Source organism: Carassius auratus, unplaced genomic scaffold (genome assembly GCF_003368295.1).
Source record: "Carassius auratus strain Wakin unplaced genomic scaffold, ASM336829v1 scaf_tig00020497, whole genome shotgun sequence".
NCBI classification, from domain to species: Eukaryota; Metazoa; Chordata; class Actinopteri; order Cypriniformes; family Cyprinidae; genus Carassius; species Carassius auratus.
In genome coordinates this window covers 1-56,165 of record NW_020525033.1, presented here as the reverse complement: position 1 = coordinate 56,165, position 56,165 = coordinate 1, and the positions used below count along the sequence as shown (strand labels likewise).

Here is a 56,165-nt window from a genome sequence, read left to right as displayed (position 1 = left end):
TATTCTATATTATAGATCAGTGGTTAATAGAATATTAAATTAAATAAGTAACAGAAAATCTGAATAAATGGTGTTTTTTTTTGTCAAACACCCCACAACGTACAACTGTTTTGTACATGTTATTTCCATGTATTACAGGCTGACTGAAGGGACTAATAGATCGGTAGGGGTGTTGATGCTAATCCACCACAGGGACTCTAAAGACTAAGAAGTGTGACAGGAGACAGGGCACTGTTCAACTCTTTTATCTGAAGTATTTTAGGGTTCCAAGCAGATGAACACAACATTCTCTAATTAGAACTGGATATTGTACAAGTTATGGCAACAAAGTGTTAAAATGTGTTCTTTATTCAATCATGCACATTAACAACTGATGAAAAATGGCGGCCGCAATCGGCTATTGAAAGTGAAAGTGAAACCGGAATAGCGGAACTCACATAAACTAAGCGGCACACATTCATAATAATAGTCCTTCCACTATAAACACATATAGGGATTATAGAAACACTGACTCCTGCAATTTTGTGTCACATTAAATAATAGACATATAAAATTAGTATTTTACCAGTTCTAAATGATTTAACCGACACTCCCATGGTTCAGTGGGGTGAATCAGAACCTCAACCTGTTTAAAGGCTCTTGCTGGTGCAGCCTGGGCTCCAGTTTCCTCAAAGGTACTTTTCCCAAGTAAAAACCTTGGGGGGCTTATAATCTAAGACACAAAAAAATAAACAGAGTTTAAAAAAACCTTCCGACCACATTACCATGCTCATTAGTTTGTTTAAAGTACAAAAACAACAACAATAAAAAAAAACTTTAGTACAATGTCAAAATCAAAAGCTCATTTAATTTTGGAAACAACATTTCAATATTTATAGCATTACTACATTTCTCACACACAAAAAGTAGAACTCAATTAATAATGTAAAAGTAATGTAAATGATTACATCATATTGCATGAATAGAGTCTCACCTGCAGGTGTAAGTAAGTGTTAGCTCCGCCTCCTCACAGAAACCCTACCTGGATGAATGTAATGGACTGCTGGCATCACACCTGAGAAACCAACAAAAATGCATTAAAACCTCACATAATCATGAGGACACTCATTTGCCCAGAATTCTGCTCACTGACTTACCAATAATCATACGAATCATCCCAGTTGTCAAAGTGAACGAGGAGCGGTTGTCGACAGCAGCAGCAATGGTTGCAACGCAGATGAGTGATGGGTTCTTTCTGTCAACGGCTTCCAGCTTCATCCCTGCACGGAAACCTGACGGTGTGACCGACTAAATAAGGCCAAAGGACACATGGTTATAGAAGACAACATGATCTCCAGGAACACTGAGACATCTCAGATATATATATATATATATATATTCTGTTGTTTTTGTGCATATGAAATGACATACTGTATTAAGACTCTTGAAGAGATGTTTGGGGGCCAGTTGACCCCTACAATTCTTTACATATGTGTTCCAGTTAAACTCTCCATCTCCTGCAGCCTGTAAGCAAACATGCAAATATTACAAGAACAGCATATGCAATACATTTTTTTTTTATTGAATATTCTAATAGCATATGCAACGACTCTGAAAATGTATCCATTCAATCAGAACATGTTTTTTCCATTCCACTGTACAACTTTTCCATCCTTTATCCCTGTAAACACACACTAGATTGCATGTTTGACTGTTGTGCTCAAAGCCAAAAAAAAAAATTCTGGATGAATGGCCCTTAACAGTGTCCAAAAAAAAAAAAAAAAACACTTCAGTTTTGTCCATTCCAAATGTTATTAAACCATAAGTCTCGTGTAGCCAGACCTTCAGACTGAAGGCTAAAGGTCTGGAATTCATGACCATAAGGCCATTTGACTGACAAGTCAATCAACCAATCAGTTTGTTTCATTCATCGTCACGTTTCAGGGCATGGAAATGTCGCCACAATAACAGACTGGTGAGTAAAACTCTCTGACATTTTTTAAAGATTCTATGCCACAAACTTCAAAATCCAGCATTTAGTTGATCCTGATAAGTGCTGGTCATCACAGCTGTAAGCACTAGGCTTTCTTCTTCGTGAGTGGGTTTAGGCGCCACAGTATCTTTGTTTCCAGGCAGAACATTAAAGAACGTGACACGGTGTCTACCAGAAATCCTGTAGAATTCAAACCAATCTCGATGACGACTTCGACACTCCTGGGCGTGATGTCTGAGGCTGAGATTATAAATCCACATGAAACTATGCAACCACATTTCTGAACAAATAAATAAATTATAATTTTATAATATATTTATATTTATTAATTAGATTTTCAACTTATTTTAATAAATTTATTTAATTATGTTTTTGGTATTTATTATTTATAAAATAATAAGCGTTTCCATTACAATATATTCAATTTCAGAATAAATACTAGTAGGACATTTTGTAATCACACCATTCAGAGTTTAAGTAGTTTCAAAACATAAAGAAACACCTATAAAGCACATCTATAATGTTACAAAAACCAAAAATGGAGTTCTGCACAAGAGCTATTTTGCATGTTGTATCTTTGACAACAGATTCATTTGCAGTACAATCTTTATTAGTACATTAAGCACCTTTTGGCAGCAACAGCTTAAGGCTGGGTTTTCTCACACCAGCCTGGCGGCTTCAACATCCCATGAGTCTGCATTTACCCAGAAGTCATAGCATTCCGGGTAACCATCCAAAGTGAAGCCGAATCCTGTAGCCTTGCACCTGAAACAGAAGACAAATAAATCAATATAACAAATTTTACTATATGTACAACTAAAAAACATATTTAGTTTTGTGCACTAAAAAATCACGTCAAGTAACATTACAGTAAAATTTTAGTTCTGGTTACCTCTGCCACAGTCAGAACGCAGAAGAGAGCTGGGTGACAGGGGTCCAGTCCCTCTAATTCATGCCAACTTTAAATCCATTCCTGCTTTGAGGAAATGACTGGTGCTGTATTGCCAACACACACACAAACACAAAAAGATTAGATTTCATTCAAGTAACACTTTTCTAATGACAAGGGCAGATTGACATCAAACCTCAGAATCCTAATTATTTGTTAAATTGAATGTGAACAGAAACACAAGCTATATATGCTGTGTGTCTCACCTCCTTAAAAGTTTCAAGGGAGCGGCAATAGTTCTCTCCTCTTCCAGATAAGCTGACCAACTCCAGGTTTTCTTCTTAACCAGAGGTGCTGTTACTATGAAAAAGCATCATAAAGCTGTCATTCAAATGGCTTTAGAAAAGCAACCAAATTATTATACATTGAAAAAAACAAGCATTATAATTCATAAATATATGGGATACTAGACAAGCTGAAACTGAGTGAAAATACTCAAGACAAAACCGATCCAAGATTGAGATGCAGCAATATTAAAATATAAATGTAATTGGGCCAACACTTATAAGCCAATCATTATTTCATATTATGACCCATATGGGCAATATTACAATTATTTAACATTTTGTCTAAGTGAAATAAAAAGACTAAAATCAGTTATTTAAATGCTATAGCTGAATTAAGGCATCATAACATTATAATGTACAGTACAGATATTCAATTTTGAGATTTCTAAAGGTTACTCTTAACAGTGTTGTTAAATAAGTGAACGTTTTAAAGATTAACTTGATTAATTTCCAATATATTTAATTAAATATATTTAAAAATCTAACCTCTTTAGTCAGAATCCCTAATATTGGCTTACCAACCATTTTGTGTGTGTACTTGTTTAACTATACTTGTTAGGGCCAAAGTGAAATAATAGGACAACCCACTAGTGAGGACACTGCATTACTAGTCCTCACTGGTTAAAAAGATTTGTAAATTGGACAGAATGTTTTTTATTTAAATGTAGTGTCCTGCACGTTTCTGTGAAGGATAGGGGATGGGTTAGGGATTAGAAATTCAGCTGATATAAAGTCAATGGAAGTCAATGCAATACCCTCACTAATACAGAGAAAAAAAGGTGTGTGTGGTGTGTGTGTAAAATAAAAAGAAATTTACCAACCTAGTCTAGCAACTTTAGCTGCTCGTCTCCCCTTTGAGGATTAACCTTCTCCTGAAAAAAAATTTAAAACAATGAGCACATTCCACTTTAGTACACTTCAGTAAATATTGAGTTGCTCTCTTTTGTGTGAGGTAGGTGTGTTTCCATTACTTCTTCCTCCTCTATGTTGTCCTCCTCCTCATCTCCAGATTCCATAAACATCTTCTTCTTCTTTCTCACACGTTTACCTAAACGTTTCTCCTTCGACAGCCTCAGCTGGGGTTGACCTGCACATATACACACAGAGACTTAAATACACCACAGACAGTGCAGCTGGTACAGCTCAGTGAATGTCAAAAACATGTACCTGCCACTGGAGGGCTGTACACAAGGAGCGCTGCAAAATTTGCCTTGGAGAAAGGATTCACGTGAACCAGAGTGACCACATGACCTGCAGTTTGCAGTCGCCTCAGACATGGGAACAATTGCATTGGGCACTGTACTCACACTGGGGCTTCCCACAGCGCTGGGGCTCCTGGTGTTGTTGACCCCTGTCTGCCTGTGGGGGTCCGGTTGAAACTAAAAAAAAAAAAAAAGAGAAATGGAGTTCTCAGAAACAAATAAGAGCAAATAATTTCTCTAATTGGTAGGACAATGTGCGAGTTACTGGTACTCACCCACAGGACTTGTCTGATGCTCTGTATTTGACTGGGGCTTTGCAGTCTGATTTGAAGTTTTGTTCTGCTCAGGGGAATGAATGTCGTTGGTGCCTGTTGTTTGAGGCTGTGGGCCTGTAAGCTCCGCCTCTTTAACTTTGGGCTCCACCTCTGTGGACGATCTCCAGGGTGCCAAATTCAGTCATCCGAAACTACAAATAGACCAGATATTGGAATTTATCATTCTACATTCCTAACAGACAAATGTTTCCCACTCATCACTATATATTTGTACCCGAATGTCACTTCCTGGCAAGGTGGCTATGCCGTCCTTCCAGTCAAGAGCGCTCATCATGTCAAAATCAGCTCCTGCGGCAGGACCGTCAGTCGTAGATGTCTCTGCCATCTTTACCTGTGAAATGGAGGTCAAAAAAGAAAAATAAAGAGTTGCAACATGGACAGGTGACTGAAGTAAGCATCCTAAATTTTACCTTACTATGAATATGTATTAATTGATTTTTGCTTGATATTTTAGAGCTTGGTATAACTACTAAAATGTATAACTACCCTTATAAAAATACCAATGGCATTAATTTCAGTTAGTGTCTGTGGGAATCATGGATCTTCTTCTTTAAAAAAAAATAGCTGTTTCAGTTCATTTTAATGCTTGTTTTGTCTTGTTCTAAATTATTTTAAGTCTTGAGGACTTTGCTGAAGCCCTTGTTGAGAACCACTGCTGTGATGCATAAACTTGCTTATTGAGACCAAAAAAATAATAATAATGTACTGAGTGGCATAGAAAGCTTCGGGAAAAAATATTATTTGAGATACAAATTCTTAACGTCTATAGCTTTCTAATAAATAAGAAAACCGATTTGTTAAAAACTAATCACTGTACTCTGATTGTAGCGAGCGCGTTTACGATCTTAACCCGATTATGCTTAATGAGCCGAAGTAACCCGTAAACCCGTTTCTTTTATCGAGTGAAGTCATAACGGCTTAAGCATAAACCGGTCGACACAGGCATTTTTTCAGCCCCATACTCCGATTTCACGCAGCATGTAAACGCATTAACATGCTTTCTGTCGGCTTATTGAAGTGCGCATGTGATACGTGACAGGACTCATCATTAGTGCAGATTTAAGCGCATCTAGTTGGACCAAACGTTTAGCCTTTTATGACCCAAAAAAATGTTAATAATGTGTTTTCAAAAGTGGTTCATTCAAAACTCTGAGGATAATATGCTGTAGTTTCCCGCTGACGTGTTGCACGCTTTAACATTACAACCGACAAAATGTATGGAATATTCCAAGTTAGGCTACTCGGAATCAGAAACGCAAATGATTATACTTTGACGCCAAGTGCTACAGGGAATAACCCGATTTATTAATGAAGTCATGTAAACGTAGCTTGCGTTGTCAGGTTACTGATGTGCATGTAAACGGGGAAACTGGTTATGTTTTAGTAAGCGGATATTTGTAAGTTATCAGCTTACTGGTGTGCATGTAAACATGCTCAGTGATCTTCACAGGCCTAATCATAATCACTTCCATCTGGCAAAAGAGTTGGGGGTGGGTTTTAAATATGCAGATCAGCACGCGTTGTTTTAGTAAACAAAAATAAAACTGACCGTTTTCATTATTAAAATATGACGATTTCGCCTTGAAACCCGTGTTTTGACTGCGACTGATACAACGCCCGCAACTCTAGTTTCCGAAATAGCTGCGCGGCGCTTGCAGTTCCACCCACCTCCTCCAGAGGGCGACGCTTCTGACAGCACTGACTGCACCACGCACTTCAACGAGGACCAAAATATGTATTTCTACACACGTATAATGCACATTTATGTGGGCTAGATATGTAAACAGACTCTCAATGACACACTTAAGCTACTTTGGTGGTTGTTAATAAAGGAAAACAATTAAAAGTAAAGTTAGACAAACAAGTTCAGCTTTTCCCTGTTTTAAAAGAATCTCTTGAAGTCTTTGATTTAAATGCGCGCGGATACCTGCGATGACAAGTTAAGCGCACATATCCACGATCAGTTAGTTTTCAAAAACAAATAATCTTTATTCAAGCCCGTTGCCATCCTTATACAACAGGCAATATTGTAATAACGTTCATGATCTGCCGTTCATCATAAATCAAAATTGCATCAAAACCCTAGACTGTACAGTAACGGCGCCACACAAACATCAACTAAAAGCTCGTCTGGTTTACTAAAAAACGTTTATTTTGATATTTCAAGTGATGACGGAGTTTATTCTTAGCATAAATAAAGTGCAATGCGCGAGCGCCCATTATTAGCATTCGACTGACACAAAATGGCGGAGCATAGCAAAGGGCGGCCGACACATTTAAAGTATGTCAATTATAACACTTCTCTGGTCTGCTTCACGTCGCTCGGACCTTCAACCAGCACGGGAAGGCCACGTGTACAACTTGTTTTATTAAAACGCAATGTTTTCCCCTCCGTCAACAAACTCCTTACTTTCCCCTTGTCCCGGAATGTCGTTAGCCCGACTGATGCTAGCTGTAACATTAGCAGGGCATCCTACAATAAACCAAACCAACAGTTTCACGCGCTTCTCCAAAAGAAAAACATTCCCAGAGGCACTCTGCTATTCATCCGTCTTTAAATATAACAACTCGGGTGCACGCAGACTTGAGGAAATAACGAATTGCATGCTTTTAATTTCTTCTGCACAAACTTGTCACTTCTATTTATCTTTACGGGTTTTAAACCTCGTTGAAAATATCCGCGTTGGTTGAAAAGTGTTAAACAAGAAACGCACTCTGTGTTCGTATCGCTGTTTACTGCGTAGGTGACGACATTAACGTCATTAGAGTTGTGACGTTCGCGAACGAACCGATTCTTTTGAACGGCTCATAATCATGAACGATGGGAGCCGAGTCGCGACTGGAGAGGAGCCGTTCTTTCTATCGTTCTTTTTTCCTATGCGTGTTCATACAAATGAGCTCCGCCAGGAGACAGAACAGTTATAGGGGGAGGGGCGCACCCAGCGCAGGCCAACCCTTTATAGCGTGATGATATTAGTTATTAGTTGTGCATGCATTTACATTGCATTTTGTGTTCATTTAAAACTTATTTTAAAATCATTAAAAATGTTCTTTTGTGATACTGTACTTGTATAGAAATTTTTCACTAAAAGCTGTTTTCCACAGACATTCATTGCAGCCCACTTTGTTATTGTTCATTGACTTGAAGGGGTTGATGTCCTATTTGCAAAGTTTACAGTAGTAATAGTATGTAGTATGTAGACATTTCCATTTTATTTATTCTAATTTTATCTACTTTAAAAAAAAAATAGTTTTCTATCAAAATGTTCTTGTGTGATAACAATGTTCTTGTGTGGAAGTGTTTGTAGTAAAAGCTGTTTTGCACAGAAATTCATTGCAGCCGGCTTCGTTTTTTATGTTTATTTGTGAGTAGGTATTGTATGAATAACATAAGTCAACGTAGTTTTACACACACACACACACACACACACTTTGTACTAAAGGTAAATCAAAATAATGATGTCACTGTCTAAGCAGAGGGATTTGTGCAACCCTATGGAATATAGTCCACACATGAGAAATGAGGTAACAATCAATATTTCAGAATAATTCAAACTCAGATATTGGTGTGTGATATCTGAGCTTTAATTATTTGACTAACAAATCTCACCTCATAATACCTCCCAGTGATTATTTCCAGGATAAACTGAGATGCTCCCAAGCTGGCTTCTTAAAACTGACTAAATATTTAAAAAGAGCCAAAAGAGCCATTCTTTTGAACGGCTCTTTGAAAGGAACGGATCGCGAAGATCCGGATCCCCTCAAAGAGCCATAAATCCCATCACTAAACGTCATATTTATTGATAAACGTGCAACTCACCTCGTTTCTCTCCTAACTCTTATTTAGAGCTGGATGGTGGCGTTACTGCGCATGCGCGGGTTCATATGTGTCTGTCCAACTTCTGCAGCCCTGATCAACTTCATAGCTACAGATGTGACATATGCTCTTAATGTAACACAGAATCAGAGGAACTGAGTCCGATGTGTCCTTAAATGACCCTAAAAGTGCGCGATACTCGTTTTATCGGTGCTTGTTGCTCTAAAACAATTGAAGGCCTTGATATTATATAGAAGGAAAATGGTTTTAATTTAATTCCGCTTTAAACAGAAACTGAGGACTCTGTTGTGCTCGATCGAGTTCGACAGTCGTTGAGTTTTAATAGTCTAAAGTGCGTGCTTATTGAAACGTCCCCATTTCAGAGCAGGGTTTTAATATATTTTTCAGTTTACAGTCATCGTAGTGGGGATCCTCTCTGATTTGGTTTCCTGTAACTATCACGTGTCCAGATTTTCTCCGCAAATCTCTTTTGAGGGGCTTACTTTGGTCATATGCATTAAATAGAGATGGGCAGAGCTTACTGATAAAATAACACCGCGTCAAGCTTTAAACTTAAGTTCATAATGTTTAAACTCAATGTTTCGACGGCCACAGCAAGTGTCGAAGAGGAAGACAGCAAAGATATCACAAGGTGGCGCTATGAGCTTAAAAGTGACTGTATTTTTTAGTTAGCACGTTGTCTGTAAAGTAGGTTTGAGGCAGGCAGCATGGCATTATAAAACAACGTGAAGCGGTCGCAGGTGATACATTTCAACGGTCTTTGGATGAAACTGCGTTAATTCGTGACCCAGATACTTCTTCGTGATTCGGGTCTCTATTTACAGTACTGCGCTTGTTCACAACTCTAAATTGTAGGCATATATAAATATATATATATTTTTTTTTAATAATTTGATTAAAACATGTCAACTGAGACATGGACCTTTCATAATAAAACACTCTTACGATTTGCTTAAACAAAAAAATTAGTTTCCACTAAAAAAAAATTGATTGACATTCTTTTACAGATCATTTGTTCAAAAACACGTACCAAAATACCATAATCTTAATACTTCACACAGTTGTAATTACATTGAGATTTAATATCCATTCCTTCTCACAACCTTTACAATCAAACATCTGATGCAACCTGTAGTCTCACTTCATGTCATCACAGTTATTGTCAGAACATCACTAATCGTTGTATTTCAGTACATATATATATATTTATTATTAAATAGGGCTAAAAAATGAATTAAATAACATGAATGTTAGGAAAACACAGTCATGTTTGATAGAAAATTTGTAGTCATGTGCAAAAGCATTGGTCCGGCTAACACAAAAATGAACTGTGCTTCAGTGTTTGCGTTTAAAAACATGTTCAGACAAAATGTCTATTCTGTCTTAATGTCCACGAGTCAGCGGGAGAATGTTTTCACTGATGTAGTTGAAGCCAGGAAAGGTTGCTCCGTATTCCTGACATGCTCCTAACGACTGCGGAACAGGAAGTCCTGTAAACCGAGGGTCGATGTTTGTGAGGTCACCAGGACCAGACTGAAATACAGACATGTGATCAGACAGAAACTATTTACTGTACATGTTATCTATATGAAATCATCTAATTTGTAAGCACATTGTTTAAACTCAACTTTGTTTCTTATATGGAACACAAAATAAGATATTTTGAAGAATGTCTTTGCCCATGTAGTTTGGACACCATTGACATTTCATGTGGACTAAAAACCTCAGACATGTTTCAAAATATTTTTTTTGTGTGTTTCAGAGAAGAAAAAGTCATACTGGTTTTAGTGCAAATGTTCAATGTTAGGTGAACAATCCTTTTAACAACAACAACAAAAAAAACTCACCAATAAGGGAACTTAAGGAGGAGGAATTTTCTTTGCAACAAGTTCATCCCAATTAATAGACAAGAAGAAAGGATGAGACTGCAGCTCGGTCTAAAAGCCAAAAAAGGGCAAAATGACATTTAGCCACTCACAAGACAAATGATTTTCAGATTGCTTGTGTGTGTGTGTGTGTGTGTGTGTGTGTGTGTGTGTGCTTGTTGGGTTACCAGGTCACGTTTTGCTCCTAGTCTCTTGGCCCTGTCCCTGTTTAGCAGTCTCTTCAGCAGATCTCTGGCTCCACTAGAGGCTGGAATGAGAAAGAGTGTGCGTAAAACAAACCTGACTACCTGTATTGTTTATTTATATTAGCATTAATTCAGTGGGTTTGTTTACCAAGCCATAGAGCATTTCATGAAGGACAGCTCCCAAACCCCACCAGTCCACAGTCCTGTCGTACTCCTTCTGCAGGAGAACCTCAGGTGCCAAGTACTCTGGCGTTCCACAAAACGTTGTGGTGGTGCCACGTCTACTCATTCCCTCCTTACACAAGCCGAAGTCGGTCAGAACCACATGACCTGCAGAATCCAGCAGAATGTTTTCTGGTTTCAGGTCCCTGTGAGCATGTGAGAGAGATGGATTACTGTAAATCTGCTGAAAGTTAGTGTTCATTTTGTTCTCACTAAGCACATATGAATGGGCTTATCTGCATTATAGAGGCACAGATATTTCAGAATGTCGGTACCTATAGACAATCTTCAGGGAGTGTAAGTATCCTAAAGCACATGCCATCTCAGCAGCATAAAATCTGGCTCTGGGTTCTCCAAAGACCCCCTCTCTCTGCAAATGGTAAAAGAGCTGCAAAAAATGAAAAAGTCAATCATTCATAAATGCAAATCAGTATTATTTGGATTTGCCAAAAGCACATAAATAATGTAAAGTCATCCTGCGGCCTACTGGTTGAAAACGACTGCATTAAAAGTTCGATTTCAGTCAGACTAAATCAATGATTAATTAAGTCCTTAAAGCTGCAGTAGGGAACTTTTGTAAATATAATTTTTTTTACATATTTGTTAAACCTGTCATCATGTCCTGACAGTAGAATATGAGACAGATAATCTGTGAAAAAATCAAGCTCCTCTGGCTCCTCCCAGTGGTCCTATTGCCATTTGCAGAAATTCATCCGCTCCCGGTAAGAAACAACCAATCAGAGCTGCGGTCCGTAACTTTGTTTGTGTTCAAAATGTAGAAAAATGTATATAATAAGTGAGTACACCATGAATCCATTTTCCAAACCGTGTTTTTGGCTTGTCCTGAATCACTAGGGTACATCTATAATAAGTGTCTATATTCGGACTATTTTAGATTGCTTCCGGGGTACCGCGGCGGAGTAACCCAGTACCGTTGTGATTCTTCATAGACATAAACAGAGAGAAGTAGTTCCGGCTACAATGTTCTTCCGCAAGACGCAAGCAGTTCTGTTTATTAACCGCTAGAGCGTCAAAAATTCCCTACCGCAGCTTTAATGTCCTGTAAATGCTTTGGTTCTGAAGTTGTCCTAGTCTAGTTTTCCGAAGATGGACTAACGGACCTAGATAATGCGACCGTAGTTTGACTTTGTCCACTACAATTGGCCTTGTTTTGTCTTTTCTCCTAACAGAGGCGATGTGCAACTTTTCAATTCGATATTCAATCACACATTGTGTCCTGTATTTGTCATGTATGTTTAAATCCTCTTACTGATGTCTGACCTGAATTCATCACCATAAACAAGTTCAAATTCAAAGCTGTGTGTACTTGATTGTGTATGTGTACCTAGAAGTGAGATGACTCTGACAAAAAAATCCTTTCGGGAAAGTCCTCATCTGAAAACATGGTATAAAAGTAAAGTATATAAAGTTTGTTTGTTTTTATAAGGTGTGGGTTAGGGTTAGGTTATTTTAGATGGCCATCTAAATAAACATACCTCTCCTCCACATGCATAGTCCAGCACAAGATAGAGACTGTCCTTAGTCTGAAAACTGAAGTGGAGCTTCACCAGGAATGGATGATTAAGAGTCTTTAACAACACTCTGTGCTCACACATGACATTTCTTTCCTGTATGAAAAACATCACGGTGAATACACACAGACTCATTATTAGTCAAATAATTACTCACACTTATATTCATACAGTCATAGTCACCTCCTTCCTTGTTAAGATGATGTGTTTCTTTAGAACTTTGACTGCGTAATATCTGCCATTCTCTCTTTGTGTGGCCAAGAACACCTGAATACAGACAATCAAAGAAAGGTTCAAACAATATTCAAAGAAATACAAAGCAGACTGAGCATCTAAATATAATACCTTGCCAAAGCTTCCTGTCCCGATCACCTTCAAGTAGTCAAAATCAGCAACAGAAACCCTAAAATCATGTTGAAATAAATATTTATGTGTAATTGTATATGTTTCTGTCTATATAGCTTGATATCTGAGCACCCCGTTTACCGAGACTGTGACTCCTCTGGTTGTGGATTACTGTAAACCTGAAAGAGAGAGAGAGATTCAGAAGCTTACTCCAGTGACATGAAACCACAGCACACTTCACTTAACTTGATTTTAATTGTTGTGGGTTATTGTAGGTTTTTTTTGTCTTATTATTATTATTATTTATTAACTTGTTGGACCTTAGGAAGAATAGCTGCTGCTCCATCAGCTTCAGAAAGACTACCCTCAGGTCGCAAGAAATCCATCCTGGAATGAGAGAAACCATATCAGAGAAAGTATTTTCACCTAAAACTGCCTCAAAGTCATCCAACACCTATGTAATAGCACTTGGCTACTGGTTTCACTTTGGAATGTAACTAGAAGTAGGTCATGGTCTTAAAAGTACACTGGTGGTCAATCTGTAATGACATTGTAGTGCAAAAAACCTACGTCATTCATGATTTTTCTGCTGATCTTTGCAGAAATAATCAAATAATGAATATTGGTTGCTCGACAATAACCTCGGCCTCTCACCGAGTACTATGACAGGACACACATTTATTTTTAAAAGTCTTCCGAATTCTTCTGAAAGTCATTGTACAACACGCACTTTACCATCATTGGTTCATGTCACAGGGCTCTCAAGTTTTGAACTGAGTTCAGAGTGAGATTTTGGCGGCGGCCGCGATGGCGGCAGACGGTTGATTGGGACAGGTGTCTGATTTCATAAATGACACATATTCTTACAAATAAAATAATATTTAATTCAGCATTTGTGTGTGTGTGTATGTGTGTGTGTGTGAGAGAGAGAGAAAATAATCAGTGTTGTTTATTGTAGGTGTTGGTACTTGGTAGCTGGTTTTGAGGCCAGGGGTTGGTGGCTCCCATTTGGAGCACTGTGGTTCCAGGCCAGCCATGTTTACTATCATGATGGATGACAAGGTTCCATCAAGTGCTAAACTGTTCCTGGTTTTGGCCTTGTTTAATCCCACCATGAAGAAAACCCTCTCAGCATAGGCATTTGAATGAGCACTAACACCAATGCAGCTTTTTAGAAATCCTCCCTGCTTATGTCCCTCACACCTTGATGGACACAGGAGTTTTCGTCTGCAGACTATGCACCAGTAAAAAGAGCTAGTGGTTGCCTTTGTGATGAATGGCCATCGGGTTAACCACTCCTTCTTAAAGAAACACATAGGTGGTTGCTCTACTTAACCCTCTCTTTTTCCCTGTTTCCAGTGGGTTCACTGTCCACTGTTTCCTCAGTCTCTTCCATGGACCCATCCTCTACTGGCACCCTAATTGCCTCCTCCACTGTCTTCTCCACAGTCTCCTCCTCTGACCTAGCCACCTTTTTAGCTTAGGCAAAACGTTTTCAAAATGGGGACCAGGAAGTTGTGCAGTAAAAATAAAAGGAAAGAAAAAACTAAAAATAATCCAAACTACTGCCATACAATTATTATGGATAGCCCTATTATAGAAGTCTCTTATATAAAAATGTCAGAGTATCCCTGCATCCTCTTCAACGTATAACGTTATAAAAAATAATAGTGGGCTAATAATAGGCGCAAAAGCTACGGCCGACCACGTACGATGGCCAAAATTGCGTGGGGGTCGGGGTCATAATAATCATCAGACCAAAACATATCTTAGATTGTCTTGTCAAGTCAATGGAGTTGGACAAAACTGGGAGGGGGGGGGGTCACATCATATATGTCTGAACACATATATTCCCCAGCAATGGTGAGATGACTTACTGTACTCATAGGACGCTTACTGTCCTCTTCTGTAAACCGTTTCGTTACCTACTTCAGCGAGAGTCTGAATCTGTTTTGAGCACGAGCCTGTGAAAATCTTATCCAGATACAGCAATGCTATTTTCTGATTGTCTGATCGGTAGCAATATATTTTTTTTATTTGATTAGCTGGTGCGTGTCAGGGCCTTCGGGAAACTCACTGTTTAAAAAATAGCGCCGCAACTTGGTGGGCATTATTATCCTCGTAATGTCTCTGCGTGAGAAATACAAGGTGTGGCGTGTGAGCATGTGAACGAGTTGAAATGCGTGGGTCTCACGCCCAATGCGTGAGACTTGGGAGCCCTGATGTCATAATGTGGTTGACCTATGGTTAGAGGGTTTCATAACCGTTCTTGGATAGCTAGGCCTAACTATATCCTACTTTTTGATACTTAAGAGGGAACCCTCATAAACCTGTCTAGGCTCTCGATAAATTAAAAGTTCTCTTATTGCCATGTTGACATGTTACTCTCTCAGTCAGCCAACTTTACAGGTTACATAACAGAGATGCCTGCTTGTCACCAGCCAAATGCACATATGTAAACATACAGAAACATTAATGCTCATGTATTTGACATTAATGCTAGAAAAGTAGCATTATAATGTCTCTTAACAGTCTCAGTGCAAGGACAACAACAAGATAACAAGCACAGATTGTTAAACTTGCATACAGAGGTATAACACTAAAGAATGGTTTATGTACTGTAATATGAAGCATGAAAAACAAGATTAAGTGATAGATTATTATGTTAGATTGACACTAGGCTAGATTACACAAGGGAAGTGAAAATCAGAGAAGAGATGTGTGAAGACTGTCAAGACGGTTTTGTCATACTATTTATGATATGCAAGTTAGGGTTCATTTCAGTGTCAGTTTAAAATAACTTTTGACCTTTGAAATGGGGAACCTCTGCTGTCTCTCAATCTTGAAAGGAAGTTAATAACATTTTATATTTATACAGCGCAGCGCCGTCTAATTCTTGATTCTGATTTATCAGTCGCTGCATTCAGCAGACAAATATATTTTGCAACACTTTATGACTGACCACTTTGAAAATCAGTCTCCCCAGTGAAAGCAAGAAGATAAATTGAGAGTACTTAAAATAAAAGAAGACATTGCATTACATTAATGTATAATAAAACTGCTGCAGTGTTTTTTCCGGTTGATAGACCAGTTGTTTTCTTTGCTCTATTCTATATTTATTAAATATTCTTATTTAACTTTATATACTTTTTATATATTAAACAGATACAATTTAATATTATCATTTTTAATATTCATATTTTGTGTGTACCGCCCCAATGTCTAAAGGTACCTACCTTTTTATCTGAAAGTATGTGATCCACAATATAAGAGACATCCCTGTCTATAGTCACATTGCATGCCTGAAACCCAAAACAAATATAACTGAAACAAATATTTAACATGTTTTTCTTTAATAATCCATTGGTATTTTTAATATGTGTGAAACGATTTAATTGCCTTGTACTCGCTTTGAAATATCACAGAGGTGGTCAACACAGGATGATTTATTAAGGCTATACATTTCAAGGAATCCACTGATCTCTCTGATGTCACAGAAGGTTGGGGGTATAGAGAAATCTATATTTGGCAATCAGAAGATTAAGGAACAGTTAGCCCTGATTAATTTCTGAATCAGAAAGTTGACACTGGGAACACCCCCCCCCCATGTATCTTTGTCAAATTACCTAATGGTTTCTCATTGGGAGACACAATTAACAATCTAGAAACAAACTGTGACTAATTTGGTGGCCACCCACATGCATTTGTCAGAACTAATGAGATATAACACTGTAGCTGTGGCACATCCCAAATCAATTTAATGCCTGATCTCAGCAATATGAGGTGCCTCATTTAAGTGGTTATAAACACGTTGTCAAATTTTATTACACTAATACATTTGAATAAGACCCTTAATAACATCATTGATTTAAAAAAAATAAATAAATCCAATCTGCTTGTCTTGTCACAAGAACACTGGGGGCTGGTTTCATAAACTGTTTAGACTAGTCTTAAAAAGATCTAGTCATCAAAATTAGTTTCTTTAAGACTGATAACTTTTTTTAAATTAGTTATGAAAAGGTAGATTGGTCGTATTTGTATTGGAAAAGTAAGACTGAGTTCCGCTTAGCAACTAGTTGGTCAAACTAGTTCTTAAGACACAGTCTTAACATGGTGAGTTTATGCAACTGGCCCAAGAAACACAGTAGCCGCATTTCACTGTTGGGCCAGTGTGAGCCAGTGTGAGCCAGTGCTTCAAACGGGCCAGGTGGGGCTAATAGCCTCTGACTTGTAGCACCGAGGCCAAAATAGTGCAGCGTTTCCACTGTCGGGCAAGAAGCTCCGCTGCGCTTCACTAAAACCCACCCTTTACACGCCTCTCAGGAACCACGTTACGCAACCCCATCATTTCACAGTCAAAGAGAAGTTATCAGAAAACTAATAAGAAATAATTCACTGGAACTAGCGCGATCACATGAACACGATAAAAGAGGCCGTTTGTCTGCATGCTTTGTTAAATATTTAAATAAAAAGGAATCAAAAAAGGAATAAAATTTTACTATAATAAGGGATAACCTACACTGATCATAATGAATTAATTTATCAGGATTGAAAATAATTTACAGAGAAATTGCGTTATGAACATAACCTGCTTATTCCATGGAATCTATTCCTATTTATTTGTAGTTACAATAGCATATAAATTTTTTTTAGAAAGAATGATCATTAGCTTACTATAATTTTATACTATGCAAAAGCTCCCGAACAAAAACCATTATTATATTTTTATGACATGGCAACGCGGAGCTAAACTTTCGAGATGAGACTTCAGACAGATAAAATATGTTACTAAATAAATACATAGATAGAGAATAAGAAGCTGACGTCTGATTTCTCCAGTGGTCATATTTACCATGTTTACTATGCTAATGCCTAGCGTGAAAAGTCTTTTGCATCGCTTATAAATATTTCTGCCGTGTTTGGTGATTATAATCTACATCGGCTCAAGTTATTTCAAACACTCCTGCTGACTGAAAGTGAGTTTTGAGCTCAACTTATTTTAAAAGTTTTTAATGCTAGTGTAAGCTGTAAGCATTCTGAAATTATCCACTCATCTAGCCCCAGCTGGCCCGCTTTGGCCCAAGGTTTTCGTCGGGCAAAAAATCCCTGGCTGTTGGCCCCGAGGAAGCACTGACGAGGCACAATCAAGCCCCGGAAGTGACAGTGGAAATGCGACTGGCCCTGGCACCAGTAGCGGTTTTAGGCACGGGCGAACCGGGCAGCCGCCCGGGGCGTCATTTTTTCGTGACACATTGGGGGCGGCAGCACGAGCAGAAAAACAAAAAATCCACTGTGTCACGAAGCGGTTTTTCGTCATTTATATAATTTCACTGTGTGTGGAATTGGCAAATTGGCGCTCCCTGCAGCTGCCGGCGCCCCTGATACTGAAGCATTGTGTTGTGTGAGAAGTCAAGTGTAAAAAGGGGAGTGGGGCGAGAGGCGCGTGCGAGATTTCACCTCTGGGTCTCTCTCAAATGGAACGGACAGGGCGGGGGTGGACGGGGACGGGGGATCCACACTAGTAAAATAATTAATAATAGGCTAAAGTCAGTCACACACCTCGACTTTCTTCCAAATAACGCACATTTCATTCATAATGTTATAATACAGGCCTATAGTTCCTGCAAATGAAACTAGGTAGGTAATACAAAACGATTGTGCGGTCATCAAGGTGAATTGGTTTAGTCTTGACTTCTGGTCGTGAGTGACAGTTGGGGGGATGGGAAATCTGTTGATTGTCGAGTGCCAAATAAACAGAGATGGAGAAGAAAAGGTCAAAGCCAGGTGCCCAATTTCGAAAAAAAAGAAAAGAAGAAGAGGAGAAACGAGCAAAAGATAAAGGTATGCAACTATTGTCTCTGTATGATTACAGTATCCATTTCATGAATGAAGGGCTAATGTTAATTGGTGGTGGGTATAACCATAGACATATAAATAGCTAGACGCCTCATTGGCCGCTAGACCGCACGTCAACTTCGCCGCCATATTGAAGCGGGCAACTCTCACATCAGTACAGAAGAAAACATACCTAACTCATCGACAGATTGGACACCTACAAACCGTCACACGATAATAAAAACAGAATTCGGGGTGTTATCTTTCACAGGTAAGACTCAGCTGTTCTTTCTCGATGTTTTTTGGTCATTTTTAACATTATGTTGACAGCTTAATTAACCACCAGTGTCAGACTATTAATAATAGCTAGCGATATCGCTAGCGTAGTTAGCAGTGAAAGCTGAGACTTTATAAGAATTCAAAGTTTAAATGAATTCTTATTATGTTTTAACTTATATTGCCGTTTATATAATAAACTAATTATGAGCACAATACAGAGTGAGCCCTTTGACTGTCTAGATTAATGATGGAGCTAAAGCTTCTCTCTTTAATTTCACTACCGTTACTTTGTTTACAAAGATTAAGTGGTAACACTTTAGAATACTAGTCCTTTAGTTAATGTTAGTTAATTCATTAACGAACATGAACAAACAATGAACAATACATTTATTACTGTATTTATTAATCTTTGTTCATGTTAGTTAATGAAAATACAGTTTTTCATTGTTAGTTCATGCTAATTCTGAGTGCATTAATGTTAACAAGCACAACTTTTGATTTATATAATGCATTAGTAAATGTTGAAATGAAAATCAACTAAAATTAATAAATGTTGTAGAAGGATTGTTCTTTATTAGATCATTTAAACTAAAGTAGTTAACTAATATTAACTAATAGAGCGTTATTCAAAAGTGTTACCGATTAAGTTTATCATCACTTGATTATAAGGATTTCATTGCTTTTCATAAAACTGTGAACTGATTCTATGTATTCTTTTTTTCTTCCCTTTTAGCCATTTGCAAACAGGACAAGGACAGTCTTAAGGAAAGCTGTTCTCAGAGACGAGACTATACCTCCCTAGACTAGTGTTGTGTTTGTACTAAACCCAGAGCAGCCCTGAATGAATCGACAGAATGACCAGCTCATATTCTAATACTATAGACTACATTTAAAAAGCTTTGCACAGGCTGTTTAATACTGATAATGTACTGCGTGTGTCTTTACACAAAAACTACATGATGTTAATAGCCTAGAAATGAAAAACACCAGCTGCAATATCATGATAAACTCATTGTGATGTTGTTATAATGATTATTAATTTTGATTAATATAAAGTTTTTTGAGGGGAGCATCTCATATTCTGGTCTGTGATAAACATAACTATACTTTGAGATTTTGTTGTGCAAGGTAAACCTCACACACTCACACCCAAACATTCATATGTGTTAACATACATGGAAAAATAAATCACTGTTTCAAAATGTGTGTTTTCTGCATGAGTGTGTGTAATGTGCATTATAGAACACACACACACACACACATATATATATATATATATATATATATATATATATATATATATATATGTGTGTGTGTGTGTGTGTGTGTGTGTGTGTACGTGTAGGCCTATATATTATACTTAAGGAGCTCATTAAACACAATTTGGAACTCGTCCACATTTGTTTAGTATTGTGTCTTAATTTGATTAATAATTATTACACAAATAATATTTTAAAATTACATTCCAAAATTTTATATTTTACTCTTTAATTTACTATTAATTTATTCTTCATTTTTGTATTTTCTGTATTATTCTACCCTTTATATTACATATTATTCTTGCTATTGTTAACCATTTGTTGTTCAGTTATTTATTATGGTATTATTCATATTATACATATAATTTTATGCTATTATAAATCTATTATATCACATATGTTATTGCACCGTTGTACTTGCTTTTCATATTATTCACTTTACTTTAAGTTGTACTATATATAAATTTTAATATAACATATCACTTTTACCAGTGGTGGACAGTAACGGAGTAGCTTTACTTCGTTACTGTACTTAAGTACATTTTTCAAGTATCTGTACTTTACTGGAGTAGTTTTATTTTGAGCAACTTTTACTTTTACTTCACTACATTCCAAAGCATAAAATCGTACTTTTTACTTCACTACATTTCATAAAACATATCGTTACTCCCTATAATATATCACGTGCTCCGACACGCAGAAGCGGTGTCTGATTCATTATGAACGAACTGAATCTTTTCAAAATAAACTTTAAAATCGGATCGCGAATCACACCAAACGATTCGTTTACGAATTAGAATGATCCGATTGCAGCTGTTCTGGAGTCGACCACTCACTGATTCAAATGAACCGTTTAGTGCGAGTCCCCAGAAGTAAGAACCGGGAGATCTTGTGAGCGCGCGTGCGTCTGACGTTGCTAAAAGTAAGTTATTAATGTCGAAATTTTGGATTAATTCTTGTAACTGAAAATCATATTTAGGTCAAAACTGTCAGTTGTTTGGAAACTAAATCCGTTGTAAAGAGTGATCTATTTAAGCCCACTCAAATGCTCGAGTGCAGACGATGCAGACACATCAATTCTAGGTAAAAAACAACAACAACAAAAAACCCATAAAATAACATTAAGTACAATAACTCGTGCACGTTCAAATTCACCGCTGCCGTAATGTTAACAGTTTTATTAAAATGTCCTATGTTACGTCTGTTTTTATATTGTTTATCGACAGTAACGTTATACATATGTATATTGTTTGGATTAAATAGACGAGTAGACAGACATGAATGTTCATCGTACTGAAAATAAGTAAATATTGTTAGCTGATGCTAACTGTCTAGCTAACAAGCTTGTTGGTGCTAAATTGATGTAATTTTTATAAATAATGTCCAAATATTTTTATTCAGCCACCTATATATATATATATATATATATAGAGAGAGAGAGAGAGAGAGAGAGAGAGAGAGAGAGATTACATCTGGGTAGAAAAGAAAGGATGTGATGTTCAGAACATGGTAACTACAGTAATTATTTAAGTGGGAAGAGATTCACCCTGTTTGGCCAGGGTAGTTTTTAAACCATAGACAAGGTTTGAGAAGGAAAAAATCATAATGAAAATATAATTATATTTTCCTTAATGTTCTTCCTAACTTCAGGCCTTATTATCATGTCATATATACAGTACAGACCAAAAGTTTGGACACACCTTCTCATTTAAAGAGTTTTCTTTATTTTCATGACTATGAAGATTGTAGATTCACACTGAAGGCATCAAAACTATGAATTAACACATGTGGAATTATATACATTTCAAAAAAGTGTGAAACAACTGAAAATATGTCATATTGCAGGTTCTTCAAAAAAGCCACCTTTTGCTTTGATTACTGCTTTGCACACTCTTGGCATTCTCTTGATGAGCTTCAAGAAGTAGTCGCCTGAAATGGTCTTCCAACAGTCTTGAAGGAGTTCTCCGAGAGATGCTTAGCACTTGTTGGTTCTTTTGCCTTCAGTCTGCGGTCCAGCTCACCCCTAAACCATCTGGATTGGGTTCAGGTCCGGTGACTGTGGAGGCCAGGTCATCACTCTCCTTCTTGCTCAAATAGCACTTGATGCCTTGAGTGAGACTCTACAATTTTCATAGTCATGAAAATAAAGAAAACTCTTTGTATGAGAAGGTGTGTCCAAACTTTTGGTCTTTACTGTAACTTTGATATTCTGTAAAACAACAAACTTTAAAATACTTTTTTCTTACTGGTGAAAATCAGATGGTCATCTCTGTTTTCTCTCAGGTACATCACAGTGTAAGCTTCACAGTGAACATTACTCTCATCAGCGTAGTCCATATCAACAACAAAAATATATCTTGACTCCATATAGTGGTTATTTTGAAAAAATCCCAGGTATTTTGAGCAGTAGGATTATAAAAAGAATATGTGCTAATATAAAATTAAATTAAGTAGCCTATATAAAATTGCAAACATCTATCTTGCAGTACTTTTTTACTTAAGTACATAAAAACTCCAGTACTTTTGTACTTTCACTTGAGTAAAATTGAAAAAGGAGTACTTTTACTTTTACTGGAGTAATATTTTACCATATGTATCTGTACTTTTACTCAAGTACTTGATTTGTGTACTTCGTCCACCACTGACTTTTACTATATTTCTACTGTGCACTGTATCAGTGCAGATTTTCATTTTCACTGGATCCATAGCCTCTTGTTGTGGAGTTCCTCTGTAGGCTATATTGTGTCACTTTTTGATTTGTATATACTTGTTTTATTAAATTTTCTCAATAGTAAATTATTAGCGTTTAAAGATGTATTACTTAGATTTTATCACAGAATTTCAAAGGGAATGAGCTGTGTTCTGACCTGAGACACGAAAGAGAGAAAAAAAGAAAGGAAAATGTTGGGATTGAACACAGAGAAAGCAATAAAACAACTACATTTCATTTAATGTATATTCAAATTACATTACATGCATATGTCACAGTTATACTAAATTAACATTAGAATTGTAAACCGAAAATAATCAACGAAATCAACAAGTGAGACAAATGTGAGCTTTCACAATTCCTTACGAAAATTAATAATTTTCCAAACTTAACTAAATAACTGGAGGCAAAGTTTTTTTTTAACTGCACGTAGATCACAAGCTTGAAATCGGTTGATAAATGTGAACGTTATCGTGTTTTTATTCAGAAAAAACCGCAGCTCCCCGTTTACTTCCATGTATTTTTAAGGCAGTCTTGCCCTCACTAACATGGCGGACGCGTTGACGTATCGCAGCGACGGCTCAGAGCGACCAATGAGGCGTCTAGTTATTTATATGTCTATGGGTATAACTCTTTGTTAGCCTTTTTGCTATGATGCTTGTTATGCTTATACAACAATAATTTGGTTTCAACTCAATCACGAGATCTAATTTATAATATTGTGCTTTGCAATAAAACTGTTAAAAGTTCAGTTATCATTTCCATCAGTTGGTTTAACATTAGGCCCTGTAAATAACCAACGACATTTTATTTGCTACACAGTATGCTAAGTATAGTTTCCTAAGTATAGTTTTACAAGTCATAACTAAAAGTGTGTCACGCGTATAATTTGAGGCAGTAACCTAATGGCACCTCCATGAAAGTTAGATTGATATACAAATTTTGGTTGAAAAATATCCTGAAACCCAAAAAGTTTTTGTTTTTGCCTATACATATAATTTAAAGTCATTTTATTTTTTTAAACAACTGAGTCCCAGTGACCATAGCATAACGTGAATAAAATATAATTTTTCAATGTATTTTTTTTTACTATTTGTTTCTATGCTCTAAACAATGTGATGACATGGGGGGAAAAAATAAAATAAATAAATGTTTTTTTTTCCGGGTCTAGGAGGATATAGCGTGTAATGACAGACATTTAGTGTGTAAGAGCATGTTTATGTAACCCTTCTATTATGTTTTGAGTCAATTTGACCCCAGGCTGTTTTAGCTTTATAAAACATTATCCTATGGTCTTTTGATTTCAAATGCAGTTAAATTGCAATTTCAGGGGCACTTCTAAAAAATTTTGGAGCATCCTCTGCCACTGGTCAGGATGAGCCAACCACCTCCTTCGCTACACATATGTCTCCACAAATATCTGATATTGAGGATGAAGACCTCTTTGCCTCTACTTCTACCCAGCATGAGCTTTCAGGTGTGCATATCGTGTGTGTGTGTGTGTGTGTGTGGGCTACAAGACAACTGCAATTTAATGTAATTTTAATATTTCTGATAATTTATGAGTAGGACTGTGTTTTTTCACTGCTTTGTGTTTTGAGTAATATGCCAATATGCTGTCTGATAGAAATGCCTGGAGCTAAACCCCCACTGAGCCCCACTGGCCCTCACATCTGACTGACAGGATTCGGACTGAGCTGGTTCACAGAAGACCAAGTAAAGTGCCACCTGACTTTGTTTTCCGTAGGAATGAGAGTAATGGGAGAAGTTGCCACCACTAATATTTTAAGAAGACATTAGTAAGTGGTGAAAAGATGGCAAGAAGTTGGCTGATTTATTCAATTAAGAACAACAGCCTCTTTTGCTTCTGCTGCAAATTGTTTTCCAAGAGGAACATCAATTTAACAAGTGCAGGAATGGCAAATTGGAAACATGCATGCAATGATCTCACATCATATGAAAACAGTTGTTATAATAAAATATTGCTGTTCGTGCAGAACTTTGTTTGCTTTTTTTGTGTGTGTGTGTGTGTGGGGGGGGGGGGCGGGGGCGCTCGAAAGGGGTCTCGCCCAGGGTGTATTTCAATGTAGAACCGCCACTGCCTGGCACGCACTAGCATGCCCGCTTTTTGGCCCGACAGTGCAAACGCGGCTATTGTTGTTAAATGTTAATGTTTAATTTCTTAAAATCTCTTGGATAAAAGACAGAGAGAAAAAAAAACATGGCTTGAATAGTGCAAACAAAGTTACTTAACATTTTTGATTCACAAGTTGCCCATCCAGTCCTGATGGTTAATATTAAACAAACTTGGCTTGCTGTACTTGATAGAGGCTCGAACCCAAGGCTTGGCTTTACCTCTGAAATCAAACCCCCATTGCAGTACTGCATAGAAGTAGAATAATGGTACTAAATAGAGGAGGAGATGGAGCGGTGGAGAGTTGCCAGAAGAATTGTCACTGGGATGGCACAATGACTGCTGAACCTATGTTTGGAACTTAATTTCTGTTGACCAAATTGTAAATAACTTACTCATGATGAGCAAAAGCTTTATGCATTCCAATTTGGAGTCATTTGGCTATACCACTATGATAACCCTGAGGTTTATCAGCCTGTTTTCTGAACGTAGTAGGGTTTAAACTGGTCTGGTCTCCCAGCCTGGCCAAGCTGGTGTTTAGCTGGGCGGCCAGTTGGTCTCTCACCCTTACTAGCTGAAAGGTGACCAAAAATCACTTAAAAGCAGCCTGCCTAGGCTGGGAGACCGGTTTGTATGAAGGTTCTATCTGGACTCAGGTGTGCTTCTTGACTCAGGGGAGGGAGGCAGCGCCTTATACCGGCGGGCACACGCACCTGAGATTGCGCGCACCAGTTGGAATTCCTGAGAGTTCACGCACAACACGAATCACGCCTAGAAATCCAGGCTCGTGTAAACTCGGAAGTGTCCATATGTGGGCTGACACCTACATGCACATTCTGAAATTTGGGAAACGTGTGTTGTAATCACAGGAGCAATAATAAGGCAAACAGTCAGCGCAGTGACGCCGCGATTGCCCTCCTGAAGGAAGCCGGAGGAAAAATAGTAACATAACACGGAAGTTTACCGACACTTGCAACCATGGTCGCCTTAATATGGAAAGTTTTATCTCATCAAGGGAACTATAAGCACCTCTAGCATCGCAGAGGAATTAAGAGCACATCAAGCAGGTAACTACGACGCTTCGTCCCCTTGGAATAATAAGGTTCTATCTGCATTCTGAGTAGTTTTGAGGTATTGAGCTTCAAAGTTTTTCATTCCATTCGACTGTGTAGATAGAATCTTATTGTTTTTTTTAAATAAAAATCCCATAATGTATATACAACATAAAAAATCACATAATGTAAATAAATTGTCACAGAAAAACAATATGGGAATAACTAAATTTTGACAAAAAGGGGACGAAATGCCAAATGACGTATATTTGACTTTAAAACAATATATCTGTCCACTCTTGGATTGTTCTTGGAAGATATCGCGATAAAGCTCTGGAACTTGTTTTGTGTAATCCGAAATATTTATTCAAGACACAATGTTGGTGCAGAACTGTCTGTTCGCTCGTTCAGCTGGTTCGGTTCTGATATCTGACAGAGCCCGAGCCCGAGCCGAAGCAGATCAGCGTGGACTTGAGTCAGAAATGTAAGACGTCACACCCAGAAAAGCCCGTCTCATACAGAAACTTTAAGCTGTGTCTCTTGTTTAAATGTCCAGTCTTGCTATTGTCTTTTAAATACTTTACATGGCCGTATTTATTGTCGAAAAGGCTTTTGTTTTAAGTATGGTCTAAAGTAGTCACACTTCACACCTCGTATGTCTCTCAAAAGTGAGCGCGAGCGTGTATCGCTTCTTAACTGAGCTACTGGTAAACATTAACTTTTAATGCTCGCCAAACCGTTTCCAAACGTGTGAGTCAAAGTTAAAATATATACCTTACACCTCTGACGTGTTTTATTTTGTCAGAGAGTGAGACGTTGAGGAGTTAGACAAACGTCTAAGTCTGTGTTAAGTCACTATAATTTCCCTAGTCTCAGATATATAAATTCTGAAACTGCATAAGAGTCCCAGAGAGCGTCCAGGATCAGGATCTGTAAGGTAAGGTCTGAAAATAAAAGAGTGTTTTATTGTTACTTAATTTAGTTGTATGTCTGTATCAAATTCTCTAGTAGCTCCTCTCTTACCCTTTCACTCTCTCTCAAATTACAAAGTACTTTATTGACATGAATGTCTTGCATACAATACTGCCAAAGCATCAACATAAGGTATAGACACTCATGTTTACTTTAATGCCAAATGTACACTATGAAGGTGGCACAGAAGTGCTTCTGAAGTGGCAAGTGTTTTTACACAAACTGTTCATTCTGATCAGAGATGGCATGGATGTTTACACAGCAATTACAACTATACTTTATTACTAAGGCTGAAGTGGGTTAGAGACCAGCCCTAACTTGATGTCAAGACGCCTAAAAGGCACAATATGTAAGATTGTTTTTTATTAAAATATCCAAAAACCAATAGAACAGTGTTATATATCTTGTTATCTTGTGTACTTGCATCATACCAAATGTTTAGAAGAAAGTTTAAATACAGAGAAATAAGCTATTTTTACTAGTGTCCATAGTGTCATTGTGTAGCCTGCCAATGATGTCATAACCCCTTAATAACCAGTTTTGTTTTGGAGAAAACATATGGAAAAACCAAAGATGCTTTAATATGCTGTGCGTTTTAATAGACCAGTGACGAATGCACAGTAGCATTATAACAGAACTTTCAAACCTTTCTAGTATGATAAAACAGTACATACACATGACCAGAAGGAGCGGATGCGATTGACTGTGAAAAAAAAAAAAGCTCTGCTGCTTTTGAGCCGTGTGTCATGCTCGTTCAGCGGCCTTGTTTCGCTTCGACAGACAAAATCAAAAATGCCTGCCAAAATTAACACTGTGGGGATGAAGAACACAGCTCCCATGATTCAACACTCAGTCACATGCTACCTGGTCTTTGTTTATTTTGATTATGCACCCTCTAGTGGTGAAAAATTACATATTGTGCCTTTAAATGGGGTACATGCGTTAGAGCCCTGCACAGGCCTCAAATTTAGGCCCTAACCCGGCCTTGAATTACCGGCCCTAGCCTGTCTTTTTTCCTCCTTCTCCCAAAACAACTTACTACTATTTCAGCTATTAAAATAGTTTAGTTTTGTATGTAATAGAAAAGTGACTACCGTAATTCCTCAAATAAAAACCAATAGTCAAATAATCGCTGGGCCTCTTATAGTGGCTGGGGGCGTGGTCCACACGGACAAAATAAGGCCTGTCTTAAATAAAGGCCGGGGGAAAATTTGTGCAGCAGAGCCAGATAACGAACGTACAAGTTCACTGCTGGGCCGTTTCTCATTCTCGAGTCAAGATGCTTCGGTTTTCGGAACACCAGTACACTGAACCGAGAACCGTTTCTGTTGGACACGTCAGATTCGAGAACCGAGGAGCTGATGATACTGCGCATGAGTGATTCAACGTGAAGCAGACTGACACGGAGCAAGTCTGAAACGAACTGATTCTTTTGATGATTGATTCTGAACTGATTCTGTGCTAGTGTTATGATCTCTGTCCACTGGAACGCTATCGCTTTTAATTTAAAACGGGTTATTTAAAACAATTACTTATCAAACAGATAGGCCTGCCTCTAATAAAAGGCTGCTTCAAATAAAAGCCTGTTACCCTTCTGCAGTTCAGGTAAATAATGGCCTCAGCTTTTATTTGAGGAATTACGGTATATTAATTTAAATTTTTTGTTTGGTAAATATAAGTTTAATTTGTTTTAACTAATGACCAAGCAGCCAGCTGCAAGCTGATTGTAACCTATCTTTGATCAATTTAGCCTTCTCAAATCATCATGACATGTCTAAAATGAAATGACATAGAAGTGCTTATGAAGTCAGATGAGTGTTTGATCAGCGGTGGCATAAATGCATTTACACAGAAATTGCAATTGCATACTGTGGTACTAGGGGGGAAGGTGGGTCAGAACAGGCCAAATTTAGCCTTTTATGCTGCATCATACCTTTACACTGAATTTTAAGCAGGCAGAGCAGCCTTAACTTGGCTGTGTAAAGGTGTGACGCCTTATTTTGCTTTTCCATACAGCTAATTATAAAGACTATCAGCTAACCCAAATAGAAAAATTTTAATACATTTTTAGAATAGTAAAAACATTATTTACTTCATGTATTTTTATTTATTTATTTTATATAAATGAGATCACATATTTGTCTCTAAAGTAACATGTATATATGAATACAAAACAGTGACAGGACAGAATAACATTACAAAAATAGTTGCAATATAGAAAATAAAATACACTTTCCACAAGACATTTATGAACATTAAGTCATTGTTGTACTGACAATAAATAGTGTGTTTGGAGATCAAAGCTGCTTTCTGCTTTCAAACATTTTTTGGCCATGACAGACTTCTCGCACTTTCTTGACTCTTTGGGTAGTAAAATAATCCACATTCCTGGACTGTGCTGGGAGGAGAAAAGAAGAGTGTGAAAAACAATTTCAAGAACATGTTTAGACATAGTGAGTGTGTCTGAGTGTGAAAGTGTGTGTATGAGGTAGATGAGTAAGAGAGGGTTAACGAAACCCAAATGCTTATAAAATGACGGTTTTGATTCTGAATATTGATAGCATCATACAGGGATGCAAACTCATCATGTGTGACAAAGACGTGCACCCCCGCCCTTAAACACATTTATTTTTATTAAACTCTACAGTTGGACAGTAAAAGTCACCTTAAATATTCACCTTTCATTCTTGAAGATAGCCAAACAAAAAAGAAGGTCTCCTGGTGGAAAACAAAGACTTGTAAAATGAAAATAATGAAATTACCTTTATGACCAGTAGATGGCAACAGAGGATCACTACAGTAGCTCATTAGCTAATTTTCACTTTGTTTTTTCATGTCTTGCTTCTGGTCTTTTTTCAAAATGACTGTGACCTATAGCAAGACCAGGAAGTCTCAACTTCCAAAGTCTCATGTCAGTAAAAAAAAAAAAATAATAATTACAATTAAGTCCAGACATCAATAACCTAGAAGGATTAATTATTTATTAAATACTTAACTAGTTAACTACAAGGGACCGAATCTAGGAAACGAATTAGTAAATCGTGCGCACAATTTATAAATCGAGTGAACGAAATAGTAATCGTGTGCACGTTTTAGTACATTGAGGGAACGAATGAGTAAATCGTGCACACGATTTAGCCTAATATTTTTTCCTGCATGTCATGTGCAGGGCTCCGTAGCCTTTAAATAAGGACTCATCAAAAAAGAAAACTGCTTTAAGTTTTATCTTTAACTGTAGAAACTGCTAAATATATTCAGCAGCACCGACTATTTGCGGCTGTAGTTTTAGTACTCTTAATTTACTCAGCATCACTTAATGCACAGCTCTATTTTGACATCGGCTTGTCAGATTTCGGCTTCCGTCCGTTACTACAGTTATTACCCTCAATTGTGGAATAATTCAGTGGATTCACTCACGTAATATTTTACACTCCGGTTGCATATACATAAACGGTTGGTCCTCTTAGACAAACAAAACTTTTCTTCAAATTGTGAATGGATTATGTTGAAAAAAAACAAGCAAATGTTTCCCTTACAGTGCAACTGACAAAGCTTACTCACTCAAAAACTCCTGATAATCAATAATTAAATACACAAAGAATCTTATTTGCATCATGTATGATTTCTTTTTCTTTTGTTATAAAAGATCTACAAGCGTGTAGAACTGCGTAAACTTGTAAAATCTAAGATTAGTTAAGAGCAGATTCTGACTAGCCTCAGAGTAAACACTAGTTGTATATAGTTGTATCAAAAATCACGAAATATGTGATATGTTTTCTTAAGATATGCTTTTTTTTTTTTTTTTTTTTACATCATTAATTTTTCCAAGCATGTCATGACATTTCATGTCCATTCATAATTTGGGGTGGAATGTTCTTTGCATAGGAAGTATAATTATAGTTATTAGGGATTTGCTAAGGTCTCATCATTGGATACAATTCACAACATGTTTTCAAAATCAAAGTCTGTTGCACACAGTAAGATAATATACTGTATAAATTAGTTTCATAAATTTGGAAAGGCATGTACAGAAGTTCTGCAAATAATTTATATTATTATTCGTAATCATCATCTTCGTCATCGTCACCTTCGCGTTAGGAACAATTGCTTGGGTTTAACCTGTGTGACTCCTTGTCTTGGCAGGTGTGCATATGTGACAGGGTTCAGAGATGACATCCCCATGGTGCGTGCTTGGAAACAAGATCACTGCTCTTGGACGTGCCGATCTGAAACATTCTCACATGCCACGCTGTGGCCTACTCTGTGTAGTGCTCTTCCCTGATGGCACAACTCAAAATTTTACTGTCAGTGTGAGTATAAGAGTGTATGCAGATGTGTTTAGATCGTAGGATGAGTGAGTGATTTGATGAGTGATGAGTGATGACTTTTAAAGCCGTAGAGAGAGAGAAGTAATGTGCATGAGCTTGCCTTTATTGGCAGTTTGAGGGTGGAGATGGATATTTCACTGGTGCTTCTCTTCTCATATTACATATTGCATTGCTGCAACCTTGGCTTCATAGTCTGAAGGACACCCGCCCACCCTCACGAGCACACAGGCACATTTGTCAGGGAGAAACAGTCATGAAGTCAACAGAAATTAGAGTCTTATGCTAGATGACAGAAGTTAGGGCAGTTGGCCAGAGGGCCCTGCTTGACAAATATAGTGAGTTAGTATTAAAGCTGCAGTCCGTAACCTTTTCGATCTAGTGCTTAGTAAACAGATCTGTGTGTGTCTTGAAGAAGAACACTGTTGCCAGAGCTACTACTCTGTTTATGTCTATGGCGAATCACACAGGTACTGGGCTACTCCGCAGCGGTACCTATCCGAACCAGTCTAAATAGTCTGAATATAAACATTTATTATAGGTTTACCGTAGTGATTCAGCACAAGCTAAAAACATGGTTTGGAATATGGATTCATGGTGTACTCACTTATTATATACATTTTGAACACAAAAAAAGTTATTGACTGCAACTTTAAAAAAAACTAATTAAAAAAAGGGTATTTAAATATTGATGAATGTTAATTGGCTTATGATTAAGAGAGAGGTTATCTCTGCTAATTTAATGTAATTTAATTTTATTCTAAATATTTGATTTAATTAGGTAAAATTAATTATTAATATAGCCAAAAAAATAAAATATGTTCCTTTATAAATCTCATTTGCTATCAGTGAATTATATTTTTAATGATTTTTTAAAGAAATTAATACTTTTATTCAGCATAAAATGCATTAAATTGACCACAAGTTACCTTTTATATTATTACAGAAAATCTATTTAAAATAACATATGTTCTTTTTAATTGAATAAAATGTATCACAATTTTCATAAAAATATTAAGCAGCACAAACATTTTCAACATATTGTGTTTCCTGAAATATTTCCTGATCAAATGAGCATATTAGAATGACTTCTGAAGGATAATTAAAAAATAGAACACAGTTATAATAATATGTTAAAACTGATATGTTTTTTGTTATGTTATTGCATTCTAAACCCTGTAGAATATTGTCACTTTATAAATCTAGGTTTTGTAAACTGGTACATTTCCTAAAGGGACAGCATGTGTTAATGCTTTGCAGAAACACGATGCTGGTCATGTGCTGTTCGACTTGGCTTGCGAACACCTCAACATAGTGGAGAAACAGTACTTCAGCCTACAGATCAGTGAGGACACATCCAGCTCTCCGGTAAATTAATGTGTGGATGTTTCCAAAAAGCAACTGTTTATCACTATGACCCAGAAATGAAGAAATGTAATGCCCTCTCTTAAGAAACATAATTTCAGTGTTATAACTGATCTGTCATTTCAGAGGTGGCTGGACCCCAACAAACCCTTTAAAAAACAACTGAAGGGTGAGCGAGAAACTACACACACACAGGCCCACCTGGAGTCAATATACTTGTTTTACATTTGTGGAAAATGAGATTGACTGGTTAATTGTGCATGCTCTTATCCCTTATTTTTTAATTTTGATTCCCTAAATAAAAATAAAAATAATTTATTATTCTGTTAAGAGACTAAAATATTAGTTGCTATTGGTAAAATATTAGTTGTTATTGTTCTGTTAAGAAATTCATTCCCTATTATTGTATTAAGAGATTCAAATATTATTCGCTATTGAGGGGATTAAAATATTAGTGGGGGACCAGGGGGCAGTCATGGCCTAATGGTTAGAGAGTCTGACTTGTAACCTGAAGGTTGTGGGTTCGAGTCTCAAGTCTCAATTCCGGCAGGAATTGTCATGTGGGGAGTGAATGACCACCCTCCATACCCTGACTGAGGTGACCCTTGAGCAAGACACTGAACCCCCAGGGCCCCGCACCAATATGGCTGCCCACTGCTCCAGACGTCTGTTCACTACTGTGTTTGTGTGTGTGTACACTGCTGTGTGTGTGTGTGGACTTGGATGGGTTAAATGCAGAGCACAAATTCCAAATATGGGTCACAATACTTGGCCACACATCACTTCACTTTCACTTATTAAGAGATTAAAATAATAGTCATTAAAATATTGCTTCTGTCCATATAAAGGATTTCCTGAAAAGTCATTTGTTTTATTACTCCTATGAGTCCTGTTTGTGGCCTTCCTGTAAGGGCGAATATAACAAAACACGAGAGTTTACTGCTGTTCTTTTTATTCTACAATATCATGGTTATCATCAAATCTGGTATATCACAACATCCCTAATTAAAATTATGAGTGAATTATTAGCTATTATATTATTAATTATTATCTTTTTTATATATATATCACGATTATCAACAATACTGGTATTACACGACACCCCTTAGTAACAAGTTAACGATAATTCATTTTTTTATATCACGATTATCGTCAATATTGGTATATTGCGACACCTCTAAATGTATTTTTTTTTTCTTAAATGCAATTCCTAAAACGTCCATCCATTTTTTTTTATACTGTACATTATAATGCTGGGATAAATTCAATTGTAGCATTATGATTATACATTTTATAATTTTTATTAATTTATTTTCATAACATTTTATTATTGGTCAGTTATGTGATGAATGGAAGTGGCTGATTTTCTTATTCAAATTACTCGAGTCATCAAAATGTATGTGCATGCAGTAAGATTGGAACTCATGCTTCAGTGCCCACCTGCTTTTTTTTACTTTTAATTATGTTTTAATAAATTGGCTTAGATTTTTGGGGAATTGCCAAAGCCACAGTTTCCATCTTTTATTTTTTTTTAGAAATAGTATGATACTGAGCTTACATTTGACTATGATCAGTGAATATCTGTTACTTGCACATATTTATGTGTTTAGAGGTCCTTTTCCTCTGACTGTGTCCTCTGCTCTCTCTCTCTCTCTCTGCTCCACTGTTATTCCTTCAGGTTCTGCTCCGTTCTTTTTTATATTTAGAGTGCGGTTCTTCATCTCTGACCCAAACTCCCTCCAGCATGAGCAGACCAGGTACATCTCCCTGTTTGTGTGCAAATGATATGTGTATAGAGTGTGAGGTTTTGACCCTTATTTTGTTTTGCAGGCATTTTTATTTCTTGCAAATTAAGAAGGACATTTGTGAGGGGAGGTAAATAAAGTTGTTTTTGCACCTACACTACCATTCAAAATTTTGGGACTGGTAAGATTGAAAAAATGTTTGGAAGAAGTTTCTTATGCTCACCAAGGCTGCAATTATTTGATAATATTACAGTAAAATCAGTAATATTGTGAAATATTATTGCAATTTAACTGCTTTAAATATATATATTATATTGTTTAAATTATAAAAAAGACCAAATATACATAGGATGAATTATACATAAAAATTTTACAAACATCGTATGACCAAAATGCCATAAAAATACCAGCAAACCACATCATTTTAACTTTATACATTATGGATACTGGTTATGCAGTTTTATAGCTCAGGGAGTTATAACTCATGGATTGTAAGGTTATGTGTTTTCTAATAAAGATAATGTTGTGAATAAATAAAAATTATGATATACAGCTATGGACATTTGTACCCTGATAATTAAATACTAAATATTTGCTGACTAAATATTTAATATTGACATTATGTTGTATCCCAAAACACCATGGAATGTTTTTATTGCAGACTAAAGTGTCCTTTAAGCTCAGCTGTGGTACTGGCTTCTTACTCTGTTCAGTGTAAGTTGTGGAAATTACTCCTTCTCACATTGCGCTTGCCATAGAAACATTATTGATCTTACAGAGGATGTGTCTGTGTGCTTGGAGAAGGCATGAGTCTTCTCTAGGAAATAGCTGGGGTTAATGGCACTGTCCAAACTGGAGATGACTGAACAAAGCACATACAATCACTGATTCTCAAATGTAGCATTCTAATACTCCTGTTTGATTGACAGCTGAGCTTGGAGACTATGTCCGTGAAACTCCTGCCGGACACCGCAATCAGTTCCATTTTCTCCCTGACCAAGACCAGGAGTTCCTTCTGAAAGTGGAGTCACTGCATCCACAGCACAAGTATGTGAAAACACATTCATACTTTCAAACACACGCACACACATTTATTAATTGGAAATGTCTGAATGTGTTTCAGAGGTTTGTCTCCGAGTGAAGCTGAACTGTGCTATTTGAATACAGCGAGAACATTAGACCTGTATGGAGTAGAGTTACATCATGCTCAGGTACTATTTAAGTAGAAAATCCTGTGATTTTCCAACTTCCAAAGTGTTAAAAAATAACTGGTAATGTTGTTTTTAAGGGGTCATATGATGCTTTTTTAAATAACTTTTTAAATATCATTTTTGTGTATGTCTTTGGAGTATTTGTTGACATGCTTTAATGTAAAAAAAACACATTATTTTTCAAATACTGTATATTATTGTAGGTCCTCTATGCCCCGCCTCTCTCAAATGGGTCATTCTCTACAAAGACCCTCCTTCCGACAAGCGCAGTCTGTTCTGATTGGCCAACTGACCCAGTGCATTGTGATTGGCCGATCGCCGCAGGCACTCGTTGGAAATTTAACACCCCTTTCCATAATCATGAGTTTCATCTTTCAAAACAAATGTAAAGACAGTTAATAATGTCCTTAGTTTTACCATCAGTTCAAGCCTGAAAGAGAAACAGTCGCGTGACAGATGCGTGACAGTGATGAAGCTCATATGTGTTTACAGTACACAAGCCACGGACGGTTAAGACAGCTGACTCCACTGTGTGACCCTGTCTCTCTGTCTATCACACACACACACATGCGTCATACAAAACTCCACATTTGAACGGTCAATAGCTAATACTTAAACTAATAAGAAAACATACTTACAGTAGCAGATTCAAAAGCGGCAGATCGTTGTAGCAAAGTCAGAATGACCTCCTCTCCTAGGTTCACAAAACTGTGGTCCATAAAATGTGTTGCTGTTCTGTTGTAATCTTAAAGATTCTTAAATGCATCTATTTTCGGAAGAACTAATAATGTGCTTTTGCTTTCGCCTAGATACACACAGCATCTCCCTGACATTGCTGCGTCAACCCTGCGCTGCCTTTCTTTGCGTCAACATTTGGGAAGAGTTACGCAAATATTTCCACATAGTGACATAGATGTGGGGGAGTGTTTAAACGAGCGATTTTTGGGGGCGTGGCAGAGTCTTAACTTTGATAAAGAATATCTCTTTGGGTTTGAGACTTTAGTCTTTGCAACTTTACAGGTGTTTTCATGTACCAAGAGATTGTAACACTCCAAGAGCAAGGAAAAATTGAAATTGCATCATATGACCCCTTTAAATTGGATTATGATAATTCATTATTTAATTACATTTCTAAATCCCTGTTCATAGGATGTTAACAACCCTGCCCTCTGGGTGGGCATTACATCAGGGGGCGTGGCCTTGTTTTGCCATTTAATTTGCTCCAGTTTTTTCCCTTGGTAAGTTTTGGCCAATCAAATCCTTTCTTAAATGTTTTTGCTCAATTTCTTTGCAGTAATATATAAGCTTGATGTTTACAGCTGTTGAATGATGTTTGACAGTGCTACGGCTCTGTTTGTCAGAGCTGTGATTATCATTACAATGGATGAGATACAAACACTGTAGAAAAGTATAATTACTGTTATTAGTGTAATTAACAGCCAGGGAAATGGTATCCCTTATTTTGATTCTGGTTTACTTTGTTTTCGATGAGGAGGTTGCTTTTGGAATGGCTGCTTTTTTTTTCAGGATTAACATCATCAAAATTTCATTCAAAAGAAAACGGTTCTTTGTCCACCTACGTCGGAAACATGTAAGACATGCATGATTTATTCATGCTCATCCTTTCAAATAAAAGCTAAATAATTGCTATATTAAAGCCAGATGCATAATGTCTCAAAGATGTCGAATACTGCAAGATCAACATCTCGTTTATTGTGAGACCTTTATGTTGTATTTTTTTTTTCCTCATTTAATTGTGTGGTATAGGGTGAGCTGGGTCACCACGAGGTTTCTATCTCCATGCCAAGTTCACGTGCCTGTAAGAACCTATGGAAATCCTGTGTGGACCACCATACGTTCTACAATACAAAACCCTCTCACTCTGCCTCAAAATTTAGGTACGCAGGCAGAGTCACGACGGAGTCGTTCTAAGAAATTACAGTGTTCTTTATTGCTGGAGTTAATTAGAGTTCATTGCTGCCTCCACCAAATGAGCGTGCGAGTTTAATTGCAAATATTTTTCTTATAGCTCTATCCCACTGTACCGAAAGCTGATTGGTGAGAAAATGTTAAACCCTACAGTGAGGTCCGACTCAGTGGACCACTTCGAGACAAAGAGTCTACCTTCACGGTCACCACCCAACACACCCAACTGGTAACAGTACTCGAATACATTCCAATGTATTTCATCTTTACAGTAATGGATAAGAGATATAAAATGTATTTTAACAAACAATGAAATGTATTTCATTGAAAAGTTTGTGGTCAAGATTAAAAAAAATACTTAAAAATTGAATACGTTTATTCAGAAAGGATGCATTTTATAGAACAAAAGAAGTTGTACGTTTTAGAGCTTTGGTTGATATATCTTCCATTTTAGGCGGAGTCCTCGTTTACGTCATGACTTCCGTAAGCCACGCCCATCATCTGTTGACAACCTGACCAATGAAATGAGCTATGTGACTGAGAGTGAAGACGTGTTCTATACTTACAGGCAAAATTACTCTACATATACAAATGCACACAGTTTTACAGGCATGCATATGTATTGAATAGTACACCCATAGTAACTTATTAAAACTGATTCCACTGAAGGAAAACTCAGGAGGAGGGGCGGACGAGGGGTAGTTGGTCTCATAGTGATGATATCATCACCGAAGATGAGGATTTGCACATCTGGGATAAGGTGAGTGTTCCTGTACATGATAGCCGATGATTCAAGATCAAGGGAAATGTGGTTCATAGCAAAGTCTAACTTCAAAGCTTCTTTGCGTGTCAAATTTTGCATTTACAAATGATCATTGCGCCAAAAATGAGTGGTTGGAATGAAGAAGTTCCCTGTGGCACATATTAAGCGCAGTGTGTTGATGGTTGTGATTGATGGATGGGGCAGTTAAAAGCTATATTAGATCTGGAGATAATGTGGAAATGCTGCAATGGTGTTTTTTTTTTTTTTTTTTTTTTTGATGTTTCTCAAGAACACGGAAGAACAAATGTAGCTTTTACTTAGTTACAGACATAGTGATGGTAGAAAATGAAGTCAAATCATACTGGAGAACACAGACTTGTAGAGTTCATGCAATTCTGCTGCTGTTATTGAAGAAACAAGGACATGTTATCATTTTGACTAGTGCTATCAGTGTGCAAAACAGCTGAGAATGAGGCTGTCTACTGACAAAAAAATATATATATTTTGCGGTAACATTTAAAGCACTCAGTTGTTTTTAATATTTGCTCTTGTGAAAAATGTCTACATATATGCTAATGTTTTGTAGCTAAAGTTAAGAATCCTCCATCATCTTTCTGTCCTACCTGCCTCAAAGGGTCTATTTTGTGGTTATATAAACGCAGAGTGCAACAGCTGAAGGAGATCTGCTCCTTGTGAGGATCAACCCCGACCAAGATGGGAAGTTTGGCTTCAACGTTAAAGTGAGTTAATATAATCTATTTATCATCAATGTTAAAATTGCATTCAAATAGAGTTTTGTGTGGGAAACCATGTATCAGAATATTGTCGGGCAATATTTAGGGAGGCGTGGATCAGAAGATGCCCCTGGCCATCTCTCACGTTAACCCTGCATCTCCAGTAAGCCATAAAAATCCTTGCTGCTTTTGAATATATACATGGGTTTTTGGTTTTTGCAAATATTGACTATGTTGCAGGCCGGTCACTGTGTGCCTCCACTGATGGAAGGCGATCAGGTGCTGTTGATAAATGGGCGGGACATTTCAGAACATACCCATCAGCAGGTGGTCATGTTCATCAAAGCAACCCGAGAGTCACACAGCAAGGAACTTGCATTGCTTGTCCGCCGCAAAGGTGACAAATGTTCTTTAATGTGCATGTGTAACAATGAGATTTGAGGGATTTTTTTATTTTTTTATTATGATGTGTCTAGGGCATTTAGTTTGTACATCAGAAAACGCAAAACAGCCTTTGTTTTCAGGTGTCTCTTTGCGAGCCGATCCCACACTACAATTAGGTGAGGGTCTCCCCCTTCCAGGTGAAATATCCCCACTGTCCACTCAGCCATCTGAAGAGACGCTAGAGGAGTCCATGACCCGTCTGGAGAGGGGGTTGGTCACCGGAACATTGCTTCTGCAGTTTGAGGTTGGGGCATGTGAATATTTTCCTACATGTTTCAGTTGGCATGTGTGTGCAGAGCTGATAATTGTCATCTATGCATGTGAATGTGTGTTTTGCTACTCACAGAAGTTGTACAGGAAGAAAGAAGGCATGTCAATGTCTTGCGCGAAACAGTCCGAGAATATGGACAAGAATCGGTACAAAGATGTATTACCATGTAAGTTTTATTGCTTTTCCTGATAAACATTTATCACATGCTAAATTGAATAAATGTGGCCTGTAATGTTCACAGTATAGCACACTTAGCTTAACATGTCTTTGCATGTAAAAACAAGAGATGCAGAACTCAGTAATGGTTAAGAAAAAAAAAACAGCACAGTACATGAGGGTCTCAAGATGCACTTTTGAGATGTGTTGCAATAACAAAAATATTTCTCTCTAGGCTCTTTTTTTTAAGAAACCGGTTGTGATGATCGCTTGAAGAAATGTTCTGTAATTCAGGGTATCTGGATTCAGCGACTATAAATGCCTCCTCTGCCATGTTGCTGTCAAATAAAACAGTTGCCATGCCAACTTGCTACTGTATATAAAAATGTGCAATGCATGCCCCACCTCCAGGGTCTTCTGATTGGTCCACATTTTTGGAACTGACATGAATGATCAGTGCTGCCTGTAAAACTTATTTTAACATGGCACTCATCGATTTGTTAAATCTGTCAAAACCAGCCCCTTGTTATATTAAAGACATATATTGAAACAAATTTCATTAAGTGACATCCATATGCTAGAAAAAATAGTACCTGTCCTTTTGCAGCACTAGAGACGGAAAGGTCATGGGTTCAATTCCCAGGGAATTCTGATAAATTGTGAATGTAATGTATATAATTTTAGATGATGCATAAATGTAAGCTAGGTGAAGCCATGCTTTAACACTGTTGTGTAATTTTGTGTACTTGAACAACGTTTTGTTGGGTTTGAAAATTCAAAAGAACATTTGAAAGTTCAATAGAACATACAAACAAGGGGGTTGTACTTTACAACGAGAGAGTGGTTGCTGGATGACCATGATGAGATTAAACTGAACTACTGCACTGGAGTAGATTACGGGGTAAGGTCAAACGTATCATTTTATTAATTTGTGTGTAAGCTTTCGATTGGGGACTGAGGCGTAATGCTCTTTAAAACTAGTCAGAGGAAGTGTTTTCACATAATCCGCAAATCCCTCTTCCTCATTCTTTACTCGTTCATACTTTTCTTTCAGATGACATCACCAGAGTGGTGCTGCAGGAAGAGGGGGATGATTATATTAATGCCAGCCATGTGAAGGTATGGATCACTAACTGTATGTCTCATTACTAGTATTCATTATTGCATTTTTCATTGTTTCATTCTAACTGTGAATGGTAAAGTTTTAATAAATGGCTCTGGGTGATATATTGATGACTCAGCAATGTGTGTGTGTGTGTGTGTGTGTGTTTCAGAATGAGCCAGCAGGTTGTGTTTTGCGGTACATAGCAGCTCAGGGACCACTGCCGCACACCTGTACACACTTCTGGAGGAGCGTGTGGGAGCAGAACGTCAGTGTCATTGTCATGCTCACCACACTGACCGAGAGAGGACGGGTACTTCAACACATACACCTGAGTTAAAAACTACACACACAGTTACAAAATGTGCTGCAATATTAACATGAACATTACACACACATACTCAAGACGAAACAAGCACACACACAAACAAAACCCTTAATGAGACGATACCCATCAAACACCCATCACACACCTCCAGTCCCCCAAGGACAGCTTATTGTGAGTACCGTATTCTTCGGCATGGCTTGGCTGTTGCTTGGTAACCAAGCGCTCTGCATTCTTATCCAAAGGGATGATTTAATAAACTCTGTGTGTGAGGGAGAGAAAAAGGGAGCACAATTGTGTGTGTGTGTGTGTGTGTTATTATTATTTTTTTCTGTGCTCAATAATCTCTCTTCCATTTCCACAGACCAAGTGCCACCAATATTGGCCGCATCCCCCTGAAGTGAGGGATTATGGGATTCTTCAGGTGTGCTGTCACTCAGAGGAGTGCAACCTGGCATATGTTACCCGGGAACTAACACTCACAAATACTCAGGTAACAACGGACATCATTTTAAAAAGGACACCACTTTTGCAAGGTGCAGTGTAAACGAACAAGAGCTAATGAAATGACTCTTGTAAAGTAGCATGTGACACTTTTGAGGAAATGCACTTTTAAACTTTCTCAGGGAAACAAAGTAAAACTATTGATGACTTATCCTGCACTAGACAGATTTTAATAGAATCAGTTTTTGATGTGATGCACCACTGGCCGAGTATCTGATGCATTTGGTACACAAAATGATCAGGATCAACTTAACACACTCTTTAAAATATGTCCCAAGAGTTTTACACACTGGTCTGCCATCAGTCTGAAGATCTGGCTACACAAGACTACATTCTCAATATCACCTAATACCAATAGACTGAATTTGTCTCAACAACTACTACTACTACAACCAGCATGTTTTACTATTCTTATACTATTGCTGAATTGAGTACTGTGTACTAAACTTTAACAGGAAATACATCAAAAGAGAGAAAACCGCACTTGTCGAGTTATTTCATGGGGGCTTTTCAACTTCAAAGGTTTAATGGAAGTATTCACAGCCGTATGCGTGGTCAGGATGCTCAAGAGCCATTCTGGTCCCTCTGTTTTTGGTTCTAGTATTACTTTTGGCAAAATTCTGTTTCTTATATAAATGTTTGTAATTACTCATGTCTGTCTGTCTCATTATGCTGAAGTTTAATGTTTCATTTAAAACTGAATCAGAATTTTGACGTTAGGCATAATAATGTAAAAGATTGTTGTGTGAGAGAGTATCACTGTGTTTATGTGCAATGCTAAACATGGCAAACAGGTCCGGTAGCGCTGTGGTCGAGAGGACGGGACCATGTGCATACATGTACATGCACATGCAGTACATGCTCACACACTCACAAACAATCTATCATTGCTGGAGAAAGGAGACCCATCTGTTGTCTCTGTTGGTGGGAGTTAATCTCAGCATGGACAGCAGACGGAGATTACATCACATGTTTGTCATGTGTGTGTCTCAGATGAAAAAAATAAAGAAAAGCTTGAGAGGAAAGGGATGATTGGGGTTTACAGGAAAAATGCCAGTGTGTGAGTTTTCCTACCACACAGCGTGTAAGCCAGTTATTCCATTCTGCCCGATTTATCACAATTCTTTTCTTCCATTCCGGCCTTCAGACAGTGACTCACCTAAGGATCACTTCTTCCTCTTGCACCCACTTATAAGATCACGGTAGAGCTGAGAGGGAATTTAAAATGTCAGTGTATTTAGGTAATACAGTGTGAAAGATGTTTTAAAGAATGACAGGACCCTGGGGCCTCATTTGTAAAACCCATGTATGGTCTGTGTTCCTAAATTCCACGAACTTCGTGTTATGTCAAATGTGAGGAACAGTTAAGGAATTATAAAAAAAAAAAACTTATGTGAAAATGTTTTCCAACTTTTTAAAAATGTATTCAAACTGAAAAGCATGAATACAAACTTTTCGTGCTCATATGCCAGTAGTTTGATTGACTTTATAAAAAACTAAAGATAAATAGTCAATAAAAAACATAGTGCTTTCATTCTAAGAAAATTCCATATAAATATCTTTCTGCGTGATGCAAAACAAAGGCATGCTTAGACATGTTTGCTTTTATACATAGTCTTTCATGCATTCTCTCGCACTCAGCCTCACCCTTTCTATATGTCTTTCTCTCTTTTTAACAGTCGGGAAAGCATCGCGCGATCACTCATTTGCAGTATGTTGCCTGGCCAGATCATGGGGTACCAGAAGATTCCTCCGACTTCCTGGATTTTGTCCAGTCAGTGAGAAGCATGAGAGAGGAGTCTGTGCCTCTCATGGTCCATTGCAGGTGACAGGACTTCCAGCACACAGACACACAGATGTTATCAAGTGCTCATTTTACCATGAGAATGTCTTTCTGCAGTGCTGGGATCGGGCGGACAGGTGTGTTGATCACCATGGAGACAGCCATGACACTGATGGAGAAGGAAAAGCCAGTATATCCCCTAGAGATCATTACCACGCTGAGAGAACAAAGGGCCATGCTGGTTCAGACATCGGTACACACACACAGACACATACACACAAGTTAAAGGTGACATTCCATGTCACATTACCAAGAAGTTAAAACATTCTATCCATGGACAAACTGAAAGTACAATTAGTTGAGCCAGTGTTATTCTGTTTAACCCAGTGGCAATTGGCAATTCTGTTTGATGCCACGCAGAAAATACTATTATTTATACTCTAACAACAACATTACACACTAACTAAAGTTTAAAACATGGAATCACGAAGAAGGGGACCTTTAACAGAACTTCACTGTCTATGCAGTAGAAACTAAAAAACAAAATGTGAAAGGAGAAAAGAGGCTATGGCATTTTCTTTTGCTAAAAACTTCAACACCCATATGCACTTTTAATTTCGTCACTGCCTCACTGTCAGTCTGACTGTCCACGGCCGGGGATACAAAAATGAGGAACTTTAATATGTAGTTATAACTAAAGCCTGGAGCTGTCAAAAGTCCTGGTCCTATAAAAATGAAATTGAGTGTGTTACACATCTATCCATTCCAATATAAGAAGTTCTTGGTGCATCACCACATTTGTCAGTTGAAAAATACATTTCTATAGCCATAAATAAACGATATGGGAGAATCTAAATGCTTAATTCCCTACTATATAGTATGCAAAAACAGTATGTGAAATTAAAACAGCAGGTAAAAAGTTCCTGGATGGCCTACTATTTCCGATGAGATTCTGAAATGCACATCCAGTGGATACTTTACTATCCCAATGGGCCACGGGAGAGTGCAGCAAATGCCACCCGAAACTGTAGGTCAAATGGCAGTGACTACAAGTCGAATGTAGTATGTCTGGATTACATTCATACTATATTAAAAAAAAAAGTTTTAACATTCGCGAAGTACTTATTCAGACTAGAGTATACAATTTCAGATTCAGCCAATTACATAAAAAGAGGGCGGCCATCGAACTATGGGAAAGGGTCAGAGATCATCAGGTGATTTGGAGGTAACATCGCACCATGAATAACTAAAATGGCTTTTGAAGATTTGTCCACTGGATCAAAAGGTTGAATATCTTCGATTGATTTTACTGGATGTGCTGTCATTACAGTCTGTGCATGTTTGTTTTTCAGTGCCAGTTCACCTTTGTGTGTGAGGCCATTCTGAGGGTGTACAGAGAGAGGGTGAAAAAGAACTCAACACCTAACAGTTGATAAGAAGAGAGGGACAGGAGATTTGTAGATTCCCCGTGTTTGAAAACACACAAGTGAATGAAGAAAACTCAGCTGCTGTGATCTGACTGTCAATAAAGATGGATGAAAAAGGGGCAGGGAGAAGAGGGCATGTCTGGATAAATATGGATAGACAACCTCTTCTCTTGCTGTGGCTGTCTGACAGTTGTGAGGATCAAGGAAGAACATAGAGCACTTTGACACGTGTAAGCTTATAGGGCCCTACAGCACACGTACTTCCTCTATCTCTGTCCCTCACACACACTCACACAGATTCTACATTCTGGCAAATCTCACAAAATCTGACAATGAACTTTTAGGTCAAATTTCATCCTAAAATTAAGAGGAAAAACATGTTACTTATATTGTGCATAAAATAAAAACGTGGGCTAAAATGTACATTTTTACTTAAATGTAAAATGTAAAAATCTACTTTTTTTTCTTAGAGTATTTATGTGTTTTTTGTTTTGTTTTGAATTAATACATTATTTTTCAGAGCAGTTAAGCACATTTTACTCCCTAATTGTCATTACTACATTAATCCGATAATGTATTTTCTATTGAATGACATGACAGTAATGTGTTTTGCAGTTATTTAACTAAAATCAATGTATTTTAATTAAAAGCTGAACAACAGATGCTACCATGATTAATTAATAATTAATAAATGCTTATACCATTTTGGTTATAAAAACAGTAATAAAAACTAGACTTTGTAGCTTTTAATGAGTGAGCTTGAAATATCTTGAATATTTTGCCAAAGTCATATATATATATATATATATATATATATATATATATATATATATATATATATTTCTTTAAATATAACTTTTTTCCTTTTGATTTTGAGAATAAAGTGTGAAATGTACGCTACTTTGTGAGATTGACCATACCGCTATTAGAATACCTAAATACACCTGTTATTAAATAAATAAAATGTGTTATTCTTCTCACGTTGTGCGTCTTCTCTTATTCATGGTGATGGCTTGTGGGGATGTCGAATGAGCGTGCGTGAAACGCTGACTGGGGGCATTCTGTTTCCTGATAGCAGACTTGACGCGATTGCAGCGCACAGTATGAAGGCAGCTTGATGTGTAGTGCTGGGGAAATCAGTGATGGTGATGGTGTCTCGCGTGATGGTAACCTCACACTGATCACTGTTTGGTTTACCAGCAGGTAGCGCTGCCTCGCGCACACTGACCCGAAGAGGGGAGAAAAAAAAGTTTTGAGTGTTGCTCTGAGATTTAACGCTTGCGCAGAACAGGTTGCCTGGCCAGTTCCTCTGGTTGACTTACCTGAGAGGTACATACATCAGTTTCGGTCAGTAACAGAAAGGAACTAACGCGCCGAGCCTGGACTCCGGCGAGCGCGAGGAGAAGTTCGATTAAAGCGCAGATACTTTTTTCAAACGAAGAAATCGAAAGCACCGGAGTATATTCTCGTGGCTTCTGGCAGGTGCGCTCGTGTTTTCTTGCCCGTACGCAACGAGGAAACGAAGCTCGTGACAGGTCTCCGTTTCCCGACTTGTTCCCGCTGCATTGAACGGCTCAGCCCGGTAGACGCCGTCTTTCTTCGTCGCGGAAAGCCTGAAAAAACAGCTGGATGCCTTCCTCTTGAGCAGTCCGGTATCAGTGCCGTTTTCACTGGTTGATTAAAGCGCTGTCTCGCGGGGAAAATATGATGGGCTTTCTGCGCAGGACGTTTAGCCGACGGTCAAAACGACGCTTTCGGACTTCAGAGGAGCTGGAGGGGGCCGGCAGAGGCGGAAACACAGTGCTTCAGGCGCACCAGCAGCAGGTGATCCACGCGCCGATCGTAGTGACCGGGGGAGCCGTGGTCCACATCCCCGCCGCGGGCAACAGCAAAGACGCCATCACATGCAGAGTCCTGCTGCTGGACGGATCGGATGTCAGTGTGGAGTTACCGGTGAGTGCAGGACTTCTCGGCAGAGAAAAGTCACCTTGATCATTTTGAATGTAGTGTTTAACGGCAAAGTTGGGTTTTAACAGCCTGTCAGTGTGTGGCCAGTCGGATTTCCCCGGTGTTGGGTCCTGTCCCGGTAGTTGAGAGGTAAACAGATGGAGCTCGTGCTCCCGTCCTCATGTTTACTTCCCACCCATAGCGACCGCTCAACTGTCACACACAAACCTGCAGATTCCCCCGAGCACTGGGAGCTTTCACTGAAAATGAAACATACAGGGAGAAAAACACACAAGGAGTTTCCCATTCTTCCTCTCTTACTATCGGTCCAAGTGTTTTCCAGAAATAAATTCCCATTTGTTGACTGAAGGTCGACGAACCAGTTAAGCGCTTAACCTTTGGTCCCACTCTTGCGCCATGAAATGTCGATCACCTTCTGACTGACGCTTCATCTGTTCCTAACTATCAGTTTTGTGACTGGAGCATGATTTTGTAAATTTGAGTTATATCCAAGTAATATCCATTCATTGACGTTTTGAGACAACTGGCAGGTTGTAGCCTAAATTTATTCTCAGCCAATGAAAGCATTTCCAAAAAATCCAAGACATTAAGCACTACCTGTCACCAAGCAACAGACAGAAAACCTGTGTCTTAAGAATCTGGATCTTTCCTTGAATTTGTGTCTCCAAGTACAAAGAAATGTTATTAATTTAGAATATCTATATAATGATAAGCTAATAAAATTACACTGGACAATGTAATTTATTTAACTTAAAAAAAAGAATAATTAACAACAAATTGAACATTGTTACATCTTTTTAAGAACCGAATCATTTGGACATGCATGTGTAAATGTGAATGCATATGGAATAAGCACATGCTTGTAGTGTAAAAGCTATCAGGTTGCTTGGGTATCTGTACGCTATGCTATTATATTGGCTAACTAAAACCGACATCAGTGCTCATCATAATTGTAATCGAGTGATAAAGAGATTAGGCATTAAATGTTTTCACAGTGTATGGAGAAGAGAGAACATGTTTTTAAACCAAAATCATTGGCTGGGTCTAAATTAACATTCTCCCTGAATAGGTACTTCTCTTGAAATTATTTACTTGAGGACCATTTAAAATGTATATTCTATATTGGATGAATCCAAACTAAATGTTACCACCTGTCTAATGAAAAAGCACAAGCTTCTGTTTGTTTACTTGCCAAAGTGCATTTCTGGTTTTACGTTCCCTGTTCAAAGTGTTCTGTAATCACTCGGCTCTAGCTCTACTCCATGTTTTTTATTTCCTCGCTGGTGAGAGAAACCCGCTTTGAGCGATCATGAAGCAAAAGAAAAAATACAGGCGCTCCTGCTGTCAAAAACCTGTTCTTCAGGCAAAATCTGCTTCCACGCTGGTCACATGATCTGGTCTAGAACGCCTGTACATAGACAAACCAAAATTATGTCAAAGAATATCAGCACTCTTGGAATATCACTAGGCCAATCAAGTTAGAGGACTAGACCTGTTATACAGTTATGTTTAATGCTGAATATTTCCTTCTTTTCAATGTAAGCCCTGTAAACACCCAAAGCTTATGTTGCATGTCATATTATTGATTTATATTTCAAAGACATAGATTCACTGATCGTTGCTTTATAAACATGGCTGTCATAGTCCGGAAATGTTATACTGTACAGGTCTGAACATGTCGAAGAATTTATAAAAGGCCTTTCCCTTCTGTGTGTTATCACTTTAGTATAACAAATACATTTCTTTTGATTTGACCACTTCCAATGTGATCTGAGATCCAGTCATCTAACCTGATAATCAGTTTCAGTTTCAAAACTATACATATATAGAATAGCTCTGAAATATATGTGGATGTATGTATGTTAAGGGTCGTAGTTCAACCTGAACAGCAGCAAGTATCAAAGAGAATAATAGCCCCCCCTCGGGGTGTGTCCCAAATCCAGCCACTCTCCTCTGACACTTGAAGCTATTTTTGCTCCGGCCTTGGTTTGTGTGAAACTTACATACAGTATGTGTGTGTATTTTCATCCGTCTTTTAGATTAAGTCAGTGTGCCTTGTGGTACTCTTATAAATGTCAAGGTGGAGAGCCCTTATCATTCATATATCTAGTTTTTCAAATCATAATCATCATATTCCTATTCATATATGATTTATTCAAATCAAAGACAGTACATTGTCTGTAAATCCTTCAGGTTTGTATTGTATTGTAGTATACAGTACATTCAGGCAAGGCAGCTGGACTTGGTTTTACAGTTGTCATTTTTTATAAGTTTAACAGCATATATTATCAAGCTTATAAGTGGTAGTAAGAAATAAAAATCTTACTGGCCTTAATTTTAAATCATAGTGCAACTGAAAATAATGTCTTAGAAAATTGGAGGCCACTTATATTGGCAGCTTATTTAGCATTTAACTTTGGGGAACTCCAACATAATGTTGCATTTCTCGGCAGTGCCATAATTGATTAATGTCTTTTACTCTGTAGAAATGCTGATTCATGATTGGCTGAGTTCCACTCAGGGAATACTTCTCCTCATGCTCATCATAACAGGGAGCTCCTGCCATTTCCAGAGCCTATTCTGATCACATGCTCCCTCCTTCACCTCACAGCATCCTCAAACCAACAAAAGAAATCAATCAGGCCTCCGTAAAATGGAACAAATCGATAGCTAAATTCTTTGCATTTCCTGAGAGTTTCTGATCTCAGTGGAATGCTGGCCTTGAAAATAAACTGACCATCACAAAGCAGAGATTATCTCCAGAATAGTTTATAGAGTTTTTGCTTTGTGTGTGCTTTTGTGGTCCCCCTCATCTAGACCAAGCATGAAATAGAAAATAGAGACACTTGATCTGTCTTTGGCCTTCAAAGGTGCTCTGGGATTGTTATTATACATCAAATGAATTTGTAATAAGACTTGGTTTTGGACAAAATATGGAATACTCACAATATATTTGAAACGATTTTGCTGGCAATTAAAACATTTAGCATGAATATTGCAACAGTTCTGATTCACTGTTTATTTGGCTAAATAAACAGTACAGTATAAATGGTAATATTGTGAAATATCAGAACACATGCTGATTTGGTGCTCAAAAACATTATTAATATCATCATCAGTGTAGAAAATTGTTTTGCACTTTTTATTTAAGGATTCTTTGAACAGAATGTTTTTTAAAACCGAAATAGATTTTAACATTATTAATGTTTCGTTACTTTCACTTTTGTATACATTTAATGCATTCTTGCTAAATATTAATATTAATTGTGATCCAAAGAAAAACATTGCTTATTCTGTGTAGATTAGACTAATTTTGTTATATTAGTAACTGTGAAAACTATCATATATTTGTCTTTGTTCATTTAAAATGAAACATTTGAAATTGTATTTATTTTATTTGTTTATGCTTAACCAGATTTTTATAGCATTTGATCTCTTGATCAAACATTTAAAAAATTACTAGTTCTTCACGTTAAAAGAATAACATTATCAAAAGACTACATTTAGTTGAGATGAATTCTGAGATATTTTAAGCCATATCACTCAGCCGTAGTGAGTGCATATGAAAATCAATGTAGCATGTACGTCGTTGTGGCTAAACAGGGCCATCAAGCCCTGCAGGCGCACCGGAGCAACTTCTTGCCGCCAGCATGCTCCACAGGTGTCCCCTTAAACTGTCACAAGATCAGTGTGACGCCCCGAGCCTTCCACACTTAGTGATATATCTGTGCTTTACATGTGCGTTTCAGAAACACGCCAAGGGACAGGATCTGTTTGATCAGATTATGTATCATTTGGATCTGGTGGAGGCTGATTACTTCGGTCTGCAGTTCATGGACCCAGAGCAGGTTGCGGTGAGTGGCACTTAATGAGCATCTGTACACGTGTGTGTGTGCGTGTGTGCGTGCATGTGCATGTGGCAGTGACCTGTTTTTTTTATAAGCTGCAGCTCTTATACCAGAAATGAGAAATGGAGAGTGTCAGTGTGAAACAGCCACTCAACATCAATCAGAACAACAGGATTTTCTTTTTCTCAGCACTCCGACTAATAACAAACTCTTTTTCTTGTTCCCTCTCCCTCCCACCCACTGTCTCCCCCAATCCTCCCATGCTGTTTTCTGTTCTCTTCTACTTCACATTTCTTTATGTTTTCAGCAATGGTTGGATGCAGCCAAGCCCATAAAAAAGCAGATTAGATGTGAGTAGTCATAAGGCATCTCTCTCTCTCTCTCTCTCTCTCACACACACACACAGTATGTATTGTAGTAGTTATTGTGGAGCTGTTTAGTTGGCTGGTCACAGATGGTTGATGACCTTGGGCTCATAATTTACTGTTGCCTTAGTGACTAGTGACAATTGTTTACGAGTGTACACTTTGGGTGTGAATAGAACCAATCTCTATGTATGCTGTGCAAGACATACCCCACGCAGATCACTAAACAGAAAGTTGTTGGATGGAGAAAGTGGGAGATGGAAATAGCATCAATATAATTTGATTTCAGCACTTATTTAAAATATTTCAGGCCATGCAACTTGTGTGAAATCCAGAAAAAGGCCGTTGTCAGTGAAATGAATCCACTGATTCAGTCTCTCTGGTGTTTTTCTATATTATAGCGTAACCGCATTACAACACTTTTAAAAGCCGTTGAGTCACACTGAATCAACATTAGCTGACTTATGCCTGTCTCTATGACAACAATCTTTCATAACCTTAAAGGAGAGCTTCTTGTGTTTTTTTCCCTTTTAAGTTTGTACAAATGTTATAGTCATTGACATTGGGTGTCTGTTATATTCCAGTATACTCATAAAATCTCTCTGTCATAGTTGGACCTCCATACAGATTGTTTTTCAGGGTTAAATTCTATTCTTCAGAGCCCAATAACCTTCACGAAGAGTTCACCAGGTAAACAACAATAGTCATATATGCCTTTACCTTGTTTGTCTTCTAAAGCTCTTTAATTTATCAAACTGAGATTCTTAAAGGGATAGTTCACCCAAAAATGAAAATTGTCATCATTAATCACCCCTATTTTGATCAAATCTGACTTATTTTCTTATGTGAAATAAAGATGTTTGCCTCTACAATACCCTTTCATCTCCACATAATGAATGAAACCTGCAGATATCAAGCTCCAAAATGACAAAAAGGCACTATAAAAACAATAAATGTTGTCCATAGGGTTTATGTGCTATATTATCTTCTGAAGTAACAAAGTTAAAAATATTTATAATATTGCTTCAGAAGACTGAAATACTCTTGAGTGTGAGTACAAAGCATTTTAATTTTGGGTGAATTATATATTTTTTTAAATAGAAGAGAGATTTTTAAATTTATCTGTATGTGTCAGTGTTCAGTTTTGCATGGTTATTTCCTCTATTTTTACATTAATAATATCTTTGCCATCATCAAACACTCACTTTAATCTTTAAAAACACTTTCATTGAATAATACTATAAATATAGTCTTAACAAATCTCAAAATAAATAACCATTTTGTCTTATTGTATTTTATATTGTTGTGCTCTCTAAATTCATTTGTAGCATTTAACATTATTTGGGTTTGTTTATTTTGACAAATTAGTTTACAATTATCTGCTTAGCATTTTTGCCAGATTTTTATTGGTTCATCCCTAATATGTATAGTATCCTATCTGCACTATAATATTTGACTTATGACTATGTAACCACTTTTTTTTGCAGATATCTCTTCGTACTGCAGCTTAGACAAGACATACTGTCCGGCAAGTAAGAAATTACGCTTACCTCACCAAGACGTGCACAAACATGCACATGCAGTGGAAAAAGAGAGCCTTTCATATCTCTCTTACTGCCCTGTGTCACACCTCTGACCCTCCCTCTGTTACATGCACACACAGTGCGGCAGGGTTTCTACCGGGGTCCAATAAAAGCTCTGTTTCAGTGTGTATAATCTGGGTCTGGTCTCCTGGGTGCTGCTCTGCTCCTTTTTAATAAAAGAAACTCCAATGAGAACCAACACACAGCTTCTAATTTAAGAGCACAGATACAGTCCGACACACTTTCCCACACCGGGGGCACACACTTTCTTACATAAACACGCGGTCTCGTCATCTCACGTTTTACGGAAGTTGATTTGGACCATTGTTTGAAAACTGTGCCGGTTGAAAGTGCTTTGCTGTGAAAAGTTTCCTTTTTATATGCAGCAAACACATTTAGTGGCTGTTTTAAGGGTCATTAAGTCTCTCCTTCTTCCCCCGAGCAGGTTAAAGTGTCCATATGATGTGACTGTGGAACTCGGGGCTTATTGCTTACAAAGTGAGTGGTGTGTGATTTATGGGCAGTTTGGACTTTTTTTCATGTGTTTGCATATTTATACCTGCTTTTTGCCTTTTCATTTCCATTTCTTCCTATTTCATGTTTTAATAGGTGAACTTGGGGATTGTGATCCACTAGAACACTCTGTTGTGTTGGTATCAGAGTTTCGCTTTTCACCCAGACAGACAGAGCTGATGGAGGCGGACATCTACCACAAATGGGCCGAGTGCAGGTAACCCCATCTGAGTCAGTATTTCTTTACCCTACCCTACACACTTAAAAATAAAGTTTCCAAAAGATGTTTCTGTAGCAATGCAATTTTGGGTTCCCCAAAAAGCCTTTAAGTGAACAGTTAATTAAAAGAACCAGTTTTGTTCTTAGTATGAAGAATATTCCAATAATCTGATGAAAATGTATCATTATATAGAACCTTTTGTGCATTAGAAAAGTTACACTTGTGTTAGAGGTTCTTCATGGGAACAATGATGCCATTAAAGAACCTTTATTTTTAAGAGTTTGGCAGCAGTACTGTATGTCCTGATATACAAGTTGATTGAACGTGGAAGTACTATGCAACTTGACTAATCATAGCCAATCAGAAAAACATTTCATGTTCAATATTAAAGCACTGAACCACTACGCAAACGACCAACAAAATGTAGTTTCACAGTCTGGTTAGGAGAGAAAGTAAGATTAACAGAGATTTAATACTTGATGCTTTGTCCCATTGCCCGGTGTAAGATTGTGCTTGTGTTTTGAATGACTGAAGTGTCAATTTGATCTCAAACTTAATTAGATTTGGACACTTTCATTTGCTAGTGATAATCACACTTGAACTGTTTACATGCATTGAACATGAACATGAAAACTCGGCCTCCCTGTGGTTTTAATTAAATCCTCAGCTCTGCATTTGACCCTGTTTTAAGAGCAATCAGAGTCAGCGTGCTACTGTACAAGTACGTGCTCAGCTGAAGATCATTCCCTACAGATGAGATGTTGCATTTGTTTAAATGTGTCTAGATTGTTTATTCTTGGAAATTAAATGAGAAATTTTGACACTTTATATACCTGAGGGTTGAAAATATGCAGTGCAAGACAGAAATAATGGGTTGAATTGAATTCTTGCAGATTTTGTCAGCCAATGTAGAGGTTTGGCATGTGCATATACAGAGCAGAGGTATAATGTGAGAGGATTTCCAGGGGTTGATAACAATTGCAGCAGTTCTTGGGATTTGCTTGATGGGACATATGGCAAATGCTGTGAAGCTGTGCAACAGGGCTGCTGTAGTCTAGCCATGAAATGACGGGGCACTGGACAAAGAGTTGAATGATGGGTTATGGTGTTTCATTACGGCTCATGAGTTTTGAATGCTCACCAGAACATCTCTCTACAGGGGAATGAGTCCTTCTCAAGCTGAGCTGAATTTCCTGAATAAATGCAAGTGGCTGGAGATGTATGGAGTGGACATGCACTTTGTGAAGGTGAAATCACTCCCGTTCATTTACATCCCTCCAGTATTTGGATTTAAAGATTCGTTTAAGATTTGTATTCAAATTCTTGGTTTCATTATCTTCCATTATACCCTTCACAATAGGAGATTAATCTCCCACAATAAGAGCTCTATCATAATTCTGTACTTTACGAAGACAATATAATACCATAATACCTCCATTAACCCCTTCTATATTACTACTATACCCTGTTAAATGCTGGCACGTATTCCTTCACAACAGCAGCTGAATTGATCTCTATAATTGCATTATCTGAAGTAGTATTTACCTATTCATCAAATCAATTTAATGCATCTCTTGGTCCACTAACTGTTCAAATATTTTGGGTAGAATTAGATTAAAAAAAATTTAAAATAAAATAAAAAATAAAAAAATAGGGCTACACATGATCATCATTAATCATTCAAAATCCACAATATGTTATTCTGTGTTTTTATTTCTATAGGTTATCTTAATGGTTTTTTCATTGTTTTAATTTTAATTTTATATCATTTATAATACCATGCATATTTTTACTTTTTATTCTAAAGAAGAAACCAATGTATAGTTCACATCTGAGGTTTAATACTATAGAAAAGCAATACAAGTTTTTCAGTTTATTTTCACAAAAAATAAGGCATGCCGTTGCTTCAAACAATGATATAAACATCATTCATTGTAAATTGTGATAATCCTAATTAATATTGCAATTGCAATTTCAAGGGAATAATCGACCATTATGATTTTAGTCATAATCATGCAGCCCTATGAAGAAATTATTTTATTCAGCATTGATGCATTAAATTGACCAGTTTACGGTATTATAAATATTTATATTTCCAATAAATGCTGTTATTTTGAACTTTCTATTCATCAGAAAATCATATTTTTAAAAAAAATGTATCACCAAGCCACAAAATTATTAAGCAGCACAACATCTCAACATAGATACCAGTTATTATTATAATAATAATTACATTCTAAAACATATTAAAACAGAAAAGAGTTGTTTAAAATTGTAATGATATTTCACAGTTTAAAATTTATTGTATTTTGGTCAAATAAATGCAGTCTTATATAATAAATGAGCATAAGAGAAAAAAAATCCAGACCCCAAACTTGAATGGTAGTGTATTAATATACTTGTTCAGTTAAACCTGTGTAATATTCTTGTGAGATGGGGTGAGACTGCTGTGTAAAAGTGCTCTCTACTGACGTGCAGGGACGGGATGGAGGAGAATATGCTCTGGGACTCACACCAACTGGCATTCTTGTTTTCGAGGGATCCAGCAAAATTGGTCTCTTCTTTTGGTGAGGTTCACGGATACACCCCTGCT

General features: G+C 37.4%; 3 protein-coding genes, 1 long non-coding RNA gene and 1 pseudogene across 4 annotated transcripts; 3 read left to right on the top strand and 2 right to left on the bottom strand.

The window, feature by feature from the left end:
• Positions 1-1,021: 1,021 nt before the first annotated feature.
• Positions 1,022-6,276, bottom strand: LOC113076496 (lethal(3)malignant brain tumor-like protein 3; annotated as a pseudogene).
• A 4,493-nt stretch (positions 6,277-10,769) lies between these two features.
• Positions 10,770-13,178, bottom strand: LOC113076495 (serine/threonine-protein kinase Sgk1-like). The gene is made up of 7 exons (XM_026249186.1): positions 13,074-13,178; positions 12,895-12,932; positions 12,754-12,811; positions 12,592-12,675; positions 12,373-12,504; positions 11,152-11,264; positions 10,770-11,022 (listed from the first exon to the last, which is right to left on the bottom strand). The coding sequence occupies exons 1-7, from the start codon at positions 13,137-13,139 to the stop codon at positions 10,770-10,772; spliced, it is 744 nt and encodes a 247-aa protein (XP_026104971.1). The 5' UTR covers positions 13,140-13,178.
• A 7,815-nt stretch (positions 13,179-20,993) lies between these two features.
• On the top strand, positions 20,994-24,544 carry LOC113076497 (uncharacterized). Its single transcript, XR_003281192.1, has 3 exons — positions 20,994-21,048; positions 24,167-24,313; positions 24,464-24,544. It is a non-coding gene; the product is annotated as an uncharacterized LOC113076497 (long non-coding RNA).
• Positions 24,545-25,746: 1,202 nt separating this feature from the next.
• Positions 25,747-45,833, top strand: LOC113076499 (tyrosine-protein phosphatase non-receptor type 3-like). The gene is made up of 26 exons (XM_026249188.1): positions 25,747-26,037; positions 31,138-31,304; positions 32,580-32,687; positions 32,811-32,853; positions 34,363-34,441; positions 34,515-34,559; positions 35,091-35,143; positions 35,359-35,476; positions 35,553-35,640; positions 36,790-36,878; positions 37,168-37,231; positions 37,408-37,538; positions 37,670-37,795; positions 38,021-38,134; positions 38,236-38,326; positions 38,992-39,069; positions 39,170-39,226; positions 39,304-39,460; positions 39,588-39,751; positions 39,854-39,944; positions 40,989-41,053; positions 41,209-41,349; positions 41,726-41,854; positions 43,545-43,690; positions 43,766-43,901; positions 45,001-45,833. The coding sequence occupies exons 2-26, from the start codon at positions 31,164-31,166 to the stop codon at positions 45,079-45,081; spliced, it is 2,535 nt and encodes an 844-aa protein (XP_026104973.1). The 5' UTR covers positions 25,747-26,037; positions 31,138-31,163; the 3' UTR covers positions 45,082-45,833.
• A 131-nt stretch (positions 45,834-45,964) lies between these two features.
• LOC113076498 (band 4.1-like protein 4B) lies at positions 45,965-56,154 on the top strand. The gene is made up of 9 exons (XM_026249187.1): positions 45,965-47,028; positions 50,793-50,897; positions 51,199-51,241; positions 51,868-51,946; positions 52,744-52,788; positions 53,285-53,337; positions 53,449-53,569; positions 54,732-54,819; positions 56,051-56,154. Exons 1-9 carry the CDS (start codon positions 46,780-46,782, stop codon positions 56,141-56,143), a joined length of 876 nt encoding a protein of 291 aa, XP_026104972.1. The 5' UTR covers positions 45,965-46,779; the 3' UTR covers positions 56,144-56,154.
• The last annotated feature ends 11 nt before the right edge of the window (positions 56,155-56,165 follow it).

Coding starts and splice junctions, on each gene's coding strand:
- LOC113076495 (XM_026249186.1), bottom strand. CDS start 13,139: ATGGATTTCTTGCGACCTGAGGGTAGTCTTTCTGAAGCTGATGGAGCA. Junction 12,676..12,753: donor GGACAGGAAGCTTTGGCAAG/GTATTATATTTA, acceptor GTCTGTATTCAG/GTGTTCTTGGCCACACAAAG. Junction 11,265..12,372: donor ACTATGCATGTGGAGGAGAG/GTATGTTTATTT, acceptor CATTTTTTGCAG/CTCTTTTACCATTTGCAGAG.
- LOC113076499 (XM_026249188.1), top strand. CDS start 31,164: ATGACATCCCCATGGTGCGTGCTTGGAAACAAGATCACTGCTCTTGGA. Junction 37,232..37,407: donor TCCACCTACGTCGGAAACAT/GTAAGACATGCA, acceptor TGTGTGGTATAG/GGTGAGCTGGGTCACCACGA. Junction 38,327..38,991: donor ATTTGCACATCTGGGATAAG/GTGAGTGTTCCT, acceptor ATATAAACGCAG/AGTGCAACAGCTGAAGGAGA.
- LOC113076498 (XM_026249187.1), top strand. CDS start 46,780: ATGATGGGCTTTCTGCGCAGGACGTTTAGCCGACGGTCAAAACGACGC. Junction 51,947..52,743: donor CTTCACGAAGAGTTCACCAG/GTAAACAACAAT, acceptor TTTTTTTTGCAG/ATATCTCTTCGTACTGCAGC. Junction 52,789..53,284: donor CAAGACATACTGTCCGGCAA/GTAAGAAATTAC, acceptor TCCCCCGAGCAG/GTTAAAGTGTCCATATGATG.